Genomic DNA, 72,089 nt, shown 5'->3' with positions numbered 1-72,089 from the left:
CTTTCTACTGTCAATGAAGTAAATCGTCTGAGGACGTTTGCAGTGAATCTCTTGCCGACAAAAAACCAGAAATCTTATGAAAATGATCCCTCTTCAAAAATCATCACAGGTTGCATGTTCCTCATTACGATATAAACTCTTGTGCCTCTAATGAAAATTTTTCCTATGTTCATAAGAACAATTCTGGTAAGTCTAGATCAAGAAAATGGAAATCCTCCAAATTCCCTTTTCTGGAACTTATTTCTAGAGGTCCTAGACTCAGTCCTCATAAAAATCCTTCAGATGGACTTTTGAAAGAGTTTATGACCAATCCATCTGGATTACTTATAATCAATGGAAATAGAGGAATATACAAGTGAAACGGTCAAAGATCCTGTACAATCCTCTTCCCGTGTTTGGTACTGAGATCACTTCTCACTCCTTTACCTAACTTTAGCTAATCCCATCCTTGAATATATCTTGACAGGTACAAGGATGATGACTATGGGAGTCTCAAGATTTGTTGTACCCCTCTTTATGTCGTTTTCTGTTGTCAATCAAACAGAGTTATGAAAGTCTGTTTTATGGCTCAGGCTCTAATTGTAATTTTGAGCAATATTTGACAAACATTGTTTTCCTCTTACTGGTTTTTAGTTCAAGTCCATCCCTCTCTTGTGAACGGTCTGTGAACGTCCGTGTTCTACTCTTGTGAGTTCATAGAGTTTCCAAAACAAGAGTTTCCTTCTCATGTTTAGAAACACATATATACTCTCTTTATTGTGTTATTCCATCCCTATCAAAAAAAAATATGGAGAACTCTGTAAAATCTCAATAAATAGTACATCTTGATATGGAGAAAGACACTCAAGGACATGAGTCAATTCAAGAGCTGTTTCTAAAGAAGATGTTTGAAAGAAAGGATAACAACTCCTGGATTGATGATTCTGTCAAGGATTTAACTCATTTTCAGAACGATTCAAAAGTCGAGTTTGAGAATCTTCAACTACAAATAAACCAACTCTTAGATGGTCAGGCCAGAATTCTTGCTAATCAGAATATTCTGATACAAAATCAAAAGAAGCTCATCATGGACTGTGTCAAGTCTAGACAGCTTGCTCGGGTTGTTGATCGAAAAGTTAGCGTTCTAACTCACGAACATGGTGTGTCTACGGTCAAGAGAGTAAAGGAAATCAGTGATACCTTCTTTGATGGATTCATTGAAAGGTATGAGGTTCTCAATGAACTGTGATGTCTAGTAAATCTTCTTATGGGAATTTTATTCTTGTGTTTTTAGGAAGAATAACTAGAGTTTGGAATAGCCATTATTGTGATTACACATAGCTATGTCCAAACGTTTTCATCTTTACTGTTTTTAGATTTATTTGATTAATTTCTAAAAAAATTGTATGGAAGATGATTTTTGCAGTATTAATCTTTATGATTTTATATATTGCAAACTTGTTATGGGATATATGTGTTTGCTTCTGTGAACTATGAATGTCCCATACTTTCTCAAAAGTTAAGTCTTTCATATGTCGATATGCATGTATTGATAAAAGAATGAATGAGCTTTTGACATTACAAAAGTTTTAAGCCTATTATGTCATTATGCAAATATTGATGGAAGATAGGATGAACTTTTGTTTACGAGGATTATGTCTATTGTATGTCATTGTGCTAAAAAGTCTCTTGGTCGAGAACGTGAACTCTATAATATCATTGAGTCTTTCTCTAACAATATCGAAAAACTTCTTCAAGAAACTTCTTTACAACGTGAAAAGATTAGTGTTCTTGAGGATATTGTCAAGGAATTCAATTAGAGAAAAACTTTTGATCGAGACACATTCATTAGAAATAAACAACTATCGTGTTGAAAAAGAGAAACTTGTTGCATCTCTGCAACTTTCCCAAGAACAGTGTAACGCCTTGAAAAAGGAAAACTATGTTTTAATAATTAAGTCATCCTCTACACCTTCTCCTGATACTCACAAGGTTTTACATCGTGTAAAGAAAAATTCCTACAAGGAAGTACCTACTGAGAATCACGTGCAAAATGTGCATGTGAAGGATGAAGGTTTGGATCAAGGCAATCATGTCTCAATCGATGTTTTTCATTCTGTGGAAAAAGAATCACTATGTTATTCATTGTTTTTCTAGGAGGAAACAAATTTCTAATCTCCATAATTTGCTTCTTTCTACTGTCAATGAAGTAAATCGTCTGAGGACGTTTGCAGTGAATCTCTTGCCGACAAAAAACCAGAAATCTTATGAAAATGATCCCTCTTCAAAAATCATCACAGGTTGCATGTTCCTCATTACGATATAAACTCTTGTGCCTCTAATGAAAATTTTTCCTATGTTCATAAGAACAATTCTGGTAAGTCTAGATCAAGAAAATGGAAATCCTCCAAATTCCCTTTTCTGGAACTTATTTCTAGAGGTCCTAGACTCAGTCCTCATAAAAATCCTTCAGATGGACTTTTGAAAGAGTTTATGACCAATCCATCTGGATTACTTATAATCAATGGAAATAGAGGAATATACAAGTGAAACGGTCAAAGATCCTGTACAATCCTCTTCCCGTGTTTGGTACTGAGATCACTTCTCACTCCTTTACCTAACTTTAGCTAATCCCATCCTTGAATATATCTTGACAGGTACAAGGATGATGACTATGGGAGTCTCAAGATTTGTTGTACCCCTCTTTATGTCGTTTTCTGTTGTCAATCAAACAGAGTTATGAAAGTCTGTTTTATGGCTCAGGCTCTAATTGTAATTTTGAGCAATATTTGACAAACATTGTTTTCCTCTTACTGGTTTTTAGTTCAAGTCCATCCCTCTCTTGTGAACGGTCTGTGAACGTCCGTGTTCTACTCTTGTGAGTTCATAGAGTTTCCAAAACAAGAGTTTCCTTCTCATGTTTAGAAACACATATATACTCTCTTTATTGTGTTATTCCATCCCTATCAAAAAAAATATGGAGAACTCTGTAAAATCTCAATAAATAGTACATCTTGATATGGAGAAAGACACTCAAGGACATGAGTCAATTCAAGAGCTGTTTCTAAAGAAGATGTTTGAAAGAAAGGATAACAACTCCTGGATTGATGATTCTGTCAAGGATTTAACTCATTTTCAGAACGATTCAAAAGTCGAGTTTGAGAATCTTCAACTACAAATAAACCAACTCTTAGATGGTCAGGCCAGAATTCTTGCTAATCAGAATATTCTGATACAAAATCAAAAGAAGCTCATCATGGACTGTGTCAAGTCTAGACAGCTTGCTCGGGTTGTTGATCGAAAAGTTAGCGTTCTAACTCACGAACATGGTGTGTCTACGGTCAAGAGAGTAAAGGAAATCAGTGATACCTTCTTTGATGGATTCATTGAAAGGTATGAGGTTCTCAATGAACTGTGATGTCTAGTAAATCTTCTTATGGGAATTTTATTCTTGTGTTTTTAGGAAGAATAACTAGAGTTTGGAATAGCCATTATTGTGATTACACATAGCTATGTCCAAACGTTTTCATCTTTACTGTTTTTAGATTTATTTGATTAATTTCTAAAAAAATTGTATGGAAGATGATTTTTGCAGTATTAATCTTTATGATTTTATATATTGCAAACTTGTTATGGGATATATGTGTTTGCTTCTGTGAACTATGAATGTCCCATACTTTCTCAAAAGTTAAGTCTTTCATATGTCGATATGCATGTATTGATAAAAGAATGAATGAGCTTTTGACATTACAAAAGTTTTAAGCCTATTATGTCATTATGCAAATATTGATGGAAGATAGGATGAACTTTTGTTTACGAGGATTATGTCTATTGTATGTCATTGTGCATATAGTGATGGGAAATAGAATAAATCCTTGTCTATTCCGCAGTATTGATCTTCCCATATCCATATTTTATGTATATACTGTGCGGCTCCATAAGTTCTCTTATGTCGAGCATGACCAATTGAATTGATAACACTCTTGTGGTAATTTAGTTGTGTATTCCGATTGAATTAATCATGGGTTTTCTTGTAGTTAATTTAATAGAGTATTTTTGGATTCAAATTCATATTCGTATGTGATTTGTTATGTCCAAAGAAATCCTTATTTTCTTGTGAAAGTAAGGTCGCTCTTGTTGTTCTTTCGGGAATGACATATCATGGGGAGAGTTCTTAATTGAACTTGTGGTTAATTGCCAAATATTTGTGGGGATTGCGGCTGTGGAATATTATAGGAGTTATCTTGTATCTTTATAAACTCCTTGATGAATGCATTTAGCTTCGGCTATATGAATGCATCTATAAAGTTGATATGTGCTTGCTTTTGGTCACGAAATGTCTCTATGAAAATTTCATTAGGATCCCACTAGTTTTCGTACCTTTGCCAATTTTATTGACAAAAATGGGGAGAATTAATGTGTAGTTCACACAACAAATACATATGGTTTTCAGATCATTATGTAAGGGGGAGTGGTTTCTATGTGAGATGGAGTATTGACTAAGGCGGAGTGATACATATCACCATAGTATTGTTTCGAAGTTGTGATACAATTGAACTTTAATGCTATATAATAATACTATGACACTGTATAACAATGATTGAAAATTCTTGTTTTCTCATTGTTATGACTAAGGATTTTCAACAACGGTGATACTAAACTTACAACCTTTGGGATCATTGGAGTACATGGAAGTGACGAAGATTTCGAGTAATGTTGAAGAACCAAGAAGATCGGGCATGTGGAAGAGAATCTACAAAAGTTTATTTATCTATTTTTGTATTCCATATGTATTGATAGTTTTGTCACTAAAATTGACAAAGGGGGAGACTGTTAGAGCATTGCTCGGTCGAACTCGCATGCGTTGCTATCTCAAGCATGTTTCTCAATGTTAGTGATCAAAACTATAAGTCTTGATTTCTAGTCTACTATTAACTAAGTCTCGGACTAGGATAGAAAGTGTAGTTGAGATCAAGACTCCATGACGATCATCATACAAAGATGAAGAACTACTCAAAGAACTGGTGGAACTTCATCGACTAAAAGGTATTTGAAGACTTGAACTTATATATCATTCAAAAGTCTATCTACTCTATCTCCTGTCTTGAGACAAAAGTCGTTTTGCTATATAGAATTTGATTATACACATTTGCTATTTCGAGCCGAGTTTATCTCGCTTATCTATTTCTCGAAATATGTGTTGACAAGCTTTCGCTTTGGCCAAGTTCATCTTTACTAGTGACGAAAGTCATGTTAAGTTTCAATCACTTGAAAATGGCTTTGGCGAAAAATGGTTTGTGAACAACAACTATATAACGTCCTGTAAGAATTTTTCAATGATTGAAATGATAGTTTAGATTATATAACCATTGTTGGATATAAGCATTATGTGGTAACTTATACATGTATAATTCCTTATTCCTTGAACCAAAGTATGCGTACTTTGCTGCTCAGGAAAACCGGAACAGAGTCCGTGAACCCGGTCTGCATACTTAGTCCGCGTACTGTCGGAGGTTCTCTTCCCCAGAAAATCTGCTGGATTTTGTGAACTATTTACAAACTTATTTCGGATACTTAAGTTCGCGTACCAGTCCGCGTACTTAAGTTGGTCATTTTCTAAAAACGATTATTCATGAAGTTAAAACTTACATAGACTAAGGAGTGCAAGTTTGCAAACCGTGGCTATAAAGTTCATGAATAGATTCGAGTGAATCAAATCGTTTTTGTTTCAATTGTGTCTACTATGAAGATCTAAGAAATTGAACAACTCTCTAACTAGTTCATTTGAGTCATTTGAACTAGTTGTGGTAAAGAATAATATGGTTGATAAGAAAGTGCTCGTATGGCTAACCATTTGGTTAACTACTGTTGAACCAACTAGATGTAAATATTTGGGTACGGTTACACAAACCTAGATAAACGTGCATTTCATTTGTGTGTGACAATATAAGTTTCGATCTAACGATTGAAAGATATTAACTTGAATCTAATCAGGTTTTCATTTAACGGTGAATATTGAATGCTTTGTTACTAAGCTAACATTGATTGCAAACCCTGATTTGAAAGACTATATAAGGGAGAACTCTAGCAACTAGGAAACCTAATCCTCACACCTCCTGTGTGATACTAGTTTTATTAGCTAGAGTCGATTCTCCTTTAACCTTAGATTTGTACCGAGACCCTGTAGGTTAGCGACTTGAAGACTTCATTGGGATTGTTAAGCCAGACCGATACTACTTTCTCGTAGTTGTGTGATCTGATCTTGCTGTTTCTATCGTACTAAGTACAATCGTAAGGATTGACTTGAGATTTATTTCTCCGATAGGCAAGATATAAAATTAGTCACATACATCTTCGTCTCATCGTTTGTGATTCCACCATATCTAGTTTCTCCATCATACGATTTAGATTATTGTGAGGTGATTGATAATTCTGAGCTGTTCTTCGGGAATATAAGTCTGGTTTATCAATTGGTTCCTGTTCACCTTGATTTATCAAAAGACGGAACAAAAACTCATAAGTATTTCTGTGGGAGACATATTTATCTATTACCGATAATTTTCTGTGCAATACATATTTATTTATTAAAGTCTTCGACTTTGGGTCGTAGCAACTCTTAGTTGTGGGTGACATCAGCTAAGGGAATCAAGTGCGTAGTATCCTGCTGGGATCAGAGACATAGGAGAGCAACTGTACCTTGGATCAGTGTGAGATTGATTGGGGTTCAACTACAGTCCAGACCGAAGTTAGTTTGTAGCAGGCTAGTGTCTGTAGCGACTTAATACAGTGTGTGTTCAATATGGACTAGGTCCCGGGGTTATTCTGCATTTGTGGTTTCCTCGTTAACAAAACTTCTGGTGTCTGTGTTATTTCTTTTCCACATTATATTTTGTTATATAATTGAAATATCACTGGTTGTGTGTTGAATCAATCAATTGGGAAATCCAACCTTTGGTAGTTGATTGAAATTGATTGATACTTGAACATTTGTCTTTGGTATCGTTCAAGTGATTTCTCTGCCCAGTTTTATGCCTCCTCACAAACAGAATCTTTGGGCACAAGTGAGGATGCATATTTCAAGACAATCATCGTGTGTTGAGGTGAGAATTATTCTCACCATAGGATGACTTATAATTGCAAGAGTTTGCAATTTCCTTTTGAGATCTCATAAACTTACCATCCTTCAAAACTTTATCCCCTTGTGAAGATCCTCGATAAATTTATTTCCAAGGAAGATTGCAGTGTGGTTATATCTTCCACATGAAGAACTTATCATATTATCAAGAAAACTAGTTTCTGACTCTCTTGGTTTTTCACCCAATTTTTCTTGTTCATATTTTACCTTACAGGTTTTATCTGTTCGGAATTTCAAAAGGTTTTCAAGTACTAGGCTTAACCTTTTATTTTCCTTAATTCCCAACTCAAGTTTTTCTAGGAGTTGATTAGACTCACAGGATTTATCATGTTAGAGTTGGCAAGAAGTGCATTACAGTTAGATATTTCTTCATTGGTTGCTTCCTCCGGAATATCATCAAGAGTAGATACATAAGCTTTGTTGCACTTCTGAGTTCTTATGTCGGGACAATGTTTTGTCGTGTGTCCGAAACTTCGGCACTTGAAGCATTGTACTTCTTCATTACCCTTTTTATGACAAAACGATAATGTATCAGGATCACGTTTATCATTAGATAAGATCTCCTTAATTCGTTGCGCTAGAAGCAAAATTGTTGAGTCAAGCTCTTTCAACAGGTACCTTGTCCTCTTGGCAATGTTTCTCAGTAATTTGATTCTTCAGCAGAGTTTCTCTATCAAAGATCTTTAACTTTCTTACAAGAGAGCTTTGAGAAAGTATATAAAGATTATTTGCTTCTAATATGACATGTTTCTTAGACTCGTATCTGGATGGTAACGATCTGAGAATTTTCCATACTATTTCTTTTTCAGGTATAGCCTTTCCAATAAAGAAAGATGCATTAACAATCTTAGAAAGTTTAGAGTTAAACTCCTCGAAAGTATCGTTATCATCCATTCTGAGGTGTTCCCATTCAGATGAAAGGTGAAAAAGTGGGGGTACAACAACCACACCTAATATTTCACTTAGCAATCTGTATGGACTAACTCTAGTATACTTATAAGAGAAACAACTAGACTCAATATCAATAACGTATATCAAATAGTTATATCTCTATTTCTCGATTCAATTCTTACTCAAGCAAATAGAAATCTCCGAGTCTAATTGAATACAAGAGAAATCACTTGAATGGTACCAAAGACCAATGTTCAAGTATCAATCAATGTAAATCAACAACCCAAGGTCGGATATTTTAATTGATTGATTCAAACGCACAACCTGTGATATTTCAATTATATAACAAAATATAATGCGAAAAAGAAATAACACAGATACCATAAGTTTTGTTAATGAGGAAACCGAAAATGCAGAAAAACCTCGGGACCTAGTCCAGATTAAACACACACTGTATTAAGACGCTACAGACACTAGCCTACTACAAACTAACTTTGGTTTGGACTGCAGTTGATCCCCAATCAGGGCAGTCTTATTTCAGGGCAGTCTTAAATCAGCGACAAAGCAACAGTTTTTCTGTAACAGTTCCATTGTAACAACTGTTTTGCAACACCAATACACTGTTGCAAACAGTCTGTGTTATTACTTTTCACTCTTTTAATCATCTTTTGAGCAACAAACACATATTTTGAGATCATGATTAGTATGAGGAGCTAAACCCCATTGCTGAGGCGATAAAGGAAGCTATTTTTCCAACAAAAAGTGGTATATTCTATTTTATCTTTTTATTTGCAATAATTATATGATTATTTTCCTTGAAATATTATTGAATATGATTTTTATTTGAGTGATTGTGATCTATTTTGATGGAGTATGCTCAGTTTTAAGACTTTTGATGCTTCATACTTGGTATTTACAATTATTACTTTTGAAAATCTACTTGTTGCAATATTTTAGAATCAAATTAAATAAGAAAATTGCATAAATATAAGTATTGGTTTAATCACTTTTAACTTGGAAAATAGTGGAATCTTAGCCTCAGTGTTTCTTTTAGTATTGATATCATCTTTGATTGAGTTTGCTATAATTTTTAGTGAGTTTTCTATTTTAATATTAGGATTTAAGTCTAATTAATATCCTTCACAAGTTTGAGAATCGAACCACTTTTACCACTATCTACAAATCACATCATATAACTAAAAACCATAATTAAAAGATTCTCAATTAATTTCGGTACAGGATCTCCCTGAGTACTAAGGAATATCTTTGAACAATAAATGATAAGAGTTACTGTCTGTCTTCAAAGTATATTGACATCTTTTCTCTGTGAATCTTCTTTCCTATTTACATTCTTGGAATCAGTTTTACCACACTTACAAACAAGTTTAGAATTGATTCACCTGTATTCCAAGACTACTATGTGAGTGATCAAATATCAAATCACATCCATGGGTTCAATCGGTCTTATCAATCATTAGGATCGGTTATGTGACGTCCCAACTGTTAAACCTGCTTAGTGATGAGTGCTAAAAAGTGCATATTTCTATATCTTTTTGTTGGCATTTAACTCATCTTTTGTGCATTAATTCTACATTTTATCCCATATTCTGTATTTTCTTTGTTTTCAAGAATAAATATTTTTATTAACTAATTTTGCATTTTTAGGTAATAAATAAAGTTTGGATGAATAGCGGAGCAAAAAGAGCAGAAAAGTGGTGGAAGCCAAGAGGAATCACACAAGGAAGCCGCGAAGAATGTTGTGTGCAAGACCAAAAGGCTAGAACTGGGCTTGAAGAGGAAGAATTGTTCTTAAAGAAGATATGGGCTTGGCATACCCAAGGCCCAAAACCCTCACCCAAACCCATTTCCAATATCCATACCCGCCTTCATATTCATCCGTCGGATTGGATCATCTCAGCATCGTACGGTCGCTTTATCATAGTGCATCAAAATCTGAAGATCCTGAAAAACACTATAGCACCTAACTCCATCTTGAGCCTTCAGTTTCGTTGTACTTCCGCATCCAACGGTCGCTCCTCGCTTCCTTCCATCTCGTCGTTAGATCGATCCATCATCTCCACATCCCACGGCTCATCCTCGCTGTTCATCCAATTTGCTACAACCGCCCAACACCCGAGCACCTAACACCTATACCCGTCAACCAAACACTCCCCTCCTTCTTCTCCATCGACTTCACCTCCCTCACCCCCGTCTGCAACAGCCTCACCTTCACCACCAACTCCGCCAACTCCACTTCCTCAACCACCACAATCAACCACCAAAAGCCATCATGGCTATCCCTCACCGAAACCCATCATTCCCCTAAACTTCTATCCATCTATTCTCTCGATTTCTTCCCTGATTTCTCTCTGAAACCCTGGGTAAGAAATCAATAGAATAGGTCGAGTTAGAAAATCAATTGGAAGGCATGGAGAGGAGCAGGAGAGTCAGAAGAAGAATGGGTCGAAGACAAACTCGTCAAATCACATCAATATGGGTAAGAATTACCAAACCCTAAATTTTCTGATTTGGGGGAATTTATTAAAGAACCCTAACGTTCTGTTAGGGAGAGCATTAGAGAAGATATGGGTCTGTTTTGTACTGTCAAATTAGGTAGAAATAATTTACCTAATTTCTGTTTAAATTGGGGATATTTTTGGGGAAGAACCCTAATTTTGTAATTTGGGGGAAAACTCAAATTGGGTCTGTGGGTATAAATTGAGACTGTGGGTATGTTGTAATGGGATGCCTGGATTAGCCAGAGCACCACCAAGAGGCCTGGAATAGCCAGGACCTCAACTGTTAATGTTGTTTCAATTTCAGTTCAATTTCAGTTCAATGTTGTAAACAATTTCAATTCCATTGTCATTTAATTTCATTATGTTCTAACTCCATTTGCTAGGGGTTAGATGATACTCTTGAATTGTAAGCTAGGATAGTCCTTGTTCATGTCACTGTTCTTGTAGTGCTGAAACTAAGTATGAATGATAATTAGCTAGTTGAGTGAATGCACCTGTGATCAGCTGTACTGTAAGAAGACAGCTGATTCTAGGGGTGTAAGAGTGAGAGTAGCTAAGGATTCAGTCCATTTGAAGGGCTGTGCTTAATTGAAGTAGGGAAGTTAGTAAACTTAGTGATCAAATGCACCTGTGATTGAGTGTGCTGTAAGAAGACACTCAATGCTAGGGGTGAACTAGAGAACTTAGGGGATTAACCTTCCACTAATGCGGATTGCTAGATGACTGGTTGAGCAAACAAGCCTGTGATCAGCTGTACTATGAGAAGACAGTTGATGCTAGGGGTAAGTTAGTAAGATTAGTTAAGTAAATCATCCACAATCTTCCCTGAGATGAAACAAGAACATGATTGATTAGGATCTGCCTTAGTTTAGGATCAAGAAGTGAATTCAAAAGCCCTAGCATGTTCCTGTTTACTTGCTTTATATTCTACTTTTTTTCAGTTCAGTCACTGCCATCATCTCATGTGTGTTTTAACACAACCAAGACTCTTTGTTACAACTCAGTTTTAGTGAAACCTTAAGCTTCAACTACACACACCAAGTCTCTGTGGATCGACCCTGCTTGCCCTGTTCTATACACTAGAACCTGTGCACTTGCAGGTATAATGTTTGTGACTCTTTTAGAGAGCCACCATTTAGGTATAAGTATTATAACCTAATCGAAGCATCAAATCAATATTATCAATCTTAAGTGCCTTGTTCACATAAAGTGCTAACAAACAAACCCAAACTCTCTGATACAATATATTTGAAAGTCTCTCATGTGATATGAATATATATATGTGTTGTTTTACGAAATAAAGAAAGAATATATATAATAAAAAGATAAACAAAATCTCTAATGTCCGCTAAAGCTATAAGCTACGAATCGAATATCTTCGTGCACTCAATCTCTTCCGATTACTGAAAACTGAAGTGGGAATAAGTGACCACACCATCTCAAAGGGGTGCCCAATGGAGATATATAACTCTCAAGTAATCACTAACATGTTTCACAGTTCTAAAAGAATATAAATTCAAAGAAACAAGAAGAAACTAATCGTTTAGCTATTTATGCGTCATGACGCAGGTGTCACTCTAACCTCGCTAAACTCATTGGAGAAGACGACGCGAGAGCAACTCTAATCAATAATAATAACATCGTCCACACAGAGTGCCCATACAAACCATGATTCAGAATATTGTCATCAAAGTCATAAAGTTAGACAAACAAGTATAATATGCACACGAGTGATTTCCCCAAAATAAAATTATATATATATACTAACAAAACGGGGAAGAAGCTGCCCTACTAGGTAAAAATCGAAACGGGGAAGAAGTCGCCCTACTATTAATATTGTATATACTACCGAAACGGGGAATAAGCCTCCCTACTATGATACTACCGAAACGGGAAAGAAGCCGCCTTACTAGAATAATATTCAAACGGGAAAAATCCGCCCTACTCAACTTATCTAAGAACTGTGGAGAAACACAGACACTCCTCGCGAGGAAATCAGACAACGCATATTACACACACAATAAAATTCAAAGCAAACATCGTATAAGCGATTACAATATACAACCGTACAGATAGCAAAAGTACATCATGCATGCTCTCAAATAGAAATAAAACTCAATGATTACAGGAAGGTTACATAGTTCCCACCTGTTTTGATGATAGGCCACGCCTACCTTGTATTCCTCAATCCACCAGTTCATCCTTTGAATAGATCGTTGTTAATATAGACTAACTTGATTATAAGAAGATGTTTTATCATCCCATCGTATTTTCCATCAACTTCATCCATGATCATCATTAGTTAATTATCTTCATTATCAAATCCAACCAAAAACTCCATGGTACTACCATCATCTACTTTCTCTATAACAAACTTTCTGATATTTTATACTCTCGCTTTATATCTAATTCTTTTGTTCTCAAACTTTTCTTTTCTCCTATAATCAATATTATCACAAACTAACTATAAGAAATAATACATCCTACTTCTTATCTCCTACTAGCTCACATATCAATTTATTTACAAAACTTATCCAAGTTTTTCTCTTACAAACTCTATGTTTCTATTCAAAACTACCACCACCACCTTACATATTTATCTGCTTAAAAACATCACCACCTATTACTTACAAAACGTGAAGAGGATAAATTCAAATCTCTTTTATTTTCAAAAATAAATATACGTTTACACTTCAATTACACCGAACATAGTTTTACTATTTATTAACCCCAAAGGAATACTAAGGGATGGCCACTTGCTACTTAAAGGTTCAGTCTAACGGCACAGGTCCCATCAAAAGACAAAGGAAGCTCAACGTATTCCGATCTACGGTCAAGGTCAAACACTTTTCGATCTCCGGCTTCCGCGTGCGGTATCTTCCTCGTCTGATGTCCGTTTTATGAGTTTTAGTAGTCTATTTCACATAAAATTTTGAGATATATCTAAGAGTATTAGTTTCATGTCCATATTATTATTTGATTAATTTCTATTAAATTTATTGATCATATTTAATTAATTACGTCATTATCGGCTAAATCGTCTCTTGACTGGTTTAATAGCGTTGACGTTTTTGTGAATCCTTACATTCTACCCACCTCATAAGAATTTTCGTCCTCGAAAATAAAATCGATCTACCTCTCAATGTAAGTTCTATTCATACTTACAAACACATAAAATCCATCTCATTTCAAATGAGTTCGATCGAAGCAACATGAAATAAAACATAATTTATATGGCTCTCTACAGCTAAGGTCTATAGTTTGCAGCTCTATGTTCAAATAAAATAATTTATATTCTAATAGATAAATATGTCTAAGTTCTCCGTGCTAATATTTATAGTCTAATATATAGTAATTTGTTAGTTTGATGTCGTTCCATATTTGTTATATATTTATCCATACAAATAAATCGAAAATTGATTTCATGTAAATATATGATATCTGATATTTTAACCTTACTATGATACAATATATAAATTTACCAAATATTATCTACTATAAATCTGCTATTAACATAATTACTCAAATACGATTATCAATTGTGAAAAAGCGGGGGTTTAACAACCACTACCAATATTTCGCTTAGCAATATGTATGAACTAAATCCAATATACTTTTAAGAGAACCAACTAAACAGTCAGCCTCAATCTTAATAAAAAGTATATCAAGGAGTTATATCTCAATTTCTCGGTTCAATACTTACTCAAGCAATATAAAAATCTGAGAGTCTAATTGAATACAAGAGAAATCACTTGAACGGTACCAAAGACCAATGTTCAAGTATCAAATAATTTCAATCAACAACCAAAGGTTGGATTTACCAATTGATCGATTCAACGCACAACCTGTGATATTTCAATTATATAACAAAATATAATACGAAAAAGAAATAACACAGACACCAGAAGTTTTGTTAACGAGGAAATCGCAAATGCAGATAACCCCGGGACCTAGTCCAGATTGAACACACATTGTATGAAGCCGGTAAAGGCACTAGCCTACTATAAACTAACTTCGATCTGGACTGTAGTTGATCCCCAATCAATCTCACACTGATCCAAGGTATAGTTGCGATCCTTACATATCTGATCCCAACAACATACTACGCATTTGATTCCCTTAGCTGATCTCACCCATAACTAAGAGTTGCTACGACCTCAAGTCGAAGACTTTAATAAACAAATCTGTATCACACATAAAAGTCTACAGAAATAGATAAATCTGTCTCCCACAGAAATACCTACGAGTTTTATTCCGTTTTTTGATAAATCAAGGTGAACATGAACCAATCGATAACCCAGACTTATATTCCCGAAGAACAACCTAGAATTATCAATCACCTCACAATAATCTAAATCGCATGATGGCGAAACTAGATATTTTGGAATCACAAACTATGAGACGAAGATGTTTGTGACTACTTTTCTATCTTGCCTATCAGAGAAATTAATCTCAAGCCAATATTACGATTGTACTCAAACACAATAGAAACAACAAGATCAGATCACGCAACTACAGAGAAAACAGTTGGGTCTGGCTTCACAATCCCAATGAAGTCTTCAAGTCGTTAACCTACAGGGTCTCGATAGAAACTTAAGGTTAAAGGAGAATTGACTCTAGATTATACAACTAGTATCACACATGAGGTGTGGGGATTAGGTTTCCCAGTTTCTAGAGTTCTCCTTTATATAGTCTTCAAATCAGGGTTTGAAATCAATGCTACCTTTGTAACAAAGCATTCAATATTCACCTTTAGATGAAAACTTGACTAGATTCAAGCTAATATCTTTCAACCATTAGATCGAATATTATATTTTTATACACACATGAAATGTAACTTCATTTAGGTTTGAGTAACCGTATCTAAACGTGTACAAGTCGTTGGTTCAACAGTAGTTAACTATAGATTAGCCATATGAACACTTTCATGTCAACCTTATTCTTCTTTACCACAACTAGTTCAAATGACTTAAATGAACTAGTAATAGAGTTTTTCAATTGCTTAGATATCATAGAAGTTTACAAGACACAATCGAGACAAAAACAGTTTTGATTCACTCGAATCGATTTACGAACATTATAGCCACGGATTGCAAAGGTTGCATTCCTTAAAATATAAATGTCTTAGTTTATGAATTAAACTGTTTTTAGAAAATAACCTACTTAAGTACGCATACTGGTACGTGGATTTAAGTACCCGGAATAAGTTTGTTTTCAGTTCACAAACTCCAGCAGAAATTCACGGGATGTGAACTTCCGACAGTACGCGTACTGGTACACAGACTTTAGTTCCGGTTATCCTGAGCAGCAAAGTACGCATACTTTGGTTCAAGGACATTGGACTTACACACATATGAGTTGTCTCACAATGTTTATACCCAACCATGGTTATGTATTCTAAACTTTCATTTTAATCATTGAAACATTCTTAGAGAACGTTATATAATTGTTGTTCACAAACTATTTTTCATCAAAGCGATTTTCAAGTGATTGAAACTAATATGAGTTTAGTCACTAGTAAAGATGAACTTGGCCAAAGCGCAAGCTTACCAACACATATTTCGAGAAATAGATAAGCGAGATAAACTCAGCTCGAAATAGTACATGTGTATAATGAAAAGACGAGGGTACCCAAATATACCTCAATCTAAAACTTTTCCACCTATAAGTCCTTTCTCCGAAAGTGATTGTCTATAGACTGAGTCGAGACAATACAACTAATAAGTTCACACTTCGTGTGATCGTCTATGGATACGAGATCGAGACAATACGACAACAAGATAACTTGTGTGATTGACTATGGATACAAGATAAGACAATACAACAACGAAGTATGTTTACTTGATAATAGGTTCGGACTTAACCAAACTCTAAGGATTGTCTATCAAGTAAAATAGGAATTAACGTTTTTGTAATTTACTTTAAATTATAATAGTAAAAATTATAATTGCGGAAAATAAAAGTAAATGACACAACAAGATTTTATTAACGAGGTAACCGCAAATGCAGAAAAACCCCGGGAACTAGTCCAGAATTGAATACTCTCAGAATTAAGCCTCTACACAAAATCAAACCAACTTCGTATAGTTGAGACCAAACAGCTAAATCTATAGATCAACTAGTTTCCTCAGTATCCCTGCGCATCCAACTCGTTAATAATTCACGCACTTGGAACAATTCCTTTGGTTCGTATCCCAAACATTAAAGGAACAACAGTTGTTCGGTAACAACTCTTTTCAAACAACGTGATTTGAGTCTGACAAAGGCTCTTCCGTTTAACCAATAAAATCCTTTGTCGGGTTCTTAGATCAATCTCTCAAAAACTACCGAAGTAATTTTTAGACTATGCAATCAATATTATTAATCACAAAGAAGTATATTGATGCCGATCTACTCAACTAATCAATCCAATCTATCACAAAGATAAACCGATTATAGTTGGATCCCTTTCCAGCCGAAACAAGTATTGTGCACACCAAAGATTACGAACCCAAAAAGTCTTCTTGTCTTCAAATCTTCTTTAATCTTCAATCAGCACCTTTCCAGCCGAAACAAGTATTGTGCACACCAAATATTACGAACCCAAAAAGTCTTCTTGTATCCCAAACATTAAAGGAACAACAGTTGTTCGGTAACAACTCTTTTCAAACAACGTGATTTGAGTCTGACAAAGGCTCTTCCGTTTAACCAATAAAATCCTTTGTCGGGTTCTTAGATCAATCTCTCAAAAACTACCGAAGTAATTTTTAGACTATGCAATCAATATTATTAATCACAAAGAAGTATATTGATGCCGATCTACTCAACTAATCAATCCAATCTATCACAAAGATAAACCGATTATAGTTGGATCCCTTTCCAGCCGAAACAAGTATTGTGCACACCAAAGATTACGAACCCAAAAAGTCTTCTTGTCTTCAAATCTTCTTTAATCTTCAATCAGCACCTGCACGCAATCAACTTGAATATCTTGTGATCAATCACACACAGAATGGAGTCTGTTAATGTTGGATTATCACAAGACGTCTTTAGATCTACAAACAGTCTAAAGATCCCCGTCGAAACTTCGATCTAGTTTGAGTGAATCTTATATCACAAGATAAGATTCTCATGCGTAAACAAACTAGGTTCAATCAAAGTTCAATAACCGTTAGTCAATCAAATCAATCAAAAACTAATAATAAACCGCAATAATCTAGTTTCCAACCAACGGTACTAATAGATCTTCTCAATCCCAAAGAAGTCTTTAGACTGAGCGGCCGTAATGGATGTCACCTAATTAGGTTACTTTCCTCTCCTAATAGGCGGCTCTACCAGTAACAATAGAACTAGGTAATTTTGCTGGCTCTGAGGATTAGTTTGATAGAAATGAAAACTTCAATATTTATAGACAAGGAAGTTTGGACACCAAGGAATTTCTAAAACCGAATACTGTCAAATATATGCAATAAACACAAAATCATTTTTCCATAATTCCTGGAAATGCACTGTCCAAATATTGACCGAAATCCCAATAGAAAAATCTATAATCAGTAAATGCACATTGCTAATTATTATTTTCTAAAGATATGCATTTAATTGCTGGAGATTAAATGGCATATAAAAACTAAGAAACCTTAATTAAAATATTCTCAATTTATTTCGATCCTGGGATTCTCCTTTAGCTATTAAGGAATATCTTTGAACAATTAATGATAAGAGTTATTGCACATGTTCAAAGTATGTCGACATCTTTACTTTGCAAGTCCTTTTTCATACTTTACAATCTTGGAAACGATTTGCCACACTTCCAAACAAGTTTTGAATTGGTTCGTTTGAATTCCAAGAACTATGTAATTGATTATCCTATCAAATCACCAATTATGGGTTTCACGGTTCTACCAAAACAAGTTCGGTTCTACTTCCATGTGAGTACTATGCATAGTCACGCTAGTTACCAAAATTTTGTTGACTAGGTACTAGGATCGGTTCCCCACAACTTATGGTAACTACCTGTATTCGGTTGCACATGTCCATAGGATCAGTTCCCCCAAAAATACAAACTTGTTGCACATGTTCATAGGATCGGTTCCCCCATCTACTAAAAACGTGTTGCACCTCTTACAAGGATCGATTCCCTCTTGCAAATTTGTTGACCTATTACTAGGACCGGTTCCCTAATGACTAGATTAAAGTTGCTATTTACAAGGCATCGATCATACTATCTTGAGTGATTACTTAAGATCGGTTTCACTAATAAAAGTCATACCAATACATAAGTCAGGCCTTGTGAATAGTTTTACCAAGATACATAAACAAGTTTATGAGCGGTTATACTAAACACACATATTGGTAATTAAAAATACATTTGCAATGAATAACAATACCAATAAGCCTAGCGATTTCCCTTTCGATTCACAAAACGATTTTATGAACTTACTTCCTTTAAACGAATGTAAAACATTGTTTCCTACGATGAAATCTTCACTCATACCCATACGTAATCACAATAGCATTCATATGATCATGTCAATGTCTTATATACAAAGTTTAATGGTTAAGCAAAACCTCGTATTGTATTCCTTAATACTATGTCTAACTAGAGTTTCATACACAGCTTCGCAGTTATGTTTTCAATATGCACGACTTGAAAGATACGTTAGGGAAAGAAACAGTTCAAGTCAAATATTACTAACCTCAAGAGGAAGGATGATGTTGTCGTTGTATCTCCATACTTATTCACATTCTTCAAGTCTTCATGTAATACTTGTAAGTCTCATATCCTAACACTTTCAAGCTAACATATACAAAGTTGACTCTAGTATATAATCAAGCGACTCTTTACATGAGTTTTGATTCACTAAAATATGACAACCAAACTTGAAATACCAATGCTTGGTGGGTTCAACCGAGCTATGCTATATTACCCTTATCTGTAAGAAGTTAATAATTTATTCTTTTCCTTTTTTACTACCCCACACGTGATTATGATTAAGTTAATAGCCTTGTTAGGTCAGAAACGAGCTTTTCCTCTTCCATATTTTCTGTCCTTTTTATTTTTCTGTTTCAAATCCCACCATTAGGATCATCAGATCTCATATTGTTTCAAACCCACCGATCATCATGTCTAATTAGTGTTTCAAATCCCACCATTGTAATATTCATCTCTCTACCTATGCAACTCAATTTTTTTAACTTATTCACAAATATGTAACCTGATTAAAAAAACAATCTCATCTTGATATCTTTTTCACCATATAAATGGAAAGCTTTCTGATGATAAAAAATTTACAAAATCAAAGAAGTTCTTCCATACCACCTGGATTTGATTTGTGAAAAGTTTGCAAATCCTTCAATATTGATAAAAAAAATTGTTATTCTAAGCCTTCAATCTTGATAAAAAAAATTGTTTAGGCGGAATTAAATTTTTGCATCAGAAAAAAGAATGGGAGGTAATGAATTTCTGCTGAATGATCTAGCATTAGATCGAGTTTTAATAATATATGATATGAAATTATATTAAATTTCTACTGAGACAAAAGAGTATAAATATATGAGTATTAGTTCAGGGTTTTTCTAGAATAAAAATGGAGAAGAAGATAAAAAAGGAAAGAGAAGATAAAAGGGGAAGTAAAGTGAATGTGAGATATAAAGGCGGAGAGAATTCTGTAATTTGTTTGACTACCTTTGTTTTTTATTATCAGAGTTCAAAGGGTATTATCGGAACATAATCCTAACTATAGAGAACAGTAAACGGATTATTAATTTTGCCAGCTGATTTATATTTCCAACGTAATTTCAGGTCGAATATGCCCCTGTTAACTTGTATACTATACAAGTTAACATGACCCAATATACATGTACAACCTCGCTTTATGCATCATTAATAATATTTAATAGAAATTATGGATACATACATGCAGGTGGAACCAAGTTATTTTTTACTCGTGAAAAAACATCGGTAAGATAGATTCATTTCCCACAAAGGCTTCTTCTGCACAAATTAATAAGCCTCGTGAAAAAATTAGGTTCCTGGTTGGCACAGTCCGTATTTGAAGGACCACAAAGCGAAAACTAATCTTTTCTGATTTTCTAAAAGATAATAAACAAAATCATACAAACGCTTATCCGCACAGTCCCATGTATCATCATGTAAGTAATAATTTTTTGACCCTTCTATGTTAAACTTTTCGCAAAATATGAATTGATAGGTCATTTGTTTCGAGGATAAACCATCCGATATAATATATGAATAACACCACACATTCATAGAGTACGCACATAAAAATCTTGATTTAGAAATGAAGAAAAAATATACAATCTAGTACGCATTACAAAAGATGGAGAAAAAAATCGATATAAGTGCATAGCATAATAGGTCGAACCGGCGTGTGAAAAACATTTGAGGAAAATTGGTTATACAGGGTAAAGAGGAAAGTGCAATTTATGGTGAACCAGTAAGGAGATGGAGAATCAATAGTACTAAAGATAGTAAAAAAACAAAAAAAAAACATGCAAAAATAAGGGTCACAAAAATAGTGTGTACTAAGTTTACCAAGAAACTTGTTTGGTAACCAAATTTTTGACGTACCAGATGCTTTCTTGGAGAAAAATTCGTAAGAAAATAAATTATGTTATTTTCTTTTCCATTAAAAAATCCGAATAAAATTCTCTAAAATCTCGAATTTAACTAGCCTAAAGATTAATTTATCATGGAGCCAAAATATTCTCTCCAAAGTTAACCGATCGAAATTGAAATAGGTGGGTTCAGAATTAACTACAGACTCCGGTTAATTACTGATAATAAACCGAATTCAAAGAGAGAAATAGGCCCAGTTTGAGTTGGATCTAGAACAAACTCATGAGTCAGAATTAACCACAGACTCTGGTTAATTACTGATAATAAACTCAATTTAAAGAGTGAAATAGGCCCGGTTTGAGTTGGATCTAGAACAAACTTTGATTCAAAACCAAATCAGTGAGAAAATATCTTGAAACAAATGATAATGACTAAATAATGCAGAGGGATAAGATGGGTTCGGCTCATTTAGAGCATATCTTAGTTGGTGTTAGATCCTAGCTCGGTTGAATCCACCAAGCATTGGTATGTCAAGTTTGGTTGTCATATTTAAGTGTGTCAAAACTCATCTAAGAGTCGCTTGATTATGTACTAGAGACAACTTCGTTTAGGTTAGACTAGAAAGTCTAGGAATGTTGAGACATACAAGTATTACCCGAAGACCTGAAGAACGTGAAGAAGTAACGAGCTACAACGACGACATCATCCTTCCTCTTGAGGTTAATAATATTGACATGAACTGTTTCATTCCTAACATATCTTTCAAGTCGTGCTATATTGAAAACATAACTGCAAATCCGTGTATTGGATATATTATTCTAGTAGTGAGACATGATCATATGATCATAGTATTAGGGAATTATACTACGAAGTATAACACTTATGTTTTGAACTTCGTAGATATGACAGCGACATAATCTTATGAATGTTGTTATGATTACGTGAATGGGTAATGGTGAATATTTCATCATAGGAAACAATGTTTTACATTTGTTTAAAGGAAGTACATTCATGAACTTGTTTTATGAATCGAAAGGGAAATCGCTAGGCTTATTGGTACGGAAATTCATTGCAAATATTTGGATTACCAATATGTGTGATATGATAGAACCGATCGTAAATTTTTTATGTATCTTGGTACAACTAATCACAATGTCTGACTTATGATTTGGTATGACTAGTTTTGATTAATTAGTGTAACCGATCCTAAGTAATCACCTAAGATGGTATGATCGATATTTGTAATTGGTTTGATCGATCCTAGTAATTTGTGTGACCGATCACAAAGAGTTATGTTATCGATCCTTGTAATTGGTGTAACTGGTCCTAGTAACTGGTGTAGCCGATCCTCGTAATTGGTGTAACCGATCCTAGTGACTGGTGTATCCAATCACAAGCAATACCATGATTATATGGTAACCGGTCCGGGTAATTGATGTAAACGATCATGGTAATTGATGTAACTGGTTCTGGTAACTTGTGTGACCGATCACAAGTGTTTCCATATTAAGGTATAACCTGTAAGGATTCGCAAGAACGTCAACGCCATTAGACCAGTCAAGAGACGATTTAGCCTATAATGACGTAATTAATTAAATATGATCAATAAATTTAATAGAAATTAACAAAATAATAATATGGACATGAAACTAGTACCTTTAGATAGATCTCCAAAATTTATGCGAAATAGACTACTGGAACTCATAAAACGGATACCGTACGAGGAAGATATCGCACGCGGAAGCCGGAGATCGAAAAGTGTTTGACCTTGATTGTTGACCGGAATACGTTGACCTTCCTTTGTCAGTTGACCGTACCTGTGCCGTTAGACTGAACCTTTGAGTAGCAAATGGCCATCCCTTAATATTCCTTTGGGGTTAATAAATAGTAAACCTATGTTCGGTGTAATTGGAGTGTAAACGTATATTTATTTTTGAAAATAAAAGAGATTTGAATTTATCCTCTTCACGTGTTATAAGTAAAAGGTGGTGATGTTTTGAAGCAGATAAACATGTAAGATGGTGGTGGTAGTTTTGAATAGAAATAGAGAGCTTGTAAGAGAAAAACTTGGATAACTTTTGTAAATAAATTGATATCTGAGCTAATAGGAGATAAGAAGTAGGATGTATTATTTATTATAGTTAGTTTGTGATAATATTGATTATAGGAGAACAAAAGTTTGAGAACAAAAGAATTAGATAGAAAGTGAGAGTGGAAAATATCAGAGAGTTTCTTTTAGAGAAAGTAGATGATGGTAGTACCATGGAGTTTTTGGTTGGGTTTGATAATGAAGATAATTAATTAATGATGATCATGGATGAAGTTGATGGAAAAAACGATGGGATGATAAAACATCTTCTTATGATCAAGTTAGTCTATATTAACAACGAACGATTCAAAGGATGAACTGGTGGATTGAGGAATACAAGGTAGGCGTGGCATGTCATCAAAAAAGGTGGGAACTCTCTAACCTTCTTGTAATCTTTGAGTTTTTTTTTTTAATTTGTGAGCATGATGTACTTTTAATATGTATATTATAATTGCTTATACGATGTTTTCTTTATTGTGTGTGTAATATGCATTGTCTGATTTCCCCGCTAGGAGTGTCTATGTTTATCCACATCTCTTAGCTAAGTTGAGTAGGGTGGCTTCTTCCCCGTTTTAATATTATTCTAGTACGGCGGCTTCTTCCCTATTTCGATAGTATATAAAATATTAATAGTAGGGCGGCTTCTTCCCCGTTTCGATATTTACCTAGTAGGGCGGCTTCTTCCCTGTTTCGTTAGTATATATATTATTTTATTTTGGGAAAATCACTCATGTGCATATTATACTTGTTTGTCTAACTTTCTGACTTTGATGATAATATTCTGAATCATAGTTTGTATGGGCACTCTGTGTGGAAGATTTTATTATTATTTATTATAGTTGCTCTCGCGTCGTCTTGTCCAATGAGTTTAGCGAGGTTAGAGTGACACCTGCTTCATGATGCATAAATAGCTGAATGATTAGTTTCTTCTTGTTTCTTTGAATTTATATTCTTTTAGAACTGTGAAACATGTTAGTGATTACATGAGTGTTATATATTTCCACTGGGCACCCCTTTGGGATGATGTGCTCACATGTTCCCACTTCAGTTTCAGTAACCGGAATAAATGGAGCGCATGAAGATATCGGTTTTGTAGCTTAGAGCTTTAGCGGACATTGGAGATTTTGTGTATCTTTTTATTATATATATTCTTTCTTTATTTTTTAAAACAACACACACAAATATATATATATATATATATATATCAAATCAGAGACTTTCAATTATACTGTATCAGAGAGTTTGGGTTTGTTTGTTAGCACTTTATGTGAACATGGCTCTTAAGATCGGTAATCTGGATCTGATGCTTCGATTAGGTTGTAATACTTTTAGCTAAGCAGGTTTAAGAGTTGGGGCCTCACATCTTGGTATCAGAGCTCATAATTAGATCTTACAAGGGCAACAATAGATAATGGCTAGTGCCATTTAGTGTATTAGTTAGTTTAAAACCGGGATAGGTTGTGAGATAAATCTTAATCACTAAAAGCTATCAGTAACTCAAATAATCACTTGGTTGATTGATTTGTTTTCTTGTTGTGTGTTTGTATTATGAAGTAAAAAATGTAGGTTAAACCAACGACTTTATGTTTTGACAACTGATAGATATTAGAGAATAACTATGAACACATAAACAATCCAACACTAGGAAAATAACGAGGTTAGTATATTTGATAAATCCCAAATTTATTTAGAAACTCATTGAGAACCTTTGCACTTTTGTAGGGCCATCAATCTATTGAAATGGAAAATTATTAATGCTTATCTACAGTTGAGTTTTGTTAATTAAACTAATGACAGAACAGAAATATATGTTTTTCTTTTAAACCAGATAGATAATATAAGACTTAAGAACGTGCGAATATATTGTAAAATAAAAAAAAGACTAAATTTGTTAGTAATCTTATACCCAAATTATTTATACTCCAATATAATTGATGCTTAGTACAATATTAGACTTATAAGAAAATAAATTTTATATATTAATATGATACATTACGTTAACAGAAAAATCTAAAGACTATTAGAATGTATTAAAATTTTATGCATACTCAAGTTGAAATCATATTAAAATACCAACGCAAATATTTAACAAGATATATAGTGCACGGACTCGATTTGAATAAATAAAATCAATTATACCAATCTTTACGTGAATGTTGAGTCATAGAAAATTAAGAATTAGTGTACCAACTGGACAATCAACAAACCAAAAACGATAATAATAAGGATAATGAGGATAGTGACACATTTTGTTAGAGCACTGCTCGGTCGAACTCGCAAGTGTTGCTATCTCAAGCTTGTTTGTCAAGTTTAGTTTCCAAAACTATAAGTCTTTATTTCTAGTGTACTAATAGATAAGTCTCGGATTAGGATAGAAAGTGTAGTTGAGCTCTAGACTCCACGGTGTTCATCATGCAAAGACGAAGAAATACTCAAGGAACTGGTGGAACTTCGTCGACAAAAAGATATGTGGAGACTTGAACTTATCTATCACTCAAAAGTATACTTTATCTCCTATCTTTATACAAAAGTCGTATTGCTATATAGATTATGATTATACACATGTATTATTTCGAGTTGAGTTTATCTGGCTTATCTATTTATCGAAATATATGTTGGTAAGCTTTCTCTTTGGCCAAGTTCATCTTTACTAGTGACGAAAGTCATATTAGTTTCAACCACTTGAAAATCGCTTTGACGAAAAATATTTTGTGAACAACAACTATATAACGTTCTCTAAGAATATTTTAATGATTGAAATGAGAGTTTAGAATACATAACCATGGTTGGATATAAACATTATGAGACAACTCATATGTATGTAAGTCCAATATCCTTGAACCAAAGTATGCGTACTTTTCTGCTCAGGATAACCGGAACTAAAGTCCGCGTACTGTCGGAAGTTCACATCCCGTGAATTTCTGCTGGAGTTTGTGAACTGAATTTTTTTTATTCCGGGTACTTAAGTCCACGTACCAGTATGCGTACTTAAGTAGGTTATTTGATAAAAACAGTTTAATTCGTGAACTAAGACATTTATATTTTAAGGAATGCAATCTTTGTAAACCGTGGCTATAACGTTCATGAATCTATTCGAGTGAATCAAAATTGTTTTTGTTTCGGTTGTATCTTGTATACTTTTATGAGATCTAAGCAATTGAACAACTCTCTAACTAGTTCATTTGAATGATTTGAACTAGTTGTGGTAAAGAAGAATAAGGTTGATATGAAAGTGTTCATATGGCTAACCTATGGTTAAATAATGTTGAACCAACGACTTGTACACGTTTAGGTACAATTACTTAAACCTAAATGAAGTTGCATTTCATGTGTGTATAACAAGCTAAGATTCGATCTAACGGTTTACAGATATTAGCTTGAATCTAAACAGGTTTTCATCTAACGGTGAATATTAAATGCTTTGTTGCCAAGGTTGCATTGATTGCAAACCCTGATTTGAAGACTATATAAAGGAGAACTCTAGCAACTGGAAAACCTAATCCCCACACCTCCTGTGTGATACTAGTTGTTTAAGCTAGAGTAGATTATCCTTTAACCTTAGGTTTCTATCGAGACCCTGTAGGTAACGACTTGAAGACTTCATTGGGATTGTGAAGACAGACCCAACTATTTTCTCTGTAGTTGCATGATATGATCTTGTTGTTTCTATCGTGTTTGAGTACAATCGTAAGATTGGATTGAGATTAACTTCTCCGATAGGCAAGATAGAAAAGTAAACACAAACATCTTCATATCATCGTTTGTGATTCCACAATATCTAGTTTCGCCATCATACGATTTATATTATTGTGAGATGATTGATAATTCTAGGTTGTTCTTCGGGAATACAAGTCCGGGTTATCGATTGGTTTCTGTTCATCTTGATTTATCAAAATACGGAACAAAACTCGTCGGTATTTTTGTGGGAGACATATTTATCTATTCCTGTAGACTTTTCTGTGTAATACATATTTGTTTATTAAAGGCTTCGACTTTTGTTCGTAGCACCTCTTAGTTGTGGGTAAGATCAGGTAAGGGAATCAAGTGCGTAGTATCCTGCTGGGATCAGAGACGTAAGGAGCGCAATTGTACCTTGGATCAGTGTGAGATTGATTGGGGTTCAACTACAGTCCATACCGAAGTTAGTTTTTAGTAGGCTAGTGTCTGTAGCGGCTTAATACAGTGTGTGTTCAATCTGGACTAGGTCCCGAGGTTTTTCTACATTTTCGGTTTCCTCGTTAACAAAACTTCTAGTGTCTGTGTTATTTCTTTTCCGCATTATATTTCGTTATATAATTGAAATATCACAGGTTGTGCGTCGAATCGATCAACTGGTAAATCCAACCTTTGGTTGTTGATTGAAATTGATTGATACTTGAACATATGTCTTTGGTACCGTTCAAGTGATTTCTCTTGTATTCAATTATACTCGCATATTTCTATTTTCTTGAGCAAGTATTGAATCTGACTGTCTAGTCGATTCTCTTAAAAGTATATTGGAGTTAGTCCATACAGATTACTAAGCGAAATACCGGGTGTGGTTGGTAGACCCCCGCTTTTTCAATTTGTATCAGAGCAGGAAAACACTATAAACCTAATAAGTTTGTGTTTGAATGTTTCCTAAAGACTGTCCCTATGGGAAATTGTTTTAGGAAGCTTGCTCTTGGCATCTGTAACGCACGCCAGAATTCCGTAAAGATTGCTCAAAGATTATTGATTAGACCTCTGGTCTCTTGTGATAATCCTACTTCATCTAAGTCATTGGAAAGCTTAGATGATGATGAACAATCTAAAGGAAAAATTAAAAGCTCTTCTAAGAAGAGTGTGTTGAAAAAACGCAGTCGATGCTCAAAGATATGGAATCGGACTAGATTAACTCTTAATCTTTATGAGGAATACTATCATAATGGATCAATTGACAAAGATCTATTTAGAGCTTTTGAAAGCGTTTTTAAATTCTTAGTAAAGCTTAATTCCTTTGAGAATAAGAATTGTTCTGAGAAAAGTTTTGTACCTGTCAAATCATGTATTCATGATGTACAAACTAGACCTACCTCCAACTCATGTGAAATCGATAAAAAAAATTCCTCTGAGTTCGGCGTAGGTTCTAACCTTCAGAAAAAGTCTTTCTTAGGTATAAAAAAGGGGATTCAAAAAATTCTATTAATTCAGAATATAATCATTACTATGATTATACTAATACATCTCAACCTGAAAAGTTTCATGAGAATTTCTCTGCACATTTAGTCTCTCGGTAACACGACTGACTTTACCCCATTTGTATATAACTTGATATGGGGCAAGTGATGGTTTACTTTTTGTCTGGATTAATTTTTTGTTGTGATTTTTTTGTTTTCTTCAAAGGTTAACTAAAGGTAATGGAGTCTCTCCTCTGTTATTTTACTGCACTATACTGATCTCTTCAGTGTGCGAATCTTGGATGGTGAACGATTTAAGAAACCTACTTTCCTTTTGTGGGTCGCAGTTCAAAAACGGGACCAATCCCATTCTTGGGTTTATAAAAGACTGGTACGCGTACCTTCTTCCTTCCCAATTCTGTCCGCGTACGTGAACACTCTAGGGTTCATGCTTTTCCTCCATTAAAACTTCTTTGGAGAAAAATTAAGAAAAAGGGTGTTTAAGGTTCATTCCAAGTAAGTGTTTTGTTCCTCCTTCCTTTCCAATTTCTAGACCTCATGATGAATCTCAAGGTTTCAAAAAGAATTTCAAAAAATTTGGGTTCTTCATCTTCTAGCATGAATCTTCCTTTAAACCAAAATTCTTGATTAAGATTTTTGATGGGGTTGTAGTAAATAGGATTCGTTTCAGACTTGTGAAGGAAATGGAATTTTAAAACTCTAGATTCCACTATTATGCAAAACTGAATGATAAATATTTCAAAACTCTATTCAATTCTTAAGTCCTCTTTTATCTTTAATTCACTATCAATCATACAGATTCTGAAACATTATTTGTAAACCTTAAGCATAGATTATCAAGAGATTAAACCAAGCATAACCTATCAAAATGAATAACAAATAATTAAGACAATCATTCAAATAATTTAAAACTCTGCAAAAGCAGCGATTAGGTGAATTATATAATTAAATGAAATAGTTACCCATTTATGTTGCGTGAATAGCTTCCTCCATTGCCTTGGTTACGAGGGAATTAGCTCATCATAGTAAAAATGCTCTCAAAATAATTTATTATGGCTCAAAAATGGTTTACAAATGATGAGAATGTGAGAAATACAATAAAACCGGGTTTGTAACAATTATATTTGTTACAAACCAGAGAACTACGACCCTCAGTGACAAAATAAGACTGCTGAAGCTGTGTCGCAAACGCTGTAGCAAATAAGTATGCCTGATGTACGAGCCACAGGTGTGAGTCGTTATTACTGTAGCAGAACGACTGCTGGTGCAGGTCATTTCTTCGTGTTCTTCATGTTCATCATCAGCAGCAGCAGAAACCGAGTTTGGGAAAACTCGAATTTCTTCTTCTCTGGCTCTCCTCAGCCCCCCAGACTCTCGAAACCAGTTCTACTCAACCAAAACAACCTATTTATAGCCAACAGACCCATCGAATCTCGCTCATTCACTCCATATAATTTTCTTTCCTGTTTCATCTTCTCACGCGTTTTCAAGCCTCCAAATTACCATATTTAACTCCTTCACGCTCCAACAGGCTGTGAGGGTCTTCCATGCACGCAAAAAACACGTTGAATCTTCTCCAAATCACGTGAAACCCGTGATATACACGAACTGCCATGTTTTCAACCCGTGAATTGTTTAGCTGATTCTAGCCAATTCTGGTCGAACCAAACTCCCACAGTGTGTTTAATAGGCCATATGACAACTATCTACCAAAAATCAGCCATTGAATCTCCCTAGAACACGTTCAACAATTCGATCAAACATCTGCAGAAGTGTTCTCCATTTTCCCGCCAAAAACAAAATTCAAATGGAGAAGATGACATCCCCCTAATCCTGTACTGAGGTGCGAATAGCAGATGCCTTTTGGGGTGACCTAGGGTTCCCCTTAGTAATTGAGGTGCCCCTTATCCAACGGTGAGAGTCCGAATAACACGTGTCCTCCGGGGCTTTTACCAACTTTTCGAGCCGAATTTTCCAAAAAATGTTTATTTTCCAAAGGTGCCTACAAACACATAAAACACGAAAAAATTAGTACAAACTCGAGTGCCAACAATATATAGCATTGAGATCAAATTAAACACAAAAATGTGTCTATCAATTCTCTTAGGATTAGGTTTGCCAATGATTCTTGTACTAGTGTTTTTGAAAGGATTTCATCTAGTGCATTTATTTTAGAAAATAAATTGGATTCCTCTAGTGGACATAAAGAGGATTTAATTTGTTTTGAAAAATTCAGTCTTGGAAACATATTTGATGGTCTTGGCCAAGGGTTTGATACTCTCACAAGAATTTTCTATGCCAACATTCACGATGTTAATCTCGAAATAGTGGAATTCAAAGCCATGATAAATAGAGAAAGGTTTCTTGTTAATAGAGAGTTGATTCCAAGGATTACCATAATCCCTGTGGGTAATTTTCGTCTCCCTGGGCCAAGTGATGAACGACCATCATATGAAGACATCTCTCATGGTCTTTGTGGCAAGAAGGTTGTTTGGAATGAAGGGAAAGTTCCTACTAATGTTTTTAGTATTGTCTTAATGGCTTTCGGAAAACTTGGTATCTCTAATTTTTGTACCTCCACAATTGAGAATTCTCGGTGGAGTCGCGAGTTTGCAGAGTTGGTTTATTTCCTTGAATTAGGTGTTCCGAGTCTCGATATTTGTGGCTTCATCTTTTTTCAAATGGCTTCGATGACTTCACCCAACAAGAAGTTAGGATTTCCTTGCTTGATTAATCAAATTTGTCGTGAACGTGGTTTTGATCCAATTGGCAATTCCCTTGGATCTCCCAAACCTGTTCGCCCCTGTACTTTCAAACGTATGAGGGAGAATGTGTGCAAAAGACGAAGATATGATTCCCTTGACGATTCATGTGACCTTACCACCTTGAGTCTTCTTCAAAAAAATTACAAGGGTGTGTGTAAGGTCAATTCAAGGGTAAAATGCGTGCAAGAACAATTGATATTGGTTGAAACTAAGTTTCCCGAGATTAAGGAAGATATGAACATGATTCAAGCTTCTTGGATTGTTTCCGATGATGAAGATGATAAGTAAATCTTGTTGTCGTTGTTCATTAGCTTGCTAATTTTATTTTTCCTAGGAAATCTTCTCATGAGAATTTTATTCTTGTGTTTTTAGGAAGAATAACTAGAGTTTGGAATAGCCATTATTGTGATTACACATAACCATGTCCAACGATTTTCATCTTCAATGTTTTTAGATTTATTTTCTTAAATTCTAAAGTTTTTTTGGAAGATGATTTTTGCAGTATTAATCTTTATGGTTTAATATATTGCAATTTGTTATGGGATATGTGTGTTTGCGTCTGTGAACTATGATTGTCCCATACGTGGTCAAAAGTTAAGTCCTTCATATGTCGATATGCAAGTATTGATAAAAGATTGAATGAACTTTTGACTTACAAATGATTGTCCCATACGTGGTCAAAAGTTAAGTCCTTCATATGGCGATATGCAAGTATTGATAAAAGATTGAATGAACTTTTGACTTACAAAAGTTAAAGCCTTTATGTCATTATTTGATGGAAGAAATGATAAAACTTTTGTTTACAAGGATTATGTCTATTGTATGTCATTGTGCAAATAGTGATGGAAAATAGGATGAATCCTTGTCTATTCCACAGTATTGATCTTCCCGGATCCATATTTATTATACATGTACTGTGCGGCTCCGTAAGTTCTCTTGTGTTGAGCATTTCCGATTAAATTAATCATGTGTTCTCTTGTGGTTAATTTAATTGAGTATTTTGGATACAAATTCATATTTTTATGTGATTTATGTTGTCCAAAGAAATCCTTATTTTCTTGTGAAAGTAAGGTCGCTCTTGTTGTTCTTTCGGGAATGACATTTTATGGGGGAGAGTTCTTAATTGAACTTGTGCTTAATTGCCAAATCTTTGTGGGGAGTGCGGATGTTGAATATTATAGGAGTTATCTTGTATATTTATAAACTCCTTGATGAATGCATTGAACTTTGATGCTGTGTAATAATATTATGACACAGTATAACAATGATTGAGAGCTTTTGTTTTCTCATTGTTATGGCTACGGATTTTCAACAACGATGATGCTGAACTTACAACCTTTGTAATCATAATAGTACTTGGAAGTGACGAAGATTTTGAGTAATGTTAAAGAACCAAGGAGATCATGCATGTGGAAGAGAAGCTGCAAAGTTTATTTATTTTGTATTCCATATGTATTGATAGTTTTGTCATTAAAATTGACAAAGGGGGAGATTGTTAGAGCACTGTTCGGTCGAACTCGCAAGCGTTGCTATCTCAAGCTTGTTTGTCAAGTTTAGTTGCCAAAACTATAAGTCATGATTTCTAGTCTACTAATATCTAAGTCTCGGACTAGGATAAAAAGTGTAGTTGAGCTCTAGACTCCACGGTGTTCATCATGCAAAGACGAAGAACCACTCAAGGAACTGTTGGAACTTCATCGACAAAAAAGTATGTAGAGACTTAAACTTATCTATCACTAAAAAGTCTACTTTATCTCCTATCTTAAGACAAAAGTCGTATTGCTATTGTGACTACTCGTTTTCCCGTAGTCTACGTAATGTATACACCTCAGGGGATCTGATGTTAAGTAGTATCGATACCTCTGTTGAACTGATAATGCTAAGTAATAAAAGATATTCAAGATCACAATAATAACGAAGAACAAAAATATAATGTAAAAGCTTCTAAGTTATCATGAGACACAAGAGATTACGTGGTTCGACATTTGTCTACGTCCACGGGGTAATGAGTGGTGGTTATAAGAGACCTTAATTGCTTTCCTAAGTAATAGAGAGAATTCAAGTTGAAGTCAATACTTAAGTTCTAAACATTAAAGAGGTATAAGCTTAAGACTAGATCTTCTCTCCTAGATATTTAATTCTTTTAGTTTGTTGGTGAGGCTTGGTACTTATAGCCCCTTCTGCTCCATGTATCTCTTTGCTACCTATGGGTCCATCGTCTGCTGATATACCTTTCGTACCAATGGTACCTTCATCCACCGCGTACCTTCTCCAGTCGTATTCCGCCACCTCAGATGGCCCATGTTCCTTAGGGAACTACCCAACCTTAGTACAGGTTGTACCTTCGCTCATCGCCAGCTTCTGCCAATCGGGTTCTACCACGCCTTCTATCTCCACGTGCCTTGGTTCATGCGTGTAGATAAGAGATTTGTGCATTTAATGCTGATTAGATGTGTCATCTACCTATGTCCCTTCGCCAGCTGCCTCTTTGTAGACTAGGCTTTTACTCTTCTCATCTTAACCGTTTAGGCCTTCTTTATTGGGATGAGATAAAGTAGATCTGCGGAGGTATCCTTTGCTACTCAGGCTTCTCTGTCTAGCGAAGGCTGCACAGTTGAATTTTTCTGCGTCCACTAAGATCGTGACACGTGCTCCACAGAATATTGGTATTCACAGTTTGCCCCTTTTCTTTCATATTCTACCGTTTGGTAGATGTGGGAGAAAAAATTCCGTTACGCCGCCATTTTTGCACGTACCGATTGGGTGGTCCCTACATGTCCTTTCATGCAAATAACTTCTCCTTGAATTTCGGGACATCCAAATATTTGGATTCTCCAGCCACCTATAAGAGGGGAACAAAGAGAAGGAATTTTTATTAGTTCCCTTTCTTTTTCTTCGAACTGTCGCTCTCTATCTCTTTCATTGAGATTCTTCTCCCGCTGTTAACTGCTCCTTCTTCCTTTTGATTCTTCGAGTTCTTTTGCTCCACATTTGATCGTACAAGTAAGTGATACTCGTATTTTAGTTTTGATTTTCTTCATGCTTGGACCTTTGTCTCTTTCTTTGACTAGGGGATTACTGATGTTGATGTTATAATTGCATGTGAGAATTATCGTTCTTTTTTACTTGCTCACGTTGTATGGGAACTTGGGTTTTGTTCCATTTTGATTTTTGATGATGATTTCGCCATGATCGTTCCTTGACTGCAATCTTGCTTTTTGTGATGTATGATATTCATTTTCGCCTTATGATGTGTTCAAACCGTTTCCTTTGGTTGGTTTAGTAAAACCCATGCCCAAAGTATGTCGGTTTTTTCCCCTTTTCTGCTTTTGGAATGAACTGTGATTTTGTTCTACCATTGTTCATGAAGATGTTCTTCCTGTTGATGTTAGACATTATGAGGCTCCCAAAGAAGCCTACGCATAAAGGTCCGAAGATATCCTCGTCGACGGATCCTTCTCCACGAATGGATCATCCTGATGCTACGCCATCCCCTCCTCCTGAGGACTCAGAGGTGCCTGCTGGTACCGAGGTGGCTACGGTCCCTGAGGATGTTTTGGACCCTGATGTTGGAGGATTTGTTATTGAGGATCTTCCACCTCCTCCTCCTCCTCCTCCTCCTCCTCATTATAAACTGCAAAGGCTGACACTTCGTGACAAGGATAACTATTCCCATCTGACTTTGGATGAGATTGCTAAGTCTTTTCGTCTTCAAAAATTTGAGATTTCCTTTGTCAATGACCCTGATGTTCTCACCAAGTCTCTTATTCGAGATTTTCCTTATGATGAGAATAATTTTCTGATTAGTGTTGGCCAATTGGCCGCAAGTATGCTTCTCCCTTTGTTTAGTAGAAAGGATCCTTTCTACTATGACGTCTTGTCTATCAGGGATGACCCGGAAAATAAGACTCAGGTCCGAGGAGTCATGCAGTATACTGGTAATTACTGGCGTGCCCTCCGTGAGAGTTGGTATCGTAGCAAGGGAAAGACTACTTTGAAGTCCTATGACTCCTTTGCTGAAGGGAGATCTAAGAAGGAGGATTATACCCCCGCCAACTTTAATGTTACATATGCTGATGCCATTCAGAAAAGTAACCTTATTCCTTGTAGTGTTTGCCCTTGTCGTATTCATGTTACTACTAGGAAGATTAGGGAGGGTAACATCCTTCGCTTGCTGGAGAAGATTGATAAGACTGGTTTGACTGCCATCCCTTATTCTGCTAGGCTGTCTTTGACGAAGTCTGACCGCATCCGTCTTGATCATGATGATCATTGGGCTCGTACTATTCTTCGTGTAGTTGGTCCTTGGGCCTATGGTTTCACCACCGCAGATCCCTCCGTCCCTCGTTCAGCTCGTTCTTTGCCCGAGAAGTATGCTGGGTATCGACCTTGTATTATTAATCCTGTTGCTTCTCATGAGGTACCTTTGATTTTAATATCTTCATCTGCTTTGATATCTTTGTCTGCTTAGGTGTCTTTGGCTGCTTAGGCGTCTTTGGCTGTTTTTCTGATGGTTTTCTTTCGCAGTCTGCCACTGCTTCTTCTGCTAGGACTGCTCTAGGGTCTGCTGATAACTCTGTGGCTACAAGGACTATGCAAATAAATGCTTTCGTTGAAACACCTGCGGAGGTAAGGATCATTCCCATACCTTTGCGCTTGTAAGTTCCTTAGTTCCTTGCCCCTGATTCTTAGCTGACGCATGTGTTTCTTTATAGTCTTCCCATAGGAAGGGTAAATTGAAGACCGTTATTGATCTTGATGCTTTGAATGAGGATCCTAAGGCAGCTGGTGAAGTACCAGGTGACGAGGACATGGAGGATATCGAGGATACTGGCCTCAGCCCTCATTTGGATGATATTGAGGAGGATTTTTCCAAAGGTAACCCTAGTCCCGTCCGATCTTCCTCAGTTGAGGGTGAGAACCTTCTTGTTGGTACTGGTGCTCAGTTGGTCGAGCCTGTTAGTGTTTAAGACCCTGCTCCTACATTGTCTTTGAAGATGCCTTCGTTTTCTGCTCCTAGCAAATATTTTACCGCTATTTCCTCCACTGCTGGAGCTGTTGTGTGGCTTCTAAGAGTCTCCCTTCGTCTCCTGCTACCTCCCTTCAATCAAGTGGTTCGTTTGCTAAGGTTGTTACCCCCACGATAAGGGCTGGTAGCTCAGATTCGCAGCATAATAAGAAGGTTGTGATTACACTAGCTAGATTCTCCTTCAATGCTGCTCCTGCTTCACTAGGGACTGCTCAGTCTGTTTCTACTGCCCCTGTTAGCAAAGTTACTGGACCCCCACCTTCGTCACCAGACTGGACCGTACTGGGTAATATTCCTTCTGCTGGTGACATAGGTTTAGGCGGTTCTCAAACTCTTCCTTTTGTTCCTATCTCATCCACCATGCCGTCTTTTCATCAAGGTGAGGGTTCAGCAGTCCTGCCCCATGTTCGTGCTCAAAAGAACGAGGGAGTTGTTGCTGAATCTAGCCAAGGTAAGCTGCCGGAGAGCTTGAGCTTAGGTAGTTCTGATGATGCTATTCTTGAAGCCATCCTGCGGGACTCCAAGGGTCCCTTTTATGTTGGAGTTGATCATCATCATCTTGGTAGTTCTTTCGATATAGCTTCGCAGCTGGATGTGCTATCTGCCCAGTATCGTGCAGCTAAAGACTTGTTCTTCGACCCTGATTGTCTTCGCTCTAGTCAGATTTTTGGTGAGATCCGCAGGGGTAGCATCCAAGAGATGGAGGCTTTCATGGACGCCTACGCCAATTTCCTCACTCGTCTTTCAACATTTTCAGTAAGTTATTCTCACCTTATTGTTTTTCTTCTTAATTCGATCCTCCATCTGCTCATACACTCCTTCGTTTTTGAGCTTTGCAAGCAGATCGATGTTGGCTATACCTTATTCAAGGTTTATAGAGCTAAGTGTACTCATTTGAGTGCATTGTTGGAACGTGCTCGTCAAGAATATGCGCTTGCTACCGCACAACAGCCTTCGTCGAGTGATGCTGCTTATGTTGCTAAGATATATTCGTTGGAAGATGATCTGAGGAAGACTCATATATCTATGGAAGCTTGTTTATTGTCTCTTGAGAGGGCCAATAATGCTGCCAAGGTTGCTGAGGATGGTCGCAAGGCTACCGATTCTGCCTTAGCTGCTGAGTCCTCTAAAGCCATAGGTTTGTTTCTTCTTCTCCTTAGTTTTTTCTTCATTTTTGGTTTCATAGTCCTAAGACAACCTTCGTCTGCCAGCCGGCAGCTCTAGTGAACTTAGATATATCTAAGATCAAGTGGCCAAGTTAACCTCCGACGTTTGGTATTATCAAAAGAAATCTGATAGGCTGATGAACGTAACCGTCCATAATGAGGCCCAACTTTCCCTCGAGTTTGCCCATAATGCTGACTTAGTGAAGCAGATGGATTTGCTTCGTAAGGAGTGTGACGAAACCCTTAGCTGGAAGGAGAGTCTCATTTTAAAGCAAAATGAGGATATTTCCTTAGTCGAGAAACGCCTCTCAGCTCAAGAAATTATTCGCAAGAAGTATCATGCCGATTTTGAAGATGCTTGTGCTTCCTTAACTAAGGTTACTGCTGAGCGTACTATCTTAAATTCTGAGGTCTGTTCTCTTAAGAACAAACTTGTCGATGCCAGCTCCATGCCTTCTTCCATGTATCATGCATCCTTTGTAAAAAGGTTTGAAGAGTTAGAGAGTGTGTACCAAGCTTTATCCTCTGAGAATGCTTCTCTCCGGATATATGTTGATGATCTCCGGACGGAAAGGGATACCCTTGCGGAAGATCTCGATGATGCTGAGGTGGATCTTGCTGAGGCTCAACATAGTTTAGAAGAATCCCTTAGCCATGCCGGAGGTAGCTTAGGATAGTTATTTTTCCGTAGCATCCTTTGTGTCTTCAACTGATTTTTCTTGTTGCTGATACCCTTCGTATGCGCAGGTCTCCAGGAGCAGTTGGTGGGTGCAAACGCCAAGATTAGCCGCCTTGAGGGTCAGATATCTGCATTGGAAATATCTCGCTAGTTTGATGTTGCTGCTAAGTTTAAAGCTTAGGGACTTCAGCAAGCCAGCTTACTGATCAGATCACAGAGCTCCGTCAGAAGTCGTCTTCGGATCTAGAGGCTCAAGCTTCTCAGATGAAGGTGCAGCTCGAGCGTTCTGCCATTGACTACATTAACGATGCTTTTAAGGAGGCTGAGCTTCAAGCTGAGCGTGTTGTCTTCCCTCGTCTTCCTTATCCATGATCATGTTATGCTGACTTTGTTTCCAACTGAACTTATTTGTTGTATTAAGCCCCCATCTGAGGGGCCTTTGTTGTCTCCTTTCCTTGAAACAACTCTTTGTTATGTATTGAACCTTTGTTATCTGCAACTTTTGAGACGTGTTAGTTGTATTTTGGTAGCACCATTATGGTACCTTTATTATTATATGTAGACGTGTTTTGTCTAATTATCTGCACATTCGAGTCATCACAAGGTGCTAAGGTATATCTAACCTTTGGCGGAACATTCATCATCCTACCCAAGTATCCTTAGGCCAGAAGGTACCGTGGTGGCGAGGGCTCCTACGTGGGTAATAATTTTCCTGTAAGCCTACGTGTTCAGCGCGATGGACGCTTTACTTCGAGAAGGTATGTCTCTTGATGGGATATATTGCTTATTATTTGCCTTTTAGTGGGATTCATTTGCCCTTAGGATCCGAGATTGACATATGCGCAGTTATGTCGTGCCTTGCCTCATCGTCAATTCTGACGGAGGGTATCTATTCTAACCCATTTTGTATTTAATCAACGTGCACTTTTCTTAGAAAAAAGTTTCTTTCATTTATTAGTTAGGTTTATAATACCTTTGATCAGGGATAGAACATGGTGGGCCATTTCCCCTTCCATTCTTCTCCTGAGTAATGACCATTTACTTACGGGTAGTACTTCTTTAGGTACATTGCATTCCAAGGGTGTTGAAATACTTCTCCTTTGAGGTTCCTTAGGTAGTATGAATCCTTCCCTACAATATCGTGTATGATGTAGGGTCCGTCCCATGTCGGAGCTAATTTTCCCCACTATTTCTTGCTTTGATATGGTGGTATTTGACGTAGTACGTACTCTTCAACCACAAAGTTTCTAGGAATTACCCGTTTGATGTATTCACGAGCCAGCCTTCATTGGTAGTTCACCATCCTTTGGAAATCCACTTCCCGCCTTTCTTCAAAGTCATCAAGCTTTTCTAGCATAAGATCCGTTGTCAGGTTCTTTTCCCATGCCTCTGTTTTCGTTGTTGGTAGTATTATCTCCGTTGGGATGACTACTTCGGCTCCGTAGGTTAACAAGAACGGATTTTCTCCCGTGGCCGTCCTTATCGTAGTACGGTAGGCCCATAGTACATTGTGCAGCTGCTCGCACCATCTTTTCTTGTATTCCCCCAACTTCTTCTTTAAGTTCATTGCTATCGTATTGTTAGTGGTCTCCGCTTGTCCATTTCTCTTAGGATATATTGGAGTAGACTTGTTTTTCTGAATGTTGAAAGCATTAAATAGCATGTGTATGTTTTTTCCTTCCAACTGTTTTCCATTCTCAGAGACTATGGTGGCTGGTATCCCGAACCTGTAGATGATTTGCTCAAACAGAATTTAAAGACATCCGTGTCCCTAATTCTTTCCAAAGCCCTTGCTTCCACCCATTTGGTGAAATAATCCGTAGCTACTATAAGGTATCTTCTTTTCGATGTCCCCTCTATCAAGGGTCCAATGATGTCAACTCTCTATTTGGCGAATGACCATGGGCTAATGACCGAGTTAAGCTCCGTTGCTGGTGCTTTAATCTTCCTGGCAAAGCGTTGGCATCTTTCGCAACACCTTGCTACGTTCTTTGCATCTTCGTCCATGCTTAGACAATAATATCCTTGCATTTTGGCTTTGATCGCCAAAGACCTTCTTCCGCTATGATTGCCATCTTCTCCGCTGTGTATATCATGCAGTATTTTCTTCCTTCGGTTTGTGAGAGGCACCGCATCAGAGGTCCAAGAAATGACCTTCTATACAGTATTACATCTCTTAGGCTGTACATTGCTGCCTTTGACTCGAGTTTTCGAGCTTCTTTGATATCCGCGGGTAAAGTACCTTTGTCAATATACTGGTGAATTGGGATTCTCCAATCGTCTTCCCCTTCGTCTTTGTTGCTTCCATCTGACATGGATTAATCTTTGTCAGACCCGTCTGCTTCGTTATCTAGTTCTTCCATTCCTTCATCTTCTTTCTCTTTCTCTGCTTCTCTCATGGCCCTGGTCTGGACGGACAGGGTTTCCTTAACTGCTGAGGTTAGTCCTTCTATCGAAGGTTCATGAATTCTACCAATTTGGACTGAGGTGGTATTCATGTCTGTAAAGACCCTGAAGCTTGTCAACGTTATTAGACTAGTCAAGAGACGTCTTAGCCGCTAATAACTCGATTATCTTAACACATACATTAATAATAGAACTAATCTAACAACGAACTAGATACAAAACTAGTATCATTAGATAGATCTCAGAAAGTTACGCGGAATGGACTACTCGAATGTGTCAATCGGGTACCGGAGGAAGAAGATATCATTGGATTAACATGAAGGGTAAAAGCGTCTTTTCTCAAGGTGTTGTGTGTCTTCCTTAGCATGTTTCTGAGTGTCCCAGTAAAATTCTCTTTTGTCTTATCTAACCAAATCGATCAGATAAATGTACAATTCTTCTCTTCTTTCAATCTTCTTCTTCCTTCTTATTCTTTCTTCTTCTTCTCGTTCTTCTGCTGAGAATCGGTGAGAGCTAATCGAGTGAATCAGTTGTTTACTCGTGTGCGTTTAATGAAGGTTGATGTTTCTGCAGTCGATTGAGTTGTGAAGGAGGCAGAAATTTAGGGTTTTAAAAATAAATGAGTTAAGGTTTCATTTGAGGTTCAGAGAAGAATTAAAAGATGGAGATGATGGTTTCATGGATTGAATTAAGATGGGTTTGTTCTTAATTGATGATTGATTGAAGCTATAGGGTTATTTGAGGATTGGATATGATATTAGTGTTTCTGAATTTGATACAGAGATGAGTTCGAAGATGAAATTAAGGATGGGTTTTAGGAACAGGTAAGGAAGATGAAGTTTGTTGTGTTAAGCTGGGTATTCTATTTGAAGAATTGAAGTTAAGCTTCAATAGTTAGGGTTTCTGAGATTTGGAATCAACTGAATATTATGAACAATTAAGGATGGAATTAAGTGAGTAATGGGGGAGTTCTGTGTGTTGGAAGCAAAGAAGATGAATTAAGGTTTGATTCTCAAACTTCAGACAAGATTCAAAGAATTAGGGTTCATGTTCTATCCCAAAGTGGATTTAAGGTTTCAGAATAATTGGTTTGGTGAATTAACAATTCAGGGGAGGACAATGGTTGGGTAAGTCTCTCTGTTGCTTAATTTCGTTGTTTGAAGTTGAATTGTTAATGATTGTTGAGTTTGTATATTTTTGAATGAAACTGTGTAGTGGTGGTTTAGGTTTATGCTGATTTACATAGAATTATATTGCTTGTGATTAACTGAACAAAAGAATGGTGTTGGTGAATTGTAGAAGTTGTTGGTGTGAATGCAGATTATTTTAGTGTGAAGTTAAGTTGTACTCTTAGTGGTGTTGGTGTTGTTTGTGATGCTGATGATGCAAGGGACATCAGTGAATGGTGGAGGTGCAGAGTTATTGAGGTGTGTGTGTGCGTATATGTATTGATGGTATTGGGTATGGAACTGGAGTTGGAGATAAGGTTTATGTAATGGTTTGATTGTGCTTGTGGGAACTCTGGAAATCGCAGTTCATGATATTGGTGTTAATGTTGTAGAAATTAGTTCGGCAATGGTGTTAGATAGAGCTGGTTGAGTTTGGATTGGGTCTGAAGAACTTATTATGGAGGAAGTGAAGAGCTGGAGACGATGAATATGGAGTTAGGTTACTGGAACAAGATGTGGTTGGTTAATTGGTGGGCATTTGTTGAGTTGCATATATAGCTAATGTGAGTTTAGGGATGTAAACTGAATCTAGTGGATGATAATGTTGATGTTCAAGTTCAGATTGAGTTACATGAAGGTAAGTTGTAGCTAAGATTAGTGGTAGTGTTGTATGGGATTCTGAGATGAAGTATGGAGATGGTTTTGTTAGTTAAAGATGTGTTCTTGAATGTGATAGTATGGCTTGAGGGAAGTCTCTATGAAGGCTTGTCAATGCAATTGCAGGTAAGCAGATTTGTGATTAAGAATGTATATTGTGAATTATATTTGAGTGAATGAAGTGTTTAGTAATTATATAAACTTCAGTTCTTTAGTATTAAACCTATTAGTCATCCCAGTCAGTTTATCTGACTCACTTTGTTTAGCTGACTTAGTAAATCTGACCGAGTCGACCAGTTGTTCTGCTGAATAGGTTTGATCCAGTACTGACTCAGTAAACCTTGACTGAGTTGGTACCTTTGACCATTTGACCAGGACCTTGACTTGACTATGGACTTTGACTGTTAGTTGAACTATTTGACCATCATTGACCGTTAGTTGACCCAGTTGGGTCAGCACTTGTGTTATGGGCCGAGTCTAGTGGACATGGGCTTAGTGTTATGTATTCTTAATTTGATGTTATGGACTCTTATAGTCTAAATTATCCTTTGGTTCCTTTTGCAAGTTGTGAATATTCTTAAATCTTTTCTAATAGACTATAGACCTAATCTAATTGAATTAGTAAGCCATTATATATGTAAGAGAAGGGTAATGAAGATGTGCAGAACCTTAAACGGGCTTAGAATAATTAAATTAGTTCACTTAGCCTATAACTGGAGAATTGTAGGAGATTATGTTATGAGACTTGTGTGAGCCTTTTGGATATATTCTTAGACTTCTTGTGTGATTAACAGTTAGTCTATATTAACAACGATCGATTCAAAGGATGAACCAGTAGATCGTGGATCTCGAGGTAGGCGTTGCTTGTCATCAAAAGAGGTGGGAATTTATATTTAACTCTTTTGTAATTATTATTGTTTTCTTTTACAAAAGTTTATGTTTAACACATTCATGCATTATCTGATTGTGCATTGTTTTATTTAAATTCTGAAAGTATATAGAATACGCTCCTTCATTTTGGTGTGTAAGGAATTGGTCAACACCAACATTGATGTGTAAGGAATTGGTCGACATCCAATATATTTCATTGTCAATGTATACAATTGGATGTGTAAGGAATTGGTCGACATCCAATAATACATTGTTTTGTCGAAGGAGTTAGTTCCATATACCATGATTGTTTGTTTATGTATTTTGGATTCCTTTTAGTGTTTTGGGAAAAACATGATTTTTTATTGGATGTGTAAGGAATTGGTCGACATCCAATAGACTTCATTATCAATGTATAATATGGGATGTGTAAGGAATTGGTCGTCCGGTATATTCATTGTTTTCCAAATCATTCCAATGATTACTTGAAAGTTAAATGTTATTCCTACTGGGTACTCTGTGCTCACCCTCTTCCACTTTCAATTTTCAGAGACAGATCAGAGTTGTGTAGCGAAATCCACAAGTGTTGACTCCATTAATTAGTTAACTTCTGCTATGTTATTATGTTGTTTATTGTATCTGTAAACCAAATGACTATTGTATATGTATCATTTGAGAGAAGTTCATGTATATATATTCTGAGCGGGGTTAGTTTTGGGATAAGTTTTGTAGTTGATTTCTTAATTGAATGTTTAAGTATTTGAATTAGACTCGTAGTGCCTCTTTATTTAGTTAATCTCTTGGATTAGTCAGCTGCTAGCTTAGGGGGGCGCTACAGTGTTGGTATCAGAGCTCACTATTAGATCTTATATGGGAATATATAGAAATAGCCAGTGCCAGTTAGTGAACTAGATTAGTTTAGAACTGGGTTAGGTTTGTGAGATAAATCTTAATCACTAAAATCTATCAATAGTTAAAATATTTATTTGATTGATTGATTTGCTTGTTTGATTGTTTGTATATGTAACGAAATAGAATTTGTAGGGTACACCAATAACTTAGCTAATCAAGATTAGAGAATAATTAGTCTAAAAAGTATGAACACGTAGACAATTTAATACTAAAACTAGTGAGATTAGTATTATTGGTAAATCTTGAAAGACACGTAGAAACTTATTGAGCACTTTGATTTATACGTAGAGTCAACAATTTAATATTATATAAAAGTTGACAATATTTTTGGGATCCAATGAATTTTTGTAAGAGTAGTTAGGATAATAGTTTGACCACTAATGTTAGTAATATAAATATTATAATAATAATTATAGATCATCATAAAAGTAATAATAATTTTAATAAAGTAATGATTAGCATTTATCAATTAGTGTCATATTGAACTTAGCTTAACTAAAAATTCAATAAAAATATATAACGATGAAAATAATAAATTATAAACTATGGAAAATTAATAGCGCTTATCTACGATTAAATTTTGTAAATTAAACTAACGATAAATTAGAAATAAATGTTTTGCGTTTAAACTATATAGTTAATATAATACTTATTAGGCGTTAGACGTAAGAAGGTGAGAATATAATGCATAAAACAAAAAACAAAAAAACTCAACTTGTTAATAATCTTGTACCGAATTATCTTCAGTCTAACAAATGATCCTGTAAATATTTAAACTGAAACAAATAGATATGAAGTAGTAATAATAGTATTCGGATGTTTAGTGAAAGATAACTAAAAGAAAATAAATTTGTATATTATTGTTAATAGCAAAAATCTAAAGACTATTAAGATATATTATAATTGTATGGAGACTCCAATTTAAATTACCAACGCCAGAATTTAACAAGATATAGTATATGGATTCAATCTGAATGAATAAAATCGGTTATATCAACCTTTTCATGAATGTAGAATTATATTTAGAAGATTAATGCTTAGTGTACTAACTGGACTAGCAACTTAAGAATAATGAGAATAATAATACAGTTGATAATAGTATTCGAACAACTAGGTTGGTCGTAAATTTATAATAGATAATACTCGGAAAATTTATATATGATATCACACTAAAGTTAAAATGTCAGATATTATGAATTGACGGGAATCGAATTTAGATTACTTATAATGATAAAGTAAATAAATAATAATAATAACGGTAAATTAAATAAAATACATTTTGATGATTAGATTTCTTAAATGATAAAAGTTATGATAAAAGTTTGGAGACCAATTAATTTTAATAACTTAATACTTAGGTAATCTAGCACTAGAGACTAGTGAAGGTTGTTTTTTCTCTGTTCGTAGGAAGGCATTGTTGGGCTTGGCCAACCTTGAAAGGGCAACTGCATTCAGAGATGACCGATCATAGAAGTCTAGTATGATTTAGATCTTTTAGAAACCGATAGATGTAATTTCAGTTAGAAAGATTTGTAGGATTCTTCCTTGAAAATTAGTGACAATTATCATACTGAAATAAGAACTAGTATATTGAACTTAGAGCCACAAATTTTAGTTGTAGAAAGTCATATAGGTTTGTGCTCTGTTTCTTTTCCGTGCGCTTAGATAAGAGATGGGATTATCTCTATAAGGTGGGGAATTTTTGAAGAACAGAAGGATGGCTTGATTTTTGAGGAAGAAAATGAATAAGGTGGGGAGAATGTAAAGACCCTGAAGCTTGTCAACGTTATTAGACTAGTCAAGAGACGTCTTGGCCGCTAATAAGTCGATTAGCTTAACACATACGTTAATTAATAGAAACTAATCTAACAACGAACTGGATACGAAACTAGTATCATTAGATAGATCTCGAAAAGTTACGCGGAATGGACTACTCGAATGTGTCAATCGGGTACCGGAGGAAGAAGATATCATTGGATTAACATGAAGGGTATAAGCGTCTTTTCTCGGGGTGTTGTGTGGCTGCCTTACCTGTTGCCGAGTTTCCCAGTAAAATTCTCTTTGGTCTTATGTAACCAAATCGATCAGATAAATGTACAATTCTTCTCTTTTTTCTTATCTTCTTCTTCCTTCTTATTCTTTCTTCTTCTTCTTCTTCTTCTCGTTCTTCTGCTAAGAATCGACGAGAGCTAATCGAGTGAATCAGTTGTTTACTCGTGTGCGTTTAATGAAGGTTGATGTTGCTGCAGTCGATTGAGTTGTGAAGGAGGAAGAAATTTAGGGTTTTAGAAATAAATGAGTTAAGGTTTCATTTGAGGTTCAGAGAAGAATTAGAAGATGGAGACGATGGTTTCATCGATTGAATTAAGATGGGTTTGTTCTTAATTGATGATTGATTAAAGCTATAGGGTTGTTTGAGGATTGGATATGATATTAGTGTTTCTGAATTTGATACAGAGATGAGTTCGAAGATGAAATTAAGGATGGGTTTTAGGAACAGGTAAGGAAGATGAAGTTTGTTGTGTTAAGCTGGGTATTCTATTTGAAGAATTGAAGTTAAGCTTCAATAGTTAGGGTTTCTGAGATTTGGAATCAACTGAATATTATGAACAATTAAGGATGGAATTAAGTGAGTAATGGGGGAGTTCTGTGTGTTGGAAGCAAAGAAGATGAATTAAGGTTTGATTCTCAAACTTCAGACAAGATTCAAAGAATTAGGGTTCATGTTCTATCCCAAAGTGGATTTAAGGTTTCAGAATAATTGGTTTGGTGAATTAACAATTCAGGGGAGGACAATGGTTGGGTAAGTCTCTCTGTTGCTTAATTTCGTTGTTTGAAGTTGAATTGTTAATGATTGTTGAGTTTGTATATTTTTGAATGAAACTGTGTAGTGGTGGTTTAGGTTTATGCTGATTTACATAGAATTATATTGCTTGTGATTAACTGAACAAAAGAATGGTGTTGGTGAATTGTAGAAGTTGTTGGTGTGAATGCAGATTATTTTAGTGTGAAGTTAAGTTGTACTCTTAGTGGTGTTGGTGTTGTTTGTGATGCTGATGATGCAAGGGACATCAGTGAATGGTGGAGGTGCAGAGTTATTGAGGTGTGTGTGTGCGTATATGTATTGATGGTATTGGGTATGGAACTGGAGTTGGAGATAAGGTTTATGTAATGGTTTGATTGTGCTTGTGGGAACTCTGGAAATCGCAGTTCATGATATTGGTGTTAATGTTGTAGAAATTAGTTCGGCAATGGTGTTAGATAGAGCTGGTTGAGTTTGGATTGGGTCTGAAGAACTTATTATGGAGGAAGTGAAGAGCTGGAGACGATGAATATGGAGTTAGGTTACTGGAACAAGATGTGGTTGGTTAATTGGTGGGCATTTGTTGAGTTGCATATATAGCTAATGTGAGTTTAGGGATGTAAACTGAATCTAGTGGATGATAATGTTGATGTTCAAGTTCAGGTTGAGTTACAGGAAGGTAAGTTGTAGCTAAGATTTGTGGTAGTGTTGTATGGGATTCTCAGATGAAGTCTGGAGATGGTTTTCTTAGTTAGAGATGTGTTCTTGAATGTGATAGTATGGCTTGAGGGCAGTCTCTAAGAAGGCTTGTCACTGCAATTGCAGGTCAGATGATTTGTGATTAAGAATGTATATTATGAATTATATTTGAGTGAATGAAGTGTTTAGTAATTGTATAAACTTCAGTTCTTTAGTATTAAACATATTAGTCATCCAGTCAGTTTATGTGACTCACTTTGTTTAGCTGACTTAGTCAATCTGACTGAGTCGACCAGTTGTTCTACTGAATAGGTTTGACCCAGTACTGACTCAGTAAACCTTGACTGAGTTGGTACCTTTGACCATTTGACTATGACCTTGACTTGACTATGGACTTTGACTGTTAGTTGAACTATTTGACCATCATTGACCGTTAGTTGACCCAGTTGGGTCAGTACTTGTGTTATGGGTCGTGTCTAGTGGACTTGGGCTTAGTGTTATGTATTCTTAATTTGATGTTATGGACTCTTATAGTCTAAATTAGCCTTTGGTTCCTTCTGGAAATTGTGGATATTCTTAAGTCTTATCTAATAGACTATAGACCTAATCTAATTGAATTAGTAAGCCATTAGATATGCAAGAGAAGGGTAATGAAGATGTGCAGAACCTTAAATGGGCTTAGAACAATTAAATTAGTTCACTTAGCCTATAACTGGATAATTGTAGGAGATTATGTTATGAGCCTTGTGTGAGCCTTTTGTCTAGATTCTTAGACTTCTTGTCTGATTAATAGTTAGTCTATATTAACAACGATCGATTCAAAGGATGAACCATTAGATCGTGGATCTCGAAGTAGGCGTGGCTTGTCATCAAAAGAGGTGGGATTTTATATTTAACTCTTTTGTAATTATTATTGTTTTCTTTTACAAAAGTTTATGTTTAACAAATTCATGCATTACCTGATTGTGCATTGCTTTATTTAAATTCTGAAAGTATATAGAATACGCTCCTTCATTTTGGTGTGTAAGGAATTGGTCAACACCAACATTGACGTGTAAGGAATTGGTCGACATCAATGCATAATATTGGATGTGTAAGGAATTGGTCGACATCAATGCATAATATTGGATGTGTAAGGAATTGGTCGACATCCAATAATACATTGTTTTTCCGAAAGAGTTAGTTCCGTATACCATGATTGTTTGTTTCTATATTTTGGATTCCTTTTAGTGTTTTGGGAAAAACATGATTTTTTATTGGATGTGTAAGGAATTGGTCGACATCCAATAGACTTCATTATCAATGTATATATATCATTTGAGAGAAGTTCATGTATATATATTATGAGCGGGGTTAGTTTTGGGATAAGGTTTTGTATCATATTTCTTAATTGAATGTTTAAGTATTTGAATTAGACTCGTAGTGCCTCTTTATTTAGTTAATCTCTTGGATTAGTCAGCTTCTAGCTTAGGGGGCGCTACACTGTCTCTCAACATGGATGATATGAATGCTAAGGCATCTGCGTGTCTGTTGTCTTTTCGACAGACATGTCTGAATGTGAACTTGTTGATCTTTGATGCATGCTCCTGTGTTAACTTTAGGTACGAAAACAATATTGGATCCGTAGTTTGATATTTGAGCTCGATTTGTCTAATGACCAATTGTGAGTCACTAGTTAAACGAACATCCGATAATCCCAGCTCATGTGCTAAGCGTAGACCATGTATGACCGCCTCATACCATGTGATGATGTTAGTGTATTTTTCGAATTCTAATCTGAATGCATAGATGAGTCGGTCTCCAGTAGAGGTTGTTATCACAATCCCTATGCATGCTCCTTCTCCGTTTGAGGAGCCATCTATGAAGATTTCCCACCTTCGTTAATTTTGCGGTTCGAGGAGATCTTCTGATTCTGGCTTATCTTCCTCCATTCCTGGGATGTCATTTATCTCCGCTTCGTCGTTCAGAGGTAGGTCCGCTAGGAAGTCCGCTAAGATTTGTGATTTCTCAGATTTCCTTGTTTCGATGATTATGTGAAATTGTTTGATCATGGCGTTCCATTTTTCCACTCTTCCAATTTCTCCGTGTTGTCGAGGATTTGACTTATTTGAGCTTTTGTGAAAACTCGAATGGTGTGCGCATCGAAAAATATCCTTAGTTTCTGTGTTGCCACTACTAAGGCATATATGAGTTGCTCCACCTTGGTGTAATTACGCTCCGCTGAACTGAGTGTCTTGCTGATGTAGTATACGGGCTTTTCTTCCTGCCCTTAGTCTCGTACCAACACTACGCTCACAACATAGCTTGTTGCTGCTAGGTATATGGTGAGTATCTCACCTGGCTCCGGCTTAAGAAGAATGGGTACTGATGCTAAGTACTTTTTGATTTTGTGAAAGGCTTGCTCGCATTCTGCGGTCCACACGAACCTGGTTCCTTTCCTCAGCGTGTCAAAAAATCCTTTGCATTTATCTCACGATCTTGCTATGAATTTCTCATGGAAGCTAAAATTCTATTTAGCTTTTGTACTCCTTTCAGGGTTTGTGTAGATGGCATCTCCATTATTGCTCTGACCCTTTCGGGGTCTACTTAAATTCCTCTCTTAGTCACCAGATATCCAAGGAATTTTCCTGAGGTAACTCCGAACATGCATTTCTCCGGGTTCACCTTCATGTGAAAGTTCCTCATGGCTTCGAATATCTCCCTTAGGTGTGAGAGATGGTTATTTTGCTTCTTTGCTTTTGACGAGCATGTCGTCCACGTAGACCTCCAGTATTTTGCCTATCCATGGTTTAAAGATTTTGTCTACTAATCGTTGGTATGTTGCCCCCGCGTTCTTTAGTCCAAAAGGCATCCTTGTATAGCAGTATAGGCCTCGTGGAGTAAAGAACGCAGTATGCTCCTGATCTTCTTCCGCAAGGGCTATTTGGTTGTAGCCTGAGTATCCATCCATGAAGGATAGTCTTTGGTGGCTTTCGGTTGCGTTGACCAGTTGGTCAATGTTTGGCAGTGGATAGCTGTCTTTGGGGCACGCTTTGTTGAGATTGCTAAAGTCGATGCAAATGCGTACGCCTCCGTTCTTCTTAGGAACAATGACCATGTTGGATATCCACGTGGGGTATTTTACTTCTCGTATGAATCCAGCTGTAAGTATCTTTTGCAACTCTTTTTCTACCCCTTTGTGGTAGATGTCCCCCACTTTAAGCATGCGTTGCTTGAACGGTGGTATTTCCGGTCTGAGCCGAAGGTGGTGTGAGACCAAATCTGGATCAATTCCCGGCATGTCCTCCATTGACCATTCAAAGACGTCCGCGTATTCTTTTAGTAACCTTTGTAGTTGCACCTCCTCTTCCTCTTCAAGTAAAGTTCCGATGTTGAGCATCTTTGGTTCTGCCTCCGTCCCGATGTTGATTTTCTTCGTTGGTTCCACCGGTGAGCGGATTTGTTGCTGAGGTAGTTGAGGAGTGCTTTTCTATAATTTTTATTTGGCGGAGACATCTGCGCCTGGAGTGGCGGAGGTACTTGTCTCCGGTGTTGAGACGGCTTTGGGTACTAAGGAGGCTCCGTCCTGTACTTCCTTGGTGTTTTCCTTGCGTCTTTTTCTTTCGTGCTTTTGAGCAGCAGTTCTTTCTTTGTTGAGTCTGATTTTCGCTAGATTGCATAGCCTTGCGTCTTGCTGGTCACCTTTGATTTCCATTTTACCCATAGGTGTGGGAAAGCGTAGGTATTGGTGATATGTCGAAGCTTTTCCTTGCAATCTATGGACCCATAGCCTGCCCATGATGACATTGTAGGGAGAAGGTGCTTCCACCATGCAGAACCGTGTATTGGTTACTAAATGTCTTGCATGTACCTGCAAGAAAATTTCTCCTTTTGGTTTAGAGACTACTCCATTGAAACCGTATATTTGTAAGTAGAAGAATCCATTTGCACTGCTATCAAACCCATGCGTAGGTAGGATTTGTACAATAACATATTTAACGAACTGCCCCCATCAACGAGGACCTTCGTAACATTCCATCTGTGTATTGGAATAGTGATTACTAATGGATCATTGTGCATTTCAACCTCCTGGTTGACGTCCTTTGTTGAGAAATTTAATGGCGTGGCCATCCATTCCTCCCAAGTGCTAGTAGGTGGTCCATTTAGCGTGAACACCTCATGGGATTCTATCTTCTTTCTATTTCGATCTAACTCGAGGATATCTTCGAGCATTTCTTCTTGGACTCCGTTGGATAAGGTGATAATGTTGATGTATTTGCCGTCCTGAGGTAGTTCTACCCTTTTCTTTGGGGTCTCATCATATTCCGCTGGTTGTAGCCGTACGTACTCCATGAATTTGCCTTTGTCGATGAATCTTTGGATCACATTGCGTAAGTGGTTGCACGTATCAGTTGTACGCCCATAGTATTGGTGGTATGCACAATACTCCTTGGCCTCCTTCGTTTTTTTTTGTTGTTTCCCTTAGTATTAGGGTAAGGAAAGCCTGGCTTTGCTCCCTCCTTGCTTAGGATGTGAGAGAAAGTTGTATTTAGCTTCGTGTAGATTTTATGCATAAATTCTTCTCTTCCTTTGCCTATTTTTCCGTCTCCATATTTGGATCGTTTGTCTCGAGAGCTAGTTCCGCCCCCGACTTCATTTTGTCGCTTAGGTATCTTCGAGATTGGTTCCAGAGAGTTGGTTCACTGCGGATCTGTTGTCGTCTTTGCTTGTGCCCTGGGGTTATCCTTCTGGATTTCTTCGAGTCTGATGTAGCGGTCTTCGACAACCCTGAGCTCTCCTTCGGAATCGAGGGCTCTGTTGTGAAGCTCCATGAAGATGGCTGAGGTTCTATCAAGTCCATACTTATAGCAGTTAATGCTAATTTCTGGATTAACTTTGCATATTGCTTGGCACGTCTTTTGCCACCTGTCTGTGTACTGCATCAATGTCTTCCGGGGTCCGATAGCTAAAGAAAATAGCATATCTAACCCTGCCTTTGTTGATTTGTTGTACATGTATGTCTCCAAAAACACCGTATACAATTGCTCGAAGGAGTCAATTGAGTTTGTTGGTAAGTTGTCATACCAGGCTAGTGATGATCCCGTCAAGCTTGCAGGGAAGTACCTACAGATTACTACCTCATCTCTTTCCCAATGGGCAAGGACACGAGTGTAATACCGTAGGTGGTCTGCGGGATCTGCGGTACCGTTGTATGCCTGGAATGTAGGTACCGGTCATTTCGGAGGGATGGGTTCCCTTAAAATGCGAAAAGATAGTGGAGACATGGTTGCTTCTTGGAGCAATTCTTCTAGTCTTGCGCCTGCGTGGCCAGTTTTTAGGTATTGTATCTCCTTCCGCATTTTCTCCATTTGCTCCATAACCATGTTCACATTGTGAGCATCTTTGGAAAATGCTTCGTCGTAGTAGGATTGAGAGGGATTGTATGTCGAGTCCTTCTCGTCTAGATCGTGGTGCGCTCTCCTGGTTCCTTTGGGTTGATTGACCTTTAGTGAGTTGGGATCCACCCTTCGTCTTCCTGAGATAGCTCCGTTATCACGCCTCTTTGGTGGAAGGTGAGTTTGGGAACCTTCGATTTGTATGTCTAGCATACCTTTGAGGTTCTGGTTCTCTTGGGACATTTCGTGTATTGCATCCTCGTTCTCCTTGTTACGGAGTAATAAAGATGTTATTTATGCCGCCATTTGATATTCGTTGTGGGCTCCACCTCCTTGAGGGGCGCTGTCGGCTGGATCTTCAGAGTTTTCCACTCCTTCATCTACGATTGGTACGTATGGATCTATCTGAATTGGGGTTAATTTTCCCAACCCTCGTCCCATAGGAGCTAAGGTTCTGGGTAACCCTTCTTTGGCCGCAAGTGGCTTTGTAGTGGTAGGATGCTCCGGTAACGGCATGTCGTAAAGTGGTTGAGCTCTCGATGTTTGCCCCATCCCTTCAGTCGGAATACGTGATTTGTTATCAATTGTTCTTCTTGATATTTCGCTTTATCCGTACTTTGCTTCATTCCTTTGATTTGCTTGAGACGACTTATGGGATCTTCCTCTGGTGATTGCTGGTCGTGATCTTGTTGGTACGTCATTTGGTTTCTGCATGCCTTCGGCTTTTTTTATCCCGCGATCACAGAAAAAGCGAAGAAATCTGCTACTTGGGTACCTTCATTAAAAGTAGCAATTAATGCTCTGAGACAGAAGACGGCTAAGCATCTTTTTCAGATAAATGACTGAAATAATGTCTTTGAAAGACATGTATTAAATGTTTATGACACCATTGGAAAATACAACCTTAGACATTGAAAACCAATAAAAAAAAAGGGTGTCAGATCTCGTGAAAAACAAGGTTATTAAATGCTTTAGAAGATCTTTCTTCCTTAAAATATCACTGAGATTCCTCTGTCAGTCAAAGGTTATCATATCTGAAATAATCTTTGTTAAAAAAGGGTTGTTTTAGTATAAAACAAAGATTTTGGCATTTTGTGAGCACGCTTTTTTGTGAAATTTTTGTAGATCTGTAACAATAAGATACGTTTTTAGAGGCTATGGACTCAAAAAACATACACACCTAACGGATGAACAAATCGCTAGAGAGTGAGATTCATCGTTAAAAAGAACAAATCCCTTCGTTACAGAAGATACGTAAGTTAAAGGTAAAACTATGTCAAAACTCAAGCTCGTGAGCCAAACATGGTGGGCGCCAAACTATGACTACTCGTTTTCCCGTAGTCTACGTAATATACAGCTCAGGGGATCTGATGCTAAGTAGTATCGATACCTCTGTTGAACTTATAATGCTAAGTAATAAAAGATATTCAAGATCACAATAATAACGAAGAACACAAATATAATGTAAAGGCTTCTAAGTTATCATGAGACACAAGAGATTACGTGGTTCGACATTTTTCTACGTCCACGGGGTAATGAGTGATTGTTTTGTATTAAGTTGTGGTGGTTACTAGAGATCTTAATTGCTTCCCAAAGTAATAGAGAGAACTCAAGTTGAATTCAATACTTAAGTTCTAAACATTAAAGAGGTATAAGCTTAAGACTAGATCTTCTCTCCTAGATATTGAATGCCCTTAGTTTGTTGGTGAGGCTTGGTATTTATAGCCCCTTCTGCTCCAGGTATCTCTTTGCTGCCTCTGGGTCCATCGTCTGCTGATATACTTTCAATGGTACATTCGTCCACCGCGTACCTTCTCCAGTTGTATTCCTCCACCTCATATGGCCCACGTTCCTTCGGGAACTACCCAACCTTAGTACAGGTTGTACCTTCGCTCACCGCCATCTTCTGCCAATCGGGTTCTGCCACGCCTTCTCTCTCCACGTTCCTCGGTTCATGCGTGTAGATAAGAGATTTGCGCATTTAATGCTGATTAGATGCGTCATCTACCTCTGTCCCTTCGCCATCTGCCTCTTTGTATACTAGGATTTTACTCTTCTCATTTTAACCGTTTAGGACTTCTTTATTGGGATGAGATAAAGTAGATATGTAGAGGTATCCTTTGCTACTCAGGCTTCTCTGTCTAGCGAAGGATGTACAGTTGAATTTGTATGCGGCCACTAAGATCATGATATGTTCTCCTATGAATATTGGTATTCACAGCTATATAGTCTATGATTATATGTTAGAGCATAGCTCGGTTGAACCCACCAAGCGTTGGTATGTCAAGTTTGGTTGTCATATTTTAGTGAATCAAAACTCATTTAAAGAGTCGCTTGATTATATACTAGAGTCAACTTCCTATATGTTAGCTTAAAAGTGTTAGGATATGAGATTTACAAGTATTACATGAAGACTTGAAGAATGTGAAGAAGTATGGAGCTACAACGACAACATCATCCTTCCTCTTGAGGTTAGTAATATTTGACTTGAACTGTTTCTTTCCCTAACATATCTTTCAAGTCTTGCATATTGAAAACATAAACGTGAAGCTGTGTATGAAACTCTAGTAAGACATAGTATTAAGGAATACAATACGAGGTTTTGCTTAACCATTAAACTTTGTATATAAGACATTGACATGATCATATGAATGCTATTGTGATTATGTATGGGTATGAGTGAAGATTTCATCCTAGGAAACAATGTTTACATTCGTTTAAAGGAAGTAAGTTCATAAACTCGTTTTGTGAATCGAAAGAGAAATCGCTAGGCTTATTGGTATTTTTATTCATTGCAAATATATTTTGAATTACCAATATGTGTATTTAGTATAACCGCTCATAAAATTGTTTATGTATCTTGGTAAAACTATTCACAAGGCCTGACTTATGTATTGGTATGACTTTTATTAGTGAAACCGATTTTAAGTAATCACTCAAGATGGTATGATCGATGCCTTGTAAATAGAAACTTTTATATAGTCATTGGGGAACCGATCCTAGTAAGAGGTGCAACAAATTTACAAGAGGGAATCGATCCTTGTAAGAGGTGCAACACGTTTTAGTAAATGGGGGAACCGATCCTATGAACATGTGCAACAAGTTTGTATTTTTGGGGGAACCGATCCTACGGACATGTGCGACCGAATACAGGTAGTTACTAAGTTGTGGGGAACCGATCCTAGTACCTAGTCAACCAAATTTTGGTAACTAGCGTGACTATGAACAGTACTCACATGGAGGTGGGACCGAACTTGTTTTGGTAGAACCGTGAAACCCATAATTGGTGATTTGATAGGATAATCAATCACATAGTTCTTGGAATTCAGAAAAACCAATTCCAAATTTGTTTGGAAGCGTGGAAAATCGTTTCCAAGATTATAAGTATGTAAAAAAACCTGCAAAGTAAAGATGTCTACATACTTTGAACATGTGCAGTAACTCTTATCATTAATTTTTCAAAGATATTCCTTAATAGCTAAAGGAGAATCCCAGGATCGAAATAAATTGAGAATCTTTTAATTAAGGTTTTTTAGTTTTTATATGTTATTTAATCTACAGAAATTAAATGCATATCTTTAGCAAATAATAATTAGTAATGTGCATTTACTGATTATAGATTTTTCTATTGGGATTTCAGTCAATATTTGGACAGTGCATTTCCAGGAATTATGAAAACCGATTTTGTGTTTATTGCATATCTTTGAGAATATTCGATTTTGGAAATTCCTTGTTGTCCAAACTTCCTTGTCTAGATAATTGCAGTTTATTATTAGTTTTCGATTTATTTGATTGACTAACGGTTGTTGAACTTTGATTGCACCTAGTTTGTTTATGCTTGAGAATCTTCTCTTCTGATATAAGATTCACTCAAACTAGATCGAAGTTTCGACGGGGATCTTTAGACTGTTTGTAGATATAAAGACGTCTTGTGATAATCCAACGTTAACAGACTCCGTTCTGTGTGTGATTGATCACAAGAGATTCAAGTTGATTGTGTGCAGGTGCTGATTGAAGATTAAAGAAGATTTGAAGACAAGAAGACTTTTTGGGTTCATAATCTTTGGTGTGCACAATACTTGTTTCGGCTGGAAAGGGATCCAACTATAATCGGTTTATCTTTGTGATAGATTGGATTTATTATTTGAGTAGATCGGCATCAATACACTTCTTTGTGATTAATAGTATTGATTGCATAGTCTAACAATTACTTCGGTAGTTCTTGAGAGATTGATCTAAGGACCTGACAAAGGAGTTTATTGGTTAAACGGAAGAGCCTTTATTAGACTCAAATCACGTTGTTTGAAAAGAGTTGTTGCCGAACATATTTGTTGTTCCTTTATTATTTTTAACACGAACCAAAGGAATTGTTCTAAGTGCCTGACTTATTAACAAGTTGGAGGCGCAGGGATACTGAGGAAACTAGGTGATCTATAGGTTTGATGCTTGGTCTCAAATATACGAAGTTTGTTTGATTTTGTATAGCATATTAATTCTGAGAGTATTCAATTCTGGATTAGGTCCCGTTTTTTTTTTTTTTTTTGCATTTGCGGTTTCCTCGTTAACAAAATCTTGTTGTGTCATTTAATTTTATTTTCGGCAATTATAATTGTTGTTATTATAATTTAAATTAAATTACACAAACGTTAATTCCTATTTTACTTGATAGACAATCCCCAAAGTTTGGTTAAGTCCGAACCTTTTATCAAATAAACGTACTTCGTTGTTGTATTGTCTCGATATTGTATCCATAGTCAATCACATAAGTTATCTTGTTATCGTATTGTCTCGATCTCGTATCCATATACGATCACACGAAGTGTGAACCGATTAGTTGTATTGTCTCGACTCAGTCTATATACAATCACTTTCGGATAAAGGACTTATAGGTGGAAATTTTTCAGATTGAGGTATACTTGGGTACCCTCATCTTTTCAATTGGTATCAGAGCAGGTAAACACGAAAATATATAACAATCTGTGTTTGGTGCGATCCAACCTATAAGAAATTGAATCTATGTCTGATTCAGTTAATGTTATGCAAGAGTATATTCTCAAATGTTGAAGATGTTCCTATTTTGTTAAATCATGATCCAGGAGTTTCGAAAATTGAGAGAACATCTGAATCTATATCTGATGAAAAAGAAGATGCTGATAAAGAGTTGGTAAAACTCCTAAAGCCAATTAAATCTCTGTCTACTAAAATGCTAATATTAAAGGAAGAGTCAAATCTTCTTAAACATGAGATCAGAGATAAAGATATTCAACTAAATCTTTTAGCCAAAGAAAATATGGATCTCACTGTAAAACTAGAAGCTCTGGGTAAATCTCTTACTCATGATAAAGAGAATCGTCCTATGACTCTGACTAATGATATTGTTGTGATTTCTTCTGATGCTGAGGAAACTAAAGGTCCTTGCTCGACTATTACAGATTGTGATAAAATCGGTTTAGTCACATCTAAAACAAATCAAGATGATGGTATTTTTCCTAACTACATCAAGTCAGAAGAGGATAAGAAACCATCTTTTATATCTACTGATGATCAAACGAAATCTTGTGAAAATGAAACTTTGAATCGATTCCATGAAAGTGATCTTAAGGAATACGACTTTCAGTCACTTGACAGGAAACTTATACTTCTTCAACATACGGTGGTAAAAATATTGAAAGAAGTTTCCTGTCTTAAAAAACTAAAAGACCATTCCTCAGTAGAAGGACATATTATACCACTACACATCAGATCAACTCAAAAGATTCTGAAGAGAGAGTTGATAATCACTTCTGGAAAAAGGTTCCTCCTCACCCATATCGAAACAATTTCTGTTTTGATGAAGAATGACTCCAGAAGAAAGGGAAAGAAAGAATCTCTGCCAAAGGAAACAATCAAAAATTTCCATTAATTTTTTCAGATAATCACACTGATGTGAATCATAAATAAGTCCTAAGAATGAGAAATTCATATAAAAACCTCATTGAAAGAAATTAAGAGAGATTTATATATCTCTGAAAATTCTCACGTCAGTACAGCTTCTCCACATGATCATATCTCTAGAGTTAGAAAAAATCATCATCCTGGGAGAAAATATTTTGGGGAGAAATTCCCAAGGTGAAACATGAACTTTGATTTTGATACTCATTGTAAGCTAGAAAAATCTTACTCCGATACAACTTAGTTGTATCGATAATGTGCATTATCATCCTCTTCGGTGCTCTTAATTATGGATGAGAAAAGCACAATAAAAAGGAGCACACCTTTGTGTGATTGTTTATCAAAAAATTCCGTGACATTTTATGGATGACTGCGTATCCATGTCTGTCTAAAAAAAATGTTCATGTTTATCATGATCTTCCAAAAATTAGGCTTTATTTGAGATTTTCGAATTCTAAATAAAACTTCCAACTTGGTAAGATTCGGACAATGGAGAAAAAATATATTATGCATATATTTTTGGTATTCCACAAGTTTTTCAGGTCCGAAACTTTGTGACATACTGGAAAACAATCTCTTTCCTGTGTGTTGAAACCCTGAGTAATCCCTTTTAAATAACCGAGCATGCCTCCAGTAACTCGCAGTGTTACAAAGGCTAATAAGAAGGAAGCTCAAAAGGTTAAGGATTGTCAAGGAATCAATACAGAAAGGAGGAATAAAAACTTATTCAAAATCATGTCTGATTATGATTCTGATAGTTCAACCGGATCTCAAGATGAGTTTTATATATTGTCATACAACCTTCAAAATCCAACTGAAACCAAGTGGATTTGTTCTGATAGTATGATTCACTATATTCAAGATTTTGAAGAACTGAGAACCAATAACATAATGACGGTTCGAAATCAAGATTGGATCAAAGATAAAATCGAGGAGACAAAAGCTGATCTTGCTGATATGAAGGTTCAAGTTGAAAAACTTGAAAAACAAGAAGTGGTTGCAGATAAGTCTCTTGAGACATGCTTCAAAAGTTTGAACACTGAAGAAACTTCGGTAAACAACAGGAGCACCACTAAAGATTAAGTTATATGCTTAATCTATAAAAATAGACTTCAATTTTTTATTTCTTTCAATAATTGTAAAGTCTACTCCTCCGTTTCTAAAAAATAGGCTTGTTTGGTTTTCACAAAAATTAAGAAAAACAATTATTGTAGACACTTTTTCATGTTTTTTCCTAATCTATCCTTGGTCCCCACTCATTTGATATAAGAGAAATGGGAGAGAGAAGTGGTCCTTTTTTTATATTAAGAGAGAAAAGGGAGAGAGAGAAGTGGTCCCTCTATGGGTATACTAGTAAAATCATAACATTTGACTTTCCACATATGGAAACAAGCCTATTTTTTTGACATACCCAAATAAGGAAACAAGCCTATTTTTTTAGAAACGGAGGGAGTATTGTAAATAAAACTATCTTATTATTATGAATAAAATTATTAATTTATAATATTTATTGTGATAGTTTTCGGTTACATAGCCTGTGCTTGAATGCGTTATTTTATTGCTATGTATGTTTATGGGATGTTTGATTTCGGTTGTATTACCTTGATATTCGATCTCATAATGTGTGAAACCTTATGGTTTGGGTGACTTTTTGATTTAGCGGGATTAAGTTCCGGCCCATGTTGGTAGGCTTTATCAAAGGATCATGAGGGGTTCCTGTAGAAATAATATGTGAAAAAGTCACAATATGTTGAATCGTTTGGTTTAGCATAAAAACATATGTGTTTCGGGGTTTCAACTTTTGCTTGCAATAGTTAAAAACCGGTTTTCAACCTTTCTCTGGTAAAGGTTGGTTGTTGTTATTCTTTTGTTTTGCATAAGGATGACAACATAATGATATTTCAGTATTAATTCTCCCTGGAAAAAAAGATGCAAACATATTGGAGAAGATGATGTGAAATTTGAGGTAACAATCTTGTTAGTTAATTGTTTTCCTGTTTAAGAAAAGCATGATTTTATTTCATATTCTTATTGCTTCTGCTTAACAAAATTTCGGTACAATTGATGTTGATTCCATTATTTGTGTATGGATGTTTGATTGTGATTCAATTGTTTCCGGTTAAGAAAAACTATTGTCTTTCGTTATTTTTTTGGTATCAATTGTTTAGGCTTACAAAATTACGGTGCTATAATGTCTATGTTTGTTTAAATTGCTTCCGGTTAAGATAAATGATTATGCAAGTTGATTTATTTGGTTTGTATGGATTGTTTATGGCTCAACAAAAGTGCTTCGGTATCATCTGTTTAGTCCAAGTGATTCCCGGATAAGAGAAACTAAGTTTTTCGGATCTTAGTTAGACTTATCAAATGTGAAGGTTTCGGTTATTCAAGTCTAACTGAATGCCTTAACAAGAATTACTAGTTAACTAACCTAGTATTTGTCTTTTTTAAAGGTAAAAGGTCTAAGTTATTTTTGAGAATAATTAGATCCTTATGAGAAAAGTAAAGTTAATTCTGATCTTTATTTTGGTCTTATCGAACAAGTGATTGTATTTGTACAATCGGTTTAGCAAAAGAACTAAGGTGCTTAGTCAATTTGATGTGTTAAACTATTAGGGAAAATTGCTTCGGGTAATTGTTTCCTAGATAACATGTTAAAACCAAATTCTTGTAATTTCGGTTTTGATATTGGTTATCTAAAATGGTGTGTAAAACCCTCGTGCTCAACTCTTATAGGTTTTCAAATTCTCTTTGTGAGATTTGTAAGATCCTTTCGGTTTGTCCTTTATTTTTTCGTTTCTTTGTCATTTTGTGAAAAAAATGGGGAGAACTATATGGAGCAAACAAGTGATATTGACTTGTTGTGAGTTGGTATCACTAAGGAAAAGGACATTTGTGCTAAAACGTTTATTCTAACGAAAAGACTAAGGGGGAGTCACATACCATATGATATGTAGTTATGAGGAACTACATGGAAATAATAAAGACGTGCAGATTAAAAATCTACCTATCTTACCTTTAGGGGGAGTATTAGCTTTGTTATTATAATGTCAGCAGCGGCATTTAAGGATTGAATTTAATGCAGGTTTTGTGTTGTTGAACTTGGAATCAAGCGTATGAGTATAATGAATTTTTATAAATTGTTTATCCATATGTTATAAGAGTTTTGTCACTAAAGTTGACAAAGGGGGAGATTGTTATTGTTTTATTTATAATAAATTGAGCTTTGTTTGACCCCATAGTTGGTTAGATTCATGACTTTTAGTATACACCAAGTGGACATCTTGTAGTCGCTATCTTCTTAACAGTTTATGTCTATATTAAACCATGCAGGGTGTCTCTTGAATAAGTTGATATCAGAAAGATTGTGGTGTACTTAATACCCTCATCATTTCTCTGTTGAAAGACAATGTGACCAGATTCCCATGACAACAATAAATAGATACAATATTGTATTACACGAATTACGAACATGTTCTATAACTAAAAAATTGTATTCCTAATTGAAGCTACAACTTTTAGAGAAAACACTTCAACACCAACTACTTCCTCCAAATACCAACAATTTTTAGAAACTCTTAAAGATCTAAAAAACATGACCAGAAGAAAATTGAGAAGTAGATAGACCTCACATGAATGGGACAAATTGATAGTTTTCTTCTTGCACAAAAGAACTACGCACATAAAAGAGAGACTTGTGCAAGCAAAAATGTATACCCGATTAAGTAATGAGTTCTTGATCAATGCATATGGGCATAATCGCAGTGTATATTTTCTTTTTAATACCCAAAGATTTATGAAAGGCTATGCGTATAAGTCAAGCTCATGTTCCCAAGTTTGTGTCTTAATTTTACGGGCACTTACACTAACCATTTTAAAAGACATGGAGTGCATTGTTGGACATGGATGACACTTATCCATTTATTGCATGCTTTTGTATGCCATTGTGTTCAGTACTATATCTTTGATGTTGTATGATATTAAAACATATCTAGATATTTTCGGAATTTAGATGATAGTTCAACATACAAAATAACTTTAATAGACTTGGCGAATTGTTTTTTTATCATTTCAATGAATATAAATTCGAAAGGTAAAAGGCGAAATGTTAAATAGTTTCTAGTACTATAAATTGACATCCTTAGAGAAAATTTTGTGGAGTGGGAAATTGAAAAAAGTTTCACGGCCTACAATGGGATAGATAGATGGTCAAACTGGATAGGCGAATGATCAAATATGATTGTTCTCATTTCGCCATCCCGTCTCAATTTCTTAGAAAGATCGAATCAACTTTGGATGATTGGTCTTGGTTAGGACTACCCTCGAACTAAGTGAACCGATCGCTTAAACCTTCTCAGAGAAAATTATTTATATTTAAAAAAGTTAGTTAAATTAGTTATCAGTTACTTTAATATATATATCAAAATTAGTCATAAAAACTTAAGGTGACCAAACTTGTGGTACAAAAACCCCACTCAAATGTTGGGATTCATTAGAACTACATCCAAACTAAATTGATACAAAAACCCCAAATTTTAAAAAATTGATACAAAAACTCCAAATTTCAAAATTGGTTTCATCAAATTTTATGATAAAACCAAAAATTGGTTTCGTCAAATTTTATGAGGTTTCATCAAAATCATTGGGGTTTTTGTGTTACTTATTTTTTTCGGGTTTTTATGTTACTTTTGTTTTGGCGGGTTTTTTGTGGATGGATAGTAACACCTTAAGAGTTATAACTCGCGGGCCGTATATATATTATAATTATATAATAAAACTGGTCGCACTTAACCAAAACAAATACTTGTTTATATAAAAAATGAATCCACTAGTTAGATTAGCATATTCTCCCATTATGGGAAAAATGATTTTTCCATCCATGTGGATGGGAAAAAAAACAATTTAAACTTTCTTTGTTGGACCTGATCTGAGCTTTGAAATGACTTGTTTGAACCTATAATAAATTTTTCAAATCAACTACTAAATTTTTCTGGGATACCACTGCAAGTTCCCTTTTCACCATAAATTGGTAACACATGATTGCTAGTATATTTTATTGTTTCGTACTTTATAAAATGTTTACTACTCAAACAAAGGGTTCACATGAGTAATCAATGAGCCCTGACATATCTAATGTATAGATAGAAATAAAACTTTAGAACCAGAAGTCCACTCCACAAAAATGGGATAAGAATCAATCATGAAAGATTTAAGTCAGACTCGAGAGGGATCAAACTTTTCCAATTCTATTCAAAGACCTCCAGAAACTAGATGGTATCATGAGAAGAAAAATATCCTTGAAGCACATGAGCTAATAGATAGTATGAAGAAAACTAAAAAAAAATGGTTGGATGGATTTGAAACTAGGCTTGTCAAAAGTATTTAACAGGGTATTAAATGGAGTTTTGTTATTGCTTCTTTAAAGAGTCTAGGGTTTTCTGATGATTGGTATTTCATGATTGAACAATGCATATCCACAATGTCAATTTCTATCTTATTAAATGGTTCTCCAGGTGAAATTTTCAAACCACAGATAACATTGCGACAGGGTGACCTCCAGTCCCCCAACTTGTTTATATTGTGTGTGTGGAATCTTTTTCTAGGTCACTTAACCATACAGAAAAGACGGTTCAAATACATGGTTATAAATGTGTCTAAAAATAGTCTATCTTCCATTTACATTTTCTTTGAAGACGGTTGCCTCATATTTGTTAAGGCTAGATCTAGTGAATCTCGAGTTATTGCTTCAATCATTGAATAATTTAATAGATTTTCTGGACAACTTTGCACTTTGATAAATTAGTTATTACTCTTAGCCTTAAAGTTCAAAATTCTGTTAAAAGTTGATGAGACCGCTTTGAACCAATATGTTCTTGGAACTCTTTCTAAACATCATATGATTGTTTTCCAAATGCCTAAGTAAATGACATACACAATAGATGTTGTGCAAAGAAATTTTTGGTGGAAAAAAAATAAAAATACTCGGGGCAATTATGTTAAGATATGGAAGACTATTGCACTTCCCAAAGACTTGGGAGGTTTAAATATACATATATTCTAAACCAAGCCATTTTGGTGAAATTTGCATGGAGACTTGTTGAACAATCCGACTATTTATGGGCCAAGACCATGGAGCATTAACACTTTAAAGATTCTGAAACATTAAATTGTGATTTTCTAAACATGATCTTTTTGTTGTTAAAAAGTTTTACAGTTGGGAATTCGGCGATGGAAATAGCATATCTATATTAAAGGATAATTGGATTCCTTGCTTAGATGGTCCCTTGAATATACTTTCCATTACACCCATGTTACCAAAGTCTCTCAACTAATAGATCAAGATAACAAAGTCTAAGATATAACACTCTGTATGCTTTGTTTTGTAAATGTAATCAAGGAGATTAGAATGCCTCATACAGCCGAGAGTGGGTTATTCTGTGATGTCTGCATATAGAGGCATTCTTAATACCCATCCTTATGTTTCTCCAATTATTCTGGACATCCACTTGAAGTCCATGTAGAAAACTTACTTTTCAATTAAAATTTAATATTTTATTCGGAAACTTATCCCCTAATGATTACCGACTAAAGATAAGATAACTAGATTCAATATTTAGTTTCAGTTAGATGCCTCTTGTCATTTATGCTTTGCTCAGTCTGAATATTTACAACACTTATTTGTTGATTGCCCCATTCTAGTAAATGTTTATGCTACCATTGATACTAAACTATCATAAGTTATTATTAAGCAAGTTTTGAATCTATTGTGAATGGGATTTTTTTTTGGATTGATCCGAATCTTTACCACATGACAAAAAAATATAGCTTTGATTTTTACTATTAAGCAAGTTTTGAATCACAAGTGCAAGATGGTTTTCGAAGCATTACAGGTCAATACAGACCTAATAGTAAGGAATGTCAAGGACCATATGTCTCATTGGCAATAATGTCAACAATATAGTGCAAACTTCTCATCTACACATGTAGTAGAATGGCAAGATTCTATGACAAACTGTGTAGGAGTAGCATCAGCATCTGACTTCTTAATACTGTAGTTTCCCTTTTCCTCGACAAGATTTTCGTATCTAAGAAAAAAAGAAGTTAAAGACACATTCATTGATACGTAAACATCATCATAAAATTAAAAGGGAAAAGAAGAAGAAAAAAAAAAACAACTAAAGTGTAAATTTGAAAATGAATTCAATTAGCTGGCAAATCACGTTGGATACTAACGTTGCTAACGAGGATCACCGATAATGCATGTGGATCTTATCCATTATGCAACCCATATGCAGCACTCCGGAGCATGATTTAGTTGGCAATCTTCATAATGCTGAATTTTGATGCCAAACTTTGGTCAATTAATCAACCTGAAATTGATGGTTTAAGTTGGAAAGTTTGTCGAGAACTTCGTTGACGTAAAAAAGCCATCCACACAAGGCAATGCGGACCCTAGCTTTAAGTGTCTATGGATTACCGTATCATGTTATAATTTGACTTAAGAGGTACGATCATATTACAAATTCTTCAAATGCTTCTTGGTAATGACAGTTATAAAGACATTTTTATTGGATCATTAGACATAATACATTTGACATTAACGTATTAACAATAGTGAGATTTAGCATTGATTCATTGAATATAAAATGGGACGTATTAACGTGGGGTTCTGTTCTTTTGACATTAAAGTAAGGTTCTATTATGTGGAGGGATTGGACTGGACAACAGTGAGATTTAACAGTGAAATGGAATGACTTTTGTTAAGAGCGAGCAAAATGTGACCTTGAATATTTGACTCGCTAACTGAAAACGATTTAGAATATTTGTGCAAGTCCGTATTAAAATATTCGTGCAAGTCCGTATCAAAAACATTATAGAAGTTGGCGTCGACAGAAAAACATTCTCATCATTCCTTTCTTTTCTTGATTGCATAAACAGTGGTTCATAAATCATTCCTAAAATCCGTTCGTTTAATTATAATTTTATGCTTGTTATGAAGGGGTTCACTCCGCAATCTCCGTTAGGACAATTCTTATGAAAATGAACAATTTTTTTATATTTTTTTTTGTTGAGGCAGGTGGATGTACAAACCCATTACTCCACTACGACAAATACCAGGTGGTGGTCTACCATCAAATGCGCGATCGAAGAAGCCGCGCCAACTACTGATTTTCAAGCATCCCAGTGCAAATATGTATTATAATAAATATATATAAAAATAAGTATAAGATATATAATATAATAATATACTCTCTCCATCCCCATATTGGCGGAGAAGTCAGTTTATCTTAGAATAAGAATTTTTTTTGATTTCCTACATTTCCATCCTTTTTCCTGTTTTATCCTTTGTACAATTTCTAATATTAGAAACATTAACTTAATTGTAGTGATAAATACCTATAATAAATAATGACAACATATGAAAAAATCCTTTTTAGAATTGAAAGTCTGCTTATCTAATGGGACTACAAATTTTTACAACTCCATCTTTATAGTAGGGATGGAGGAAGTATTACAGAATAAAATAATAATATATATATGTAAAAGTAAGTGTACGTTATATAATATAAATACTATGGTATATAATTAAATAATATATGAATGAGAGATAAGTTAGCTTTTGATAAAAAGTTGCGTTTGGCGTTTCTTTCATGAACGCGGGAGGATTTGACATAAATGTCGGGGCGATAATTTGATTCGTGCGTTTTTCCTTTCAACGCCCGGTCTTTCATTACACGCGTGCTACAATTTCCAACTCACTCAACAAATTAATAAATTTGTTGGTCTGAACATTTATTTTTCATGTTTGTTGAGTCTATAGCGAGGGCAAAATAAACAAATATACCATAGGAAATGCTCTTATAGAAGGGAACCTGGAAACCATTGGACCACATGATAGTTCTCTTCTCGTTGTCCTTTTGACTAAAATAGTCCGTAGCCTAAAGAACGTTACATATAAAACCTAGGTAAAATCCGATAAAAAATTTCTTAACTTCAAACGGTGGATAACATACTCCCCTTCTCATGCATGCCCATACTACTATTCTATTCTATTCTATTCTATTCTACCACTGCTTGTTTTTGTGTGCGGTCAATTTAGCCTCAAAGGGGAATATCGCTTAAAAGAGGTGTTCCTCTATCTAGTACAGCAACAACACATTTCCTTTTGTTCATAATGCAGGCGAGAGGTATCTCGTTGGGTTTTCTTGGCACCGGCCTCGAGCTAAGCATGCATCCCTTTTTCGCCGATTTTTCCAGCGAAAATTATGACCACAGTTGACCTGTTAACCTTGAATTCTTTAAATAAATCAAACTACTACTCTATCAAGCTTTGGTCAAATTTTCATTTTGTCAATAAAAGTGAAATGGTATGATATGCATGTTCAAGCACAGAAGAGACGGTATTGGTATATGCGAGAATTAAATACTAAAACAACACTGAACTTTTCAAATGGGTCCCAATTATTTTGGAGGGAAATGTTAGTACAAAGAAGAAGAAGGAAGTGATGGATTTTTTTTTTTTTTTGAAGCATGATATTTATTAAACTACTAAAAAACTATTACATAAGAGTATATAATATTCAAAAATTTATCAATTATAGTTAGAAGCTAAAAGTCTTCGGTAACACGATATAGAAGCATTCTAGCAGTAATCGTATCAAGGTTGCATCGCCGGTGGATGTTGGTGTTGAAAGTCGAAAAGTCTTCGGTCAATACTTTCCACAATAAAAGCTGTATTTTTCATAGACACAACAGTGTTCAAAGAAATTTAAATGGAGGTAGAGATGTCTGATGCAATTAATTGAATGAAGTGATCAAATATTTGAATTGGTCTATTTTTTCTAAGGGCAAGGAAAATACCGGAATGTCAGAAATGAATGTTTTCAGAGAACTTCAGTGTCAGTCGATCAATATTTATTTTTATACTACAAGTTTCTTAGTAGTTTCCGGTTCTTGTGAATTTCACGTGCATTGGCGAGATGTAGATGTTAAATAAATTTAGTGCACACAAATAATTGGACACATGGGATGATGATTTGGTAGGAACTTAGTCCTGTCTCGTTTATGCTACTAACCTACCTCGACTTTTTTTTTCTATTTTATGGGAATCGTATTTTAATTCACTCAAACCAAAATAGTGATTACATGATTGCTTACGACATTATCAAAAACACCAAAATACAAGATAATCAAAAACCCAAATACAAATGACGATACCAATTGCAAGTACATCGCGAAGAGAAAGAGCGATGAACCGCAAAGACATCCAATTTTTGTAGATGCAGTAGTGATGAATGATGGTGTAAACCGGAATCAACTCCGACCATTTAAAATGTTTATCTTCTGGGAATTTGTAACGTCAAAAAAACGTTGGAAAAGTGCCGTTATTATTAGTGTTACAATAATTTATCAACGGTTGGTTTCGTCAGTAAAAATTTGTTAAATAACGGTTTCATTCGTTGGAATAAATACACCAACCGTTATCTAGTCAGCACAAGATTTATCTGATGTCATTTTGTTGTAACAGATAGACGTTATTGTGCAGATCGTAACGGTTAGCCTGTAACAGTTCGGTGTAATAGATACTGTAACAGCGACTTTGTGTGTAACGATTGACTTATTTCCACCTGTCTTTCCTTGTATAGCTACAACAACGATTGTAATCGTTGTTTAGTTGATTGTAACAGATTGGATCTAACAGTTATTGTAACGATTCACAACCGTAATAGCTCAGTGTAATGGCTGTCGTACGACACGTGTCAAACGTTTCTAACGTTTAAAGTAACGGCTTCAAACGTTGATGCTTGATTGTAACATTTTGGATATAACATCTTGCTGTAACGATTTAACTCGTAACATCTGATTGTAACGTTTGTAGTCTGCCACGTGTCTATCCCTTATAACATATAGACTAACGGCTTTAAACGTTGACAATTCATTGTAACAGTAATGAATTTGACAGGTGTGCTAATGACTAACAGATTTTATAACGTTGATTCGACATTTAAAAAAAAAAAATTAAAAAAAAATGATTTTTACTGTTATAAATAAGCTCCCATAATTGGACCCTGCAATGCAATCCATTTATGAAGATGCAATGCAATTAGTTTCTGAAGCTGCATTGCAGTTCATTTCTGAACCTGCAATAATGAATCTGAAACCCATAATTCAATCTCATTCAACAGTACATACATTCTCATTCTTGCAGCTAGCACAAGGAATTCATTTAATTATTCTGGAATTCAAACTCATTCCACAACACATACATTCTCATTCTAGCAGCATAAGGAATTCATTCATTCAACTATTCTGGAATACATACTCCTTAATCATTCACATATGTAAAGTATATATGAGTATCATCTTTACATTGGGAGAACTGCTTAATCCTGAAAAAAATACATGGTTCCCTATATGGTTATAATCAAATGACAAGGATTGTGTTTTTCAGATGTTTCCAAATATAAGCAAGTGTTGTTCTGCATTATATATACCTTGGCTGAAAAAGTTGTTCATCTGCCAAAAGACGTCTTCCATTGACATCATAGTAGCCTTAACCAGCTCTTGCCATCAATTCCAGTATCCTGACAAAACAATAAATAAAACAGAAACCAAAATTAGAAACAGATCTCATAGGAAAGAAAGATTCATTCAGTAATTTGGGCATTTCGTTTTACATGATTATTCTGGATGTGATACTTCTGCAAACAATAAAATTAGTGACAATCAAATTACGAAAAATGTTCGCAGGAGAGACAAAGAATCATTCAGTTACATGTGAATTTTCATTCTGGATTTGGTACATATTCATTGTTGAATACCATTCAATCATAATAATTTGAACATTGACAACTAAAGTATCAAAAGTTTATATTTATTTGACAGAATTGTAACTGCCAATTCACATACACGGATCATATGAAAAAGTATGAGAGAGTGGTAGTAAGAGTTTACTCACCATAAGAATTAGAGACGAGAATGTGTTACTTCTCAGTTGTCCTACTTCCGCAGCTTCGCAGGACCAACACTGTCTCATATCTTCTAACTTGTCCACATGTCCAGGTATTCTTGCACATCAACAGTTCTAATTATATTTCTCTATCAACATCCTGCAACGCAATACAAGGGCAGAGATAAACTTAATTCAAGAATCTTTATCTTGGTTACAAGTTAATCCCTCTCTTGTACAACTTTGCAAGGCCAACACGGTCTCACTTGTTCATCATTTGTCCAGCTTCAGGTGTTTGCATCAATGAATCCTCGAAAAGCAAAGAGAATGGTAGTATGAATCAACCAAATTTTTCATTTAGAGGAGACCATAATAATGATAAGTAATGCACATAACCTTAGTGTGTTAAGAGTTTACTCACCAACTGGAATTATGTAGGTTGCTTGTCAGTCTTGCTGCATCAACAATCTCCATCAGGTAAGCATTATTTGTGCCAATAGAAACAACGCATATGCATCGAGTATTCGGAAAATTAACAAGTCATATATCTCTAAAAATACTCGATGTAGTGAGTTGTTTCTTATTCCATAAAAATGAACATCTTGATCTTTTGTTGTTGTATACCTAACCTGCAACCAAATTTTCATCAAGTGAAAGAGACCAAAATAATGATAAGTAATGCAAGAAACTCTAATGTGTTAAGAGTTTACTCACCAACTGGAATTAAAGAGGTAACTTTTCAGGTTTGCGACATCAATCTCAATAAGGTGAGCGCGATTTGTGACAACATAAACAACTCACTTACATCGGGTTTACGAAAAATTAAGATATACAGTAATATGTTTTCTCTACGAAAACTCGCTGTGGTGAGCTGTTTGTTCTGGCATAAAAATGAATATCTTGTTCTTTCGTTGTTGTATACCTATCCTACAAGACCTGTTCAAGAGCTCGGAATAAAATCATTTGAACTAGACTTGCAGGAAAAGACAACAGTCAATAGTATGTTGAATAAAATCATTTAAACTTCATTTATTCTAGCTCTTGAATAGCTTTGCAGTAACAGACAACAATCTCTTATCTTGTTCTTCACTTCAGATGGTACTGTGCCACTAACACATCTCCAACTTCAAGTCTTTCGGTCAATGAGTCCTCAGAAAGCAAAAAGAGAATGGTAGTAAATGAGTATTTCAGTCAGGATAAAATAATAACAGGGAAACTAATTATCATAATAGTTTAGTCACTAATGGAATTAGAGAGGAAAACGTATTAGTTTTCAGGTTAACTGCATCGATCTCCTTCATTTACAGCAAACCTAACGACTAATACGTATCCACTCTTAAAAATATAT

The sequence above is a fragment of the Papaver somniferum genome, chromosome 11 (genome assembly GCF_003573695.1).
Source record: "Papaver somniferum cultivar HN1 chromosome 11, ASM357369v1, whole genome shotgun sequence".
In the NCBI taxonomy this organism is placed as follows: domain Eukaryota; kingdom Viridiplantae; phylum Streptophyta; class Magnoliopsida; order Ranunculales; family Papaveraceae; genus Papaver; species Papaver somniferum.
The sequence above is the reverse complement of the archived record's forward strand: the minus strand, read 5'-3'. Positions refer to the sequence as shown.